This window comes from Choloepus didactylus, chromosome 10 (assembly GCF_015220235.1).
Source record: "Choloepus didactylus isolate mChoDid1 chromosome 10, mChoDid1.pri, whole genome shotgun sequence".
Classification (NCBI taxonomy): Eukaryota; Metazoa; Chordata; class Mammalia; order Pilosa; family Megalonychidae; genus Choloepus; species Choloepus didactylus.
This window is the reverse complement of record NC_051316.1, coordinates 6,186,119-6,258,207: the sequence shown is the minus strand read 5'-3', so window position 1 is coordinate 6,258,207 and position 72,089 is coordinate 6,186,119.

The following is a 72,089-nucleotide window of genomic DNA, read 5'->3' as shown; positions in this document are numbered from 1 at the left end:
GCAGGTGTAGCAATATTAATCTCAGATAAAATATACTTTAAATGCAGGGATGTTTTGAGAGACAAAGAAGGTCACTACATACTAATAAAAGGGGCAATTCAGCAAGAAGAAATAACAATCATAAATGTTTATGCACCCAATCAAGGTGCCACAAAGTACATGAGAGAAACACTGGCAAAACTAAAAGAAGCAATTGATGTTTCCACAATAATTGTGAGAGACTTCAACACATGACTCTCTCCTATAGACAGATCAACCAGACAGAAGATCAATAAGGAAATTGAAAACCTAAACAATCTGATAAATGAATTGGATTTAACAGACATTTATAGAACATTACATCCCAAATCACCAGGATACACATACTTCTCCAGTGCTCACAGGACTTTCTCCTGAATAGATCATATGCTGGGGCATAAAACAAGGCCCAATAAATTTAAAAAGATTGAAATTATTGAAAGCACATTCTTTGAACACAATGGAATATACTTAGAAGTCAACCCTAAGAGACTTAGAAAATTCACAAATACCTGGAGGTTAAACAACACACTCCTAAACAATGAGTGGGTTAAAGAAGAAACAGCTAGAGAAATTGCTAAATATGTAGACATAAATGAAAATGAGAATACAACATCCCAAAACCTATGGGTTGCAGCAAAAGCTGTACTGAGGGGGAAATTTATAGCACTAAATGCATATATTAAAAAGGAAGAAAGAGTCAAAATCAAAGAACTTGAAAAAGCTAGAAAATGAACAGCAAACCAATCCTAAACCAAGTAGAAGAAAATAAATGACAAGGATTAAAGCCGAAATAAATGACGTAGAGAATAAAAAAACAATAGAGAGGATAAATAACACCAAAAGTTTGTTCTTTGATAAGATCAACAAGATTGACAAGCCCCTAGCTAGACTGACAAAATCAAAAAGGGAGAAGACCCATATAAACAAAATAATGAATGAGAAAGCTAACATTACTGCAGATCCTGAAGAAATTAAAAAAAAATATAAGAGGGTACTATGAACAACTGTATGGCAACAAACTGGATAATGTAGAGAAAATGTGCAATTTCCTGGGAACATGTGACCAACCTAGACTGACCAGGGAAGAAACAGAAGACCTCAACCAATCAATAACAGTCAAAGAGATCCAATCAGTCTTCAAAAAGCTTCCCACAAATAAATGCCCAGTGCTAGATGTCTTCACAGGAGAATTTTACCAAACTTTCCAAAAAGAATTGACACCAATCTTACTTAAACTATTTCAAAACATTGAAGAAAATGGAACACTACCTAACTCATTTAATGAAGCTAACATCAGTCTAATACCAAAACCAGGCAAAGATGCTAAAAGAAAGGAAAACTATCAGCCAATCTCCCTAATGAATATAGATGCAAAAATCCCCACAAAATACTTGCAAATCAAATCCAAAGACACATTAAAAAAATCATACACCATGAACAAGTGGGGTTCATTCCAGACATGCAAGGATGGTTCAACATAAGAAAATCAATCAATGTATTACAACACATTAACAAATCAAAGGGAAAAATCAAATGATCATCTCAATAGATGCTGAAAGAGCATTTGACAAAATCCAACATACGTTTTTGATAAAAACACTTCAAAAGATAGGAATTGAAGGAAACTTCCTCAATATGATAAAGGGCATACATGACAAACCCACAGCCAGCATAGTACTCAATGGTGAGAGACTGAAAGCCTTCCCTCTAAAATCAGGAACAAGACAAGGATGCGCACTATCACCACTGTTATTCAACATTGTGCTAGAAGTGCTAGCCAGGACAATCCGGCAAGATAAAGAAAAAAAAAGGCATCCAAATTGGAAAGGAAGAAGTTAAACTGTCATTGTTTGTAGATGATATGATCTTATATCTGGAAAACCCCAAGAAATTTATGATACAGCTACTAGATCCAATAAACAAATTTAGCAAAGTAGCAGGATACAAGATTGATGCACATAAGTCAGTATTGTTTCTATATGCTAGAAATGAACAAACTGAAGAGACACTCAAGAAAAAGGTACCATTTTCAATAGCAACTAAAAAAATCAAGTATCTAGGAATAAACTTAACCAAACATGTAAAAGACCTATACAAAGAAAACTGCATAACTCTATTAAAAGAAATAGAAGGGGACCTTAAAAGATGGAAAAATATTCCATGTTCAAGGATAGGAAGGCTAAATGTCATTAAGATGTCAATTCTACCCAATCTCATCTACAGATTCAATGCAATCCCAATCAAAATTGCAACAACATACTTTGCAGACTTGGAAAAGCAAGTTATCAAATTTATTTCAAAAGGTAAGATACCTCAAATTGCTAAAGACACTCTAAAAAAGAAAAACAAAGTGGGAGGACTTACACTCCCTGACTTTGAAGCTTATTATAAAGCCACAGTTGCCAAAACACCATGGTACTGGCACAAAGATAGACATATAGATCAATGGAATTCAATTGAGAATTCAGAGATAGACCTCCAGATCTATGGCCGACTGATCTTTGATAAGGTCCCCAAAGTCACTGAACTGAGTCATAAAGGTCTTCTTCAACAAATGGGGCTGGGAGAGTTGGATATCCATATCCAAAAGAATGAAAGAGGACTCCTACCTCACACCCTACAAAAAATTAACTCAAAATGGATGAAAGATCTCAATATAAAAGAAAGCACCATAAAACTCCTAGAAGATAATGTAGGAAAACATCTTCAAGACCTTGTATTAGGCGGCCACTTCCTAGACTTTACACCCAAAGCACAAGCAACAAAAGAAAAAATAGATAAATGGGAACTTCTCAAGCTTATAAGTTTCTGGACCTCAAAGGAATTTCTCAAAAAGGTAAAGAGGCAGCCAACTCAATGGGAAAAAATTTTTGGAAACCATGTATCTGACAAAAGACTGATATCTTGCATATATAAAGAAATCCTGCAACTCATTGATGACCGTACAGACAGGCCAAGTATAAAATGGGCAAAAGATATGAAAAGTTCTCTGAAGAGGAAATTCAAATGGTGAAGAAGCACAAGAAAAAATGTTGAGCTTCACTAGCTATTAGAGAGATGCAAATTAAGACCACAATGAGATACCATCTCACACCAATTAGAATGGCTGCCATTAAACAAACAGGAAACTACAAATGCTGGAGGGGATGTGGAGAAATTGGATCTCTTATTCATTGTTGGTGGGACTGTATAATGCTTCAGCCACTCTGGAAGTCAGTCTGGCAGTTCCTTAGAAAACTAGATATAGAGACACCCTTCGATCCAGCAATTGCACTTCTCGGTATATACCCGGAAGTTTGGAGAACAGTGACACAAACAGATATCTGCACACCAATGTTCATAGCAGCATTATTCACAATTGCCAAGAGATGGAAACAACCAAAATGTCCTTCAACAGATGAGTAGATAAATAAAATGTGGTATATACACACAATGGAATACTACACGGCAGTAAGAAGGAATGATGTTGTGGAATATATGACAACATGGATGAGCCTTGAAGACATAATGCTGAGTGAAATAAGCCAGGCACAAAAAGAGAAATATTATATGCTACCACTAATGTGAACTTTGAAGAATGAAAAACAAATGGTTTATAATGTAGAATGTAGGGGAACTAGCAATAGAGAGCAATTAAGGAAGGGGGAACAATAATCCAAGAAGAACAGATAAGCTATCATGGGTAAATTTAATGTTCTGGGAATGCCCAGGAATGACTATGGTCTGTTAATTTCTGATGGGTATAGTAAGATCAAGTTCACATAAATGTTGCCATATTAGGTTACTTTCTCGGGGTAGAGTAAAACTCATTGGAAGTAAAGTAGTTATCTTAGGTTAGTTGTCTTTTCCTTACTCCCTTGTTATGGTCTCTTTGAAATGTTCTTTTATTGTATGTTTTTTTTTTTTTTTGATTGTTTTAATTTTTCATACAGTTGATTTAGAAAAAAAGGTTTAAAAAGAAACAAAAAAAACAAGATTAAAAATATGCAGAGCCCCCTTGAGGAGCTGGTGGAGATTGCAGGGATATTGGCCTGCCCTACCTCGATGGTTGCTAATACACCCACAGACATAAGGGACTGGTGGTTTGATGGATTAGGACCTCTACCACAGACTATGCCCTTAGGAAGACTGCTGCTGCAAAGGAGAGGCTAGGCCTCCCTATATTTGTGCCTAAGAGCCTCCTCCTGAATGCCTCTTTGTTGCTGAGATGTGGCCCTCTCTCTCTAGCTAAGCCAACTTGAAAGGTGAAATCACTGCCCTCACCCCTACGTGGGATCAGACACCCAGGGGAGTGAATCTCCCTGGCAACGTGGAATATGACTCCCAGGGAGGAATGTAGACCTGGCATCGTGGGACGGAGAACATCTTCTTGACCAAAAGGGGGTTGTGAAAGGAAATGAAATAAGCTTCAGTAGCAGAGAGATTCCAAAAGGAGCCAAGAGTTCACACTGGTGGGCACTCTTACGCACACTTTAGACAACCCTTTTTAGGTTCTAAAGAATTGGGGTAGCTGGTGATGGATACCTGAAACTATCAAACTACAACCCAGAACCCATGAATCCTGAAGACAATTTTATAGAAATGTGGCTTATGAGGGGGGAGAGTGGGATTGTGGGGGCCATAGGGATCATACTCCCGTTTGTCTAGTTTGTGGATGGATGAGTGGAAAAGTGGGGGAAGGAAAAAGACTAGGGCACCCAGTGTTCTATTTTACTTTAGTTACTCTTTTTCACTTTAATTATTATTCTGGTTCTTTTTGTGTGTGTGGTAATGAGGGTGTTGGGATTGATTTTGGTAATGAATGTACAACTATGTAATGGTACTGTGAACAATCAAATGTGTGATTTGTTTTGTATGATGGCATGGTATGTGAATATATCTCAATAAAATGAATTTAAAAAAAAGAAAGAATGCACACACTGGTTATAAAAAAAGGACAGGTTACCCTGAAGCTATATATCAATACTGAATGACAAATGTGATTTAAAAGACTTTTGAGACTAAATATAAAATAGACTTGGATTTGGATTTTGACATGGATAATGAAATAATGGAGGTTATACTTTCATGGATAAATGAATATTATCATTTCCAAAAAAAAAATACGTAACCTAAAGTTCCCTCTTTTAACCATGTTCACCTTTGTAATTTGATGCTGTTAATTACACTAACAATATTTTGCTGCAGTCACCACCATCCATTTCCATACCTTTACAATCAACCCAACAGAAATTCTGTTCCAATCAATTATCATCTCCCCACTTTCAAGACCCAATCTGTACCCTGGTAAACTATAATCTAGATTCTATCTTTAAAAATTTGGTTTTTAGTATAAGTATATTTGAGTGAAATCATGCCTTATTTTTCCTATTGTGTCTCATTTACTTCACTTAGCATAGTATCTTCAAGGTTCTTCCATATTATTGTATGCAACAGAACTTCATACCTTTGGATGGCTGAATAATATTTCATCATATGCATATACCACATTTTTTTATCCATTCATCAGTTGATAGGCATGTGGGTTCCTTTCATCTACTGGCAATTACGAATAATGCCACTATGAAAAATTTTGTGCAAACACATTTTCAAGTCCTTGCTTTCAGTTCTTCTATGTATATACCAAGTAGCAGGATTGTTGGGTCATGAGGCAATTCTATGCTTAGCTTTCTCAGGAACTTCCCAAATATCTTCCAGGTTGGTTGCAACATTATATATTCTCACCAGCAATGAATATGTGTTCCTCTTTCTTCATGTTCTCTCCAGTGGTTTTAGTTTTCAATTTTTTAATAGTAGCCAGTATGGTAAGTAGCCAGGTATGAAAGATATCTTACTTTGATTTTGGTTTGCATTTGCCTAATAGCTAATGATGTTGAGCGCATTTTCATGTGCTTTTCAGCCATTTGTATATCTACTTTAGGGAAATATCTATTCAACTCTTTTCCCATTTTTATTGGGTTGTTCCCTTTTTATTGTTAAGTTGTAGAAATTCTTTATACATTAATCCCTTATTGAATATGTGGTTTACAAATATTTTCCACCATTGAGTAGATTGCCGTTTCACTTTTGTTACAAAGTACTTTGAGGTGCAAAAGTTTTTATATTTAAGGTGATTCCATTTTTCCATTATTTCTTTCCTTACTTCTTTGGGTGTAAAATCTAAGAAACTATTGCCTAACACAAGATCCTGAAGATTCTTCCCTATATTTTTGTCTATGTGTTTTATAATTCTGGTCCTCATATTTAGGTGTTTGATCAGCTTTGCATTAATTTTTGTATATGGTGAGAGAGTGGGGCCTCTTTAATTATTGTGATTATGGATATCAAATTCTCCCAGTACAATTTGTTGAAGAGACTATTCTTTCATTATTGAGAGGACTTAGCATTCCTTTAAAAAGTCAATTGGCCAAACAATAAACTAACTGGCCATAAATTTGAAGGCATATTTCTATTCTCTCAATTCAATTCAAATGGCCAATATAGCTATCCTTGTGCCTATACCATGTTAATTTGAACACTGTAGTTTTGTAATATGTTTTAATGTCAGCAAGTGTGAATGCTCTGACTTTTTAAAGACGTTTTTGGCTATTCAGCAACATATTTTCTGGCCAAGGTCACGTTTATGCAAAGCATGGACTGGTGCTGCCATGAGAATGAAAAACACCACAGGCACAGAAGTAGACATAGCTTTATTAGAAATTACAAACAGGGGAGATTCTCCTGTGGTGGCTCACCCAGAAGGATAGCACACCACAAGGGACAGAAGCACAAGGGGAAACATGTATATGATTTTAGAATAAAGACATTCCATATAGGATGATGACATTGGACTGCTATAATAATTATTAAATGAGCTTAAGACCTGATGTTTTACTAAGATTAATGTTTAAGACTAAGGTACAATCAATGCCATTTTACAAACCTGATTACATTCTCTTACTGCCAGGGATTTGTTTACTTTATTGATTTTTGCCCTGGTAATGCATCTGCTATGAGCCCATGGAAGTATTCCAATTTAGAAGGGAGCCATGTCCAGGGCCACCAAATTGCAACCTTACATAACACATAGTGTTCATCATAGGACAGACATTGTATCTATATACCCCAACAGCTATATAAAAGACAACATAGTAGTAATACTCCAACACATAGGGCCTCCACTCTTGTGGGGACAGACATAAGCTAGGTGGGAACATAGCTTACAAAGTCTGAGTAAGAAAAATAAACCAAGTTGAAAGGTGGTTGGCAGATAATAGATCAACACTGTGTATGTGCCCCTGGGTATGATTTAAAACTTGTGAAATATTTTGTGATTAATCAGTATTTTCCTTTGCTAAAGCTGCTGGAAAGCAATATAAAATAAATGGATTGTCTTTTATAAAAGGGATTAATTAGTTTACAAATTTACATTTCTATGGCCATAAAAGTGTCCAAACTAAGGCATCAAGAAGAGGATACCTTCACTGAAGATAGGCCAATGATCTACAGAATACTTCTTTCAGCTGGGAAGGCATGTGGCTGGTGTCTGCCAGTCCTTTGTTCCCAGGTTGTGTTGCTTTCAGCTTCTGATTCTAGTTGCTTTCTCCTTAATCATATGTGGGTCCTCATTTCACTTCTGAGCAAACTCTGGACTTCATCTCTCAGCTCATCATCTCCAAACATCTTTCTCTCTGCACCTCCAAACATGTGTTTGTGTTGGATCTGAGATCTCTCTCCCTGGACTCTCTTAAGGATTCAATTAAGCCAAAACCCAAATTGAGTGGATAAGGTCACATCTCCATATAAATAATTGAATAAAAATTTCCCACCTAGCTTATGTCTGCCCCCACAAGAGTGGATTAAAAGAACATTGTCTTTTATGGAGTACATAACAGATTCAAACCAGCATGATCAGTAATATAGACACAATATTGTATGTCTATGAAATTACTGGTTCCACCTTTTGCCACAGTTAAAATATCTAAAGCCATTCTATTTTGTAAGAATACTTTCTGTACTTGGGTAGTCTTGTCATTCTACAATGATAATGCCAACTTAGATTCATTAAGTGCATGAGCTGTATGATTAGGTAAAGCTGCTATATACTTTTCAGTTACCATCATAGCTCACCCTGGTGCAATAATAGCTAAAGGATAAAACCACCATGGGGTATGCTTCACTCAATATTTAGATTTAGCCATTTCCAATTTGTAGTAGTGTGTGGTAAAGAATCATACGAATTGGCGGGGACTTAGGGCTGCCCCATATACAGATTCTGTTCAAATATTTACATGGCCAGGCATATGCTCTGTGTCTGTGAGAGGCACTTTGCCATTGGAAAAAATATCATTTTGTAGCTCAATGGTATAATTACACACTTCTGAGGGTAACCATACCACATCTTGGTTCCTGTTAACATGGTCCATGCAGGCAGGGAAAATATGGTATAAGGTTATTGCTTCCTCTCTCAGCCATCATATTTCATCATGAAATCTTACCCTAATACAAGCCAGGTCTTATTTGCCTGTTCCTTCAAAAGGGAAGAAACAAAGCTTGAGTCTCATTATAAGATGGTAATTGAATTTCAGTCTTCAAAGAGAAAGTATCAGTACAGATTTGTAGGTGTGTTGAGTTCTGCCATGTCAACAGGGCATTCCACATAGTCCAATTAGCAAGAACTATTCTTCATGGAAGGCCAGTAGCAATCCAAGTTTTCAAGACTGTGCAATCGTAACATTGGATTGAATTACCACTGAAGGTATCTACTAGGGTATTATGTGCAAAAACAAGGATATTTATGGGGAAAATAAGTATTAAATATTGTTGATATAATAATATACATGCAAGAGTTTCACTGGTAAGTAGTAAGGTATGAAGCAGAGGGACATTGTGGGGAATATTTTAGTACCATCTATTCTCTTCCTGTAAGTCTTGAGAGTCCAACACCATGATATAAATCATTAGTCTAGACATAAGAAGAGTCCACATAATTATACATAAGGTTCCTGTGGGAATAGGAGGACACAGAAAAGTGATAAAAATTATAGCAGGCATTGATTTGCATAAATTTTGTCTGTATTACATTGTTTTGGGTGGCTCTTATAAACCATGGACTTAAGATTCTTAACCAGTGTGGCTGTATAGGACAGCACCATGGCCAAAGGACATCACTTTCCCCTGTTTGTATGGTATGAGTCATAGGCAACAACAAATTATTTTCCCCCTTTAGTCTGTAAAGCAGCTGGCCCTTTAATTTGTATCCTTAGCACTTGCATCAGCCCTGCCACTAGCATTTCAATTGGTGTCAGGGTTCCTGCCCACAATGTAGAGTGTAGGTGTTAGGGCCTGATATTTCATTTTAGTCCATTGTAGTAGGGAGATCTTAACATCTTACAACTGTTCCTCTAAGAGGCCATTCACTCTTTCAATAAGGCCTGTGCCTGTGGGATTATAGGGTAGATGAAAAGTCCAAATTACATTATAGTCTATAGCCCATGCCTCAGTCATTGTTCCAGTCAAAGGGAACCCCCAATCACTGTCTATTTGCATAGGTAGCCCATAGAGGGCTGTTGCCCATCCTAAGAAATGTATGGCTCCTTGCTGATTAGCTTTTACTACAGGGAAAGGTAAGAGCAATCCCCTTACAGCATCTACCACACTGAATGCATACCTTGCCCCTTCCAAGAGTGGAAGGGAGCAATGAATTCTAATTGCCACCAGGCCATTGGAGCCTATGATCAGCTAATGTGGCCCATCTGGTAGAGTAATTGGCACTGTTGTCACAGGGAACACAATAGACACTCATGAGTAATGTCTTTAAGTTGTTGGCACATGATTGGTAGCTGGAACTGCTGGGCTTTCATCACTGGCAGATATTCCAGGTGTCCTGCCACTATTCTCTTCCACATAGTGGGTATATTAGTTAGGATTCCATAGGGAAACAGAATGAACAAAAGACATCTCTAAATATAAGATTTTATAAAAGTGTCTCATGCAAATGTGGGGATGCAGGATCTCAAATTCCATAGGGCAAGCAGCAAACTGACAACTCCAATGAAGGTGCTTGTTGAACTCCTCTGGAAATGCTTCACTGGCTAGCTGAACAAGAAGCAGTGGAGGTCCTCTCTCTCTCTCTTCCTTAAAAGTCTTCAACTAATTGGATCAAATCCAGCTGATTGAATACTCTCATTGTGGAAGACATGACCTTCATAGATGCAATCAGTCACAGGTGCAGTCAAATGACTCATGATTTATTAAACCAGCCTTCTGGTTTATGAAACAGCCACAAATGTCCTTACAGTAATGGTTAGCAAAGTGCTTGCCTTACCAGTGACCTGGACACCATCAGTTGTCCAAGTTGACATATAAACCTAACCACCACAGTACATCACTTTTCAACTTGGCAGTTATGCATATAACCTTAAGCCATAATTTATCTCTAAATAGATCACAATAATACACATATATTTTTCCTAACAATACTTAGCTGTCTTGCATACAACCAGAAACACATTAAATCTCTCCAGAATAGGGTGTAAGTCTTTGGGTGATATTGACTCAAATTTGATTTCCTTTAACTTACATACTGCAAAATGAACAATACAGCTTGTGTCATATGATAAGGGGGTAAAATAGAGAAGAAAACAAAAGTATTTGCTCCACAGAAAAATACAAAAATACTCATAAGAAAACAAGGAGGAAATATTCATGCCATTATCCTCATTCCTGTAACTGGCCATGTGTTCATATTTATCACTACCTTCTTCCACTACCATTCCATGTTCCATTTACCCTCAGCAAGCACTTTAGTTGTTCATGGGTCTTTGCCTGGTGGTGTGACCCAAACTTCATTCCTGAATTTTCTTGGCCATTGGTAATACTACCTAGATTGGGTTGTGGCAGTTTTCCATAAACATTAATCACAGGGCATGATAGTACTAAGAGACACCCTAGGGGATCTCTGGTATTGCAGGAAAACTCTTCTTTACCTCCATTGTATAGTTGCAGTGCTTCCCCCTAAGAGTCAGGATCAATCACCACAGCCAGTAATGTAAACCCTTTCCTTGCCTGTTGATTCCAAGGAATTAGAAGCCCAAAGTGGCCAAGTGGCAGTCTTAACTTCCAGTTCATAGAAATTATTGTTGTATCTCCTGGTGGAAGCACTCTGTCTTTTGGAGCTAAGACTTGTGGAACTGCAGAGCTTAAAGTTGCAGAGGAAGGAAGCAAATATGTTCCTAGTGGATCACTAGGAGTGATTGTGTGTGGTGCCACATCTATTTCCACCCCTTGATGCCTGGACCCATGCATCCTGGCTATAGGAGAAAGAGTCCCATAGAGTGGATGCTGTTCAGAGCACACACAGCCTCCCAGAGAACACTGCACAAGCCCTGCAAGGTATTACCACTTGGTTGGCACTGTAATTGAGTCTTCAACAGGCCATTTCACTATTCTATCAACCCAGCTGTGCCTGGATGATGGGGAATATAGTAAGCCAAGAGAATTCCATGAGCATGTGCCCATTCCCACACCTCATTGGCTGTGAAGAGGGTTCCTTGACCAGAAGCAATGCTGTGTGGAATACCAAGATGGTGGATAAGGCATTCCATAAGTCCATGGATGTTAGTTTTGGCAGAAGCATTGCATGCAGGGAAGGCAATCCCATATCTCTAACATGTGTACAAATTGCTGCCCCATCCATGATGGAAGTAGTCCAATATAATCCATCTGCCACCAGGGAAAAGGCTAATCACCTTGAGGAATGTTGCTCTATAGGGGACTGTGTATGGGTCTCAGCTGCAGGCACAATGGTCATACAGCAGTGGCTGTGGTCTGGTTGGCCTTGGTTAGTGGAAGTACTTATTGCTGAGGCCATGCATAACCTCCATCAATGCCACCATGACCACCTTATTTATGAGCCCATTGAGCAATGACAGGAATGGCTAGAAAAGAGAATGACTGGTATCAACTGGTTGAGTCATAACATCTACTTGATTTTTAAATTCTCCTCTCCTGAAGTTACCCTTTGGTGAGCATTCATATGGGACACAAATATCTTCATGTTTTTCCTCACTCAGAAAAGTCTAAACACATATCTCTTCCTCAGACTTCTTTGTCACCAATTTTCCAATCATGCTCCTTCCAATTCCCTGACCATTCAGCCATATCATTAGCAAAGGCCCAGGAATCAGTATAAAAACACACCTCTTTCCAGTTCTCCTTCAAAGAAAAATGAACAACCAGGTAGAGTGTTGAAGTTCCATCCACTGGGAGGATTTCCCATCACCACAGTCCTTTAGGGACATCCCAGAAAGGGGCTGCAATGCTGAAAGTGCCCACTTTCAGGTAGTACTAGCATTTCATGCAGAATGATCTGTAAAGCATGTCCAAGTTTCTTTTCCTCAGTCAGTTGATTGTAAGGAACTCCCAAAGATTCCATAGCCATGGATGGGAAAGGGAAGGGAAGGTGGAAGGAGTGGGGGCCATTGGAATTTGGGCCACTACCCCACATAACTTACTTGTACGTTCAGGACCCCCTTGAGCCCTATTCTATACATACCATTTTCTTTTTATGATGGAGTGCTTCTCTGCATGCCCACAATTGTGGCTTGGGGAATCACACAACACAGAGCTCATGATAGGTAAAACAGGTCTCATGGTAACTTGGTGGCCCATCATTTAGCATTCTATCTCTACTGGGGCCCAATAGCAGACCAAAAGCTGTCTCTCAAATGGAGACCACTTACCTGAAGAAGATGTTATGACTTTACTCTGAAATCCTAAGTGCCTGCATTGTGATTCTCCTATAGCAGCCTTCCAAAGGCTCCAAAGAGTATTTCTGTTTGCCACTGAGACTTCCATCCCCATTGGATCAGCTGGATCTTATGGTCCAAGTGGCAGAGCAGCTTGCACAGCAGCCTGGATCTGGTGCAGAACCTTATCTTCTTCCAGTCCCCTCTCAAAACTAGAAGCTTTTGTGGTCACTTGGTAAATGAGCTTGAATAGCACACCCAAATTAGGAATATGTTGACCCTAATATCCATAGAGGCAAACTATGCATGGTGCCTCCTTTTTGTTCATGGAGGAGCCAGATGTAAGAGTGTATCCCTCAATTTAGATGGGATATCTCAACATGCAACACATCACTGGATATGTAGAAATTTTACAAGGTTTTTTGAAGGGCTTGTATTTTGTTGGATTTATCTCCCATCCTCTGTCATGCAAATATCTTACCAACAAATCTAGAGTAGCTGCTACTTCTTGCACACCAGATACAATCAACTTGATATCATCATTATACTGAACTAGTGTGGTGTATTGTGGGAGGCAGAAGCAATCAAGGTCCCTTGAACAATATTATGACATACGGCTGGAGAGTTGATATACCCCTGAGGGAGCAGAGTGAATGTATACTGCTGGCCTTGCCAGCTGAATGCAAACTGCTTCTGAGAGTCCTTACTAATAGCTATTGTGGAAAAAGCATTTTCCAGATCAATAGCTGTGTACCAGGTACCAGGGGATGTGCTGATTTTCTTAAGCAATGATACCACATCTGGAACAGCAGCTGAAATTTTGAGTCACCACCTGGTTATACTTATGATAACAATAATCCACTGTCATCCTGCAAGACCCATCTGTTCTCTGCAAAGGCCAAATAGGAAAGTTGAATGTGGATGTAGTGGGAATCACTACCCCTGCATACTTCAAGTCCTTAAGAGTGACATTAATCTCTGCAAACCTGCCAGAAATCCAGTGTTCATTCAGAGTTATTATTTTGCCAGGCAGGGACAGTACTAGTGGCTTCCACTTGGCCTTTCCTACCATAATAGCCCTCACTCCATGAGTCAGGGAACCAACATGAGGATTCTGCCTGTTACTAAATAAGTCTATTTCATCTATGCATTCTGCAACTGGGGAAATAAACACAGAATCAGTACGGGGAACCATAGGACCCACTCTGAGATGGACCAGAGCTGAACTCCATCAATCACTTGACTTACCTAAGCCCCAACTCTGGTGGACCAAAGTGACATTATGGGTCTCCTGGAGTTAATGCCATTTCTGAACTAGTATCTAATATTCCCTGAAATTTCTGATCATTTCCTTTTCCCCAATGCATAGATATCCTGGTTAAATATCATAGGCCCTGTGGGAATTCTGTGAGGAAGATTAACAAAAACTTTTGGCAGTGTAACAGGCTCCTTCCCCAAGAGTACCTGGCCTTCTTCTTACCCAAGTGGCTCTCTATCTTTAACTCACACAAGTCTGGGAAATAAGAGTCCATGACTTTATGTTTTTGTAATTCAAGGTAGACTTTTGTTCACTTGACCTGGAATTCTTCTGCTTATAAATATTGTTCTACTTTGCTAATGCCACCAGAATGCAAAACACCAGAAATGGACTGGCTTTTATAAAACAGGGTTTACTTGTTTACACAGTTACAAATTAAGGCCATAAAGTGTCCAAGATAACACATCAGCAATCAGGTACCTTCATTGTAGGATGGCCAATGGTGTCCAGAAATCCTCTGATAGCTACAAAGGCATGTGGCTGGCTTCTGCTCCAAAGTTCTGGTTTCAAAATGGCTTTCTCTCAGGACATTTCTCTCTAGGCTGCATTTCCTCAAAAATGTCACTCTTAGTTGTACTTGGGGTATTTGTCCTCTCTCAGCTCCTCTGGAGCAAGGGTCTGCTTTCAACAGCCATCTTCAAATTGCAGTTCCACTCTCAGCTTCTGGATGTTCTTCAGAGTGGCCCTCTTGGTTGTAGCTCCTCTTCAAAATGTCACTCACAGCTGCACTGAGTTCCTTCCATTTGTCAGCTCATTTATATTGCTCCAGTGATTCAATTTATACCCACCCTGGATGGGTGGGGCAGCACATCTATGTAAATTATCCAATCAGAGTCATCACCCACAGTTGGGTAGGTTGCATCTCCATGGAAACACTCAATAAATTACAATCTAACACTGTTAGGTCTTTCTACACAAGATTAAATAAAAGATAATGGCATATGGGGAGACATAATACATTCAAACTGGCACGTTACACCCCCTAGACCCCAAAATGACATTATCTTTCAATATAAAAAATACGTTCATCCCACAATAATATCACAGAAACTTAAATCATTTCAGTAACAATAGCTAAGTAAAGATCCCATCAAAATTAGTTATAGGTGTGATCAATCCTAAGACATACTTTTCCTTTAGCTATGGATCTGTGAACTTAGAACAACTTATGTGCTTCCAATATACAAAGGAGGGACATTCATAGGATAAACATTCCCATTGCCATAAAGAGAAACTGAAAGGAAAACAGGGTTCACAGGACAAAAACAGTTCCTAAAACCTGCAGGAGAAACTCCATTAGATTTCAAAGTCTGAGAGTCATTTACAGAATGATGTTGCATCCTTGGGGCTTGAGAGAGCTGGAGTCTAACCCTTCCTAAGGGTATTTTTTGCAGCCCTTTCCTCTCCAAATGCTGGGGTGAGTTCTCCCACATATCCACACATTGGGGAGACCACCTTCTTGGCCACACCCTCCTCAAACATTGGGGCAGCACCAGGATTCCCTTCCATCTCCAGGGCACAAGCTCAACCCCTTCAGAACAGTGGGGTGGCAGCCACACTCTCCCCAATTCCTCTTTGGTACTTGGGGTGGTAAAACTCTTCTGGAGTATTGAGGCAGAAGACCCACCCTCGACCTCCAGGACAAACTCACCCTTTCCATGTGTGTGGGTCACTCCACTCACCCAGCCCAAGGCCTCTTGGATCCAGACCTCAAACTCCATGCTCTGTCTTTGAAGAAATTTTTCCTTCAATTTGTTCCTTGTCTGTCCCCTCCAGTCCAGACTGGCAGTGACTCCATCTATGAAGGTCCCACAAAAATTCTGTTGGCTTTGCATGAAGCACACAGTGGTCAAACCCATCAGACAATAGGACTTTCCACAAATCCTTTCTGCTTAACTCCTTCTCCAATCTTGGCTTGTTCTGAAATGGTGACTGGGTTCCATGTTTGATTACATCCTCATGTTGGGCTGTAGCTTCTGGGATTCCACGTCCTGGAAGCCTGTAATTTTCCAAGTCATCAGCTTCTGGTTTCTTTGAACCCAAGAGTTCAGTTCTAAGTTTATCTCTCTCTGCTCGCATTTTACTATAAGCTTCAAGGAGAAGCCAGATTACTTCTACATTTAGTCTGGAAGTCTCCCCAGCTAAGTATTCCAGGTTGTTGCTTTCAAATTCTTCCTTCCATCTGACACCAGGACTCAATTTTGCCAAATTCCCTGCCACTTTAAAACAAGGATCACCTTTCTTCCAGTTCACAACAACACATTCATCTTTTCTGTTCAAGTCCTCATCAGAAGTATCTTTAGAGTCCATATTTCCACAAACAGTCTCTTCAAAGCAGTTTAGGCATTTTCTATCAAGCTCCTCACAATTCTTCCAGAATCTTCTCCTTATCTATTTAAAAACCTTTTCCAACACGTTTGGTATTTGCAAACTCAGCAGCAAAATCTCCCCATTTCTCTGGTAACAAAATCTGTTCTAGTTTGCTAATGCTGCCAGAATGAAAAACACCAGAGATGGATTGTCTTTTATAAAATGAGGTTTATTTGGTTACACAGTTACAGTCTTAAGGCCATAAAGTGTCCAAGATAACACATCAGCAATCAGGTACTATCACTGGAGGGTGGCCAATGGTGTCCGGAAAACCTCTGTTAGCTATGAAAGCACATGGCTGGCTTCTGCTCCAAAGTTCTGGTTTCAAAATGGCTTCCTCTCAGGACATTCCTCTCTAGGCTGCATTTCCTCAAAAATGTCACTCTTAGTTGCCCTTGGGGTATTTGTCCTCTCTCAGCTTCTCCAGAGCAAGGATCTGCTTTCAACAGCCATCTTCAAACTGCAGAACCTCTCTCAGCTTCTGGGCATTCTTCAAAGTGTCTCTCTTGGCTGTAGCTCCTCTTCAAAATGTCACTCACAGCTGCACTGTGTTTCATCTATTTGTCAGATCATTTATATGGCTCCAGTGATTTAATTTATACCCACCCTGAATGGGTGGGGAAACATGTCTATGGAAATTATCCAATCAGAGTCATCACCTACAGTTGGGTGGGTCCCATCTCCATGGAAACACTCAATGAATTACAATCTAATTAACACTGATAGTTTGGCCCACACAAGATTACATCAAAGGTAATGATATTTGGGGGGACATAATACATTCAAACTGGCACAAATATCAAACAAGAATTTAGCAGACTGACAATCTATATTATTGCTAGGTGCTTCATGGTCTACTAGCGAATGCCATTAGTATCTGCGAGTCAGATTATTTTGACTGCTAGTTTGAGACTCTTTTCCATTATGGTAGCCATGCCCACCTTTTCTTTGATGATTAACTGCTACCACATGTCTTTGGCCAACCTAGGATCTGATAATCCCCATTATGTTTAAGGATTCCAGCTCAGTGACAGCTGTTCCCAAAGTAATATCTGACCTACAGAGAAGGACATCAACAGAGCTATTCAGTGATGATGAAGCTAGTCTCAAAAATTTATTCCTCACTGTCCTTGTAAAATGTGTGTCCTCTGGACATTCCAGGGGTGTATTATCAGGTCTGTCAAGGTAAATCCACTCTGAATTTCAAATCTCTCTAAATCTTTGAATACCCTCCACCAGGGCAGTCTGGCACTTTGACCTCAGGTGATGTCAGCCTCGTTTTGATCCATGTTTCAGCCAACCATCCAAATAAACTGTTAATGTTCTTTCTAGCCCAAGCTGAAACATTGAATGCAGAATCTCTTAGTGTTCCCATATCAACAAACTCAGCCTGATCCTCCTTTATATTCTTTCTACCATTATCCCACAACTTTAATATCCAAGCCCACACTTATTCTACTGATTTCTGTCTATATAAATTGTCAAACTCATACAGCTCTTTTGGAACTGTATACTTCCTCATAGGTAACACTTCATACCTCACCCTTCAGGGCCTGTTGGAACTTTAGTCTAATTATATGTCTTGAATCAAAGACTGGTGGTGTGAGTGGGGCATGAAAAGAATTAAGTGTATTCCTCAAGCCATTTACCTCAGGAAGTTCTGTTGTAGTTTTTTCTCATGAAATGGGATTAATCCATCCAGGCAGAGGAGAGAGATCTTCTTCCTCAGGAGAGACGGTTATATGTTTAGCAGTCACTGAAGTGTTAATCTCTTTTAGTGGAGGTTGGATGGCAGGCTACTCAGGACTGACCAAAGTTTGGGAAGCTGTTTCCTCAAAGCAGGCTGGAGGTTGTGTACCTGTCTCCTCTGGGCAGACTGGAAGTGAAGGGGGACCTGTTTCCTCAGGGCAGACCATTATATGTATATCTAGCAAATTCTCAGTGGAATCCAGGTTTCCAGTGCCCTCATTTTCAAAGAACAATTTATCAAGTAGTTACAGCACAAATTTATAAGTATGGTATGGATTACAGTTCCACAAATTCAGTTATTTCCTTCTAACACACTAGAGACATAAAGAAATATCTGTATAGTGACTCATTATTCATACTCATTTGTTAAATCATGAACCCTACTTAGTCATGGTGTATAATTCTTTTAATGTGTCTTTGGACTTGATTTGCAAATAGGTGTTGAGAATTTTTTCATCTATATTCATTAGGGAGATTGGAAATTATATTTTCTTTCTTGTGGTCTCTTTATCTGGTTTGGGTATTAGATTGATGATAGATTCATAAAATAAGTTAAGTAGAGTTCATTTTACTTCAAATTTTTTGGAAGAGTATGAGCAGAAACAGTGTTAGTTCTTTTGAAATATTTTGTAAAATTCCCCTGTGAAGCCATCTGGGCTTTTCTTTGTAGGAAGACTTTTGATGATTGAGTGAGTCTCTTTACTTGTGATAGTTTTGTGATAGGTTTCTTCTATTTCTTCTCAAGTCAGTATAGGTTATGTGTTTCCAGGAAATTGTCCATTTACTGTAAGTTGCCTAGTTTTTTGGTGTGCAGTTTTTCATAGTATCCTCTTATGAATTATTTTTTATTTCTTCAGGCTCCATGGTGATGACCCCCTCTCATTTCTGTTATTTATTTGCATCTTCTCACTTTCTGACTTTGTCAGTCTAGCTAATGGCTTTTGAATCTTGTCAATATTCTCAAAAAACCAACTGTTAATTTTATTGATCCTTTCTGTTGTGTTATTGTTCTCCAGTTAATTTATTTCTGATTTAATCCTTGTTATTCCTTTTATTATACTTGGTTTTGGGTTAGTTTGTGGTTCTTTCTCTATCTTCTTCAGTTGCTCAGTTATGTCTTTGGTTTTATCTCTCTTATCATATTTAATGTATGCATTTAGAGCTATAAATTTCCCTATCAGCACTGCCTTCACTGCATCCCATTGTATTCCAGTTTGCTAATGCTGCCCATTATGCAAATATCAGAAATGGATTGGCTTTTATAAAGGGAGTTTATTTGGTTACAAAATTATAGTCTTAAGGCCATAAAGGTGTTCAAGCTATGGCATCAATATCTTTACCAAGGACCAGCCAATGGTGTCCAGAAAACCTGTGTTAACTTGGAAGGTATGTGGCTGATTGCTGATCCCAAGTTGTGTTCCAGCTTCTCTTTCAGCTCCTGTGAATTCTTCAAATTGTCCCTCTTGGATTCAGCACCTCCTCTGTCTGTGAACACTATTATATGGCTCCAGTGATTTAATTCAGACCCACCATGAATGGGTGGGTTAACACCACCATGGAAATCATCCAATCAAAACTCTTGCCCACAGTTGATTCACATCTCCATGAAAGCACTCAATCAATAGGTTCCAACCTAATCAACATGAATAAGTCTGCCCAAACAAGATTGCATCAAAGAACATGGTGTTTTGGAGAATATAATACATTCAAACTGGCACACATAGGTATTGATATGTTGTATTCTTGTTTTTGTTCATCTCCAGATATTTACTGGTTTCTCTTGCAATTTCTTCTATTACCCACTGCTTGTTTAAGAGTGTGTTGTGTAATCTCCAAATACTTGTGAAAGATCTGAATCTTTGATGATTGTTAATATCCAGCCTCATTCAATTATGGTCAGAGAATTTGCTTTGAATAACTTCAATCTTTTTAATTTATTGAGACTTTTTTTTTCCCCAGAATATGATCTATCTTGGTGAATATTCTGTGAGCACTAGAGAAGAATGTATATCCTTGTGTGTTTTGATGAAAATATCTATATATGTCTGTTAGGTCTAATTCATTTAACACATGGTTCAGTTTCTCTATTTCCTTATTGATCCTCTGATGATTCTATCTATAGAAGAGAGTGGTGTATTGAAGTCTTCCATTATTATTGTAGAAATAGCTATTGCTTCCTCAAGTTTTGCCAATGTTTGCCCCATACACCTTGAAGCTCCTTGATTGGGTGCATAAACATATATGATTATTATTTCTTCTTGCTTAATTGTCCTTTTAATTACTATATAATATTCTTTGTTGTATCATGTAATTTCTGCATTTAAATTCCATTTTTATGATATTAGTATAGCTACCCCTGCTTTTTTATATTACAGCTTGCATGGAAACATTTTCCTTCCTTTCAATTTCAATATATTTGATACTTTGGATCTTAAATGAGTCTCTTCTAAACAGCATATCAATTGAACATATATTTTAATCCATTATTCCACTCTGTAGCTTTTATTTGGGTGTTTACTCAATTCACATTCAAATTTTTTACAGTAAAGGCAGTAATTGAATGAAACATCTTATCCTTTGGTTTTCATTTGTCCAATCTATTTCCCCTCTCTCTCTCTTTTATCCTTTAAATTACCTTTATTAATACTCCTAATTTCCATGCCCTTCTCCAGACTCCTCTCTTCAGTCATTTTTTTCAGCTTACAGAACTACTTTTAGTATTTCTTGCAGGGCAGTTCTCTTGTTAACAAATTCTCCCAGGATTTGTTTGTGAATATTTTAAAGAATTCTTTGCTGTCAATTTTTCTCTTTCAGAATCTTAAATACTTCCTATCACTACCTTCTCAAAACCATGGTTCCTGTTGAATAGTCTATACTTAATGACATGTGGTCTTCATTGTGTATGTGAATTGTTTTTTCTCTTGCTGCTTTCAGAATTTTCTCATTCTCATCAGTAATTGACAATCTGATTAGTATGTTTTGGAGTGGGCCTATTTGGATTTATTCCATGTGGAGTTCATAATATCCATTTTTGTATATCCATAGCTTCTATAAGGATGTAAATTAATCCCAAATTATCTCCTGAAACACTCTTCCTAGTCCTTTTATATTCTTCTTCTTGGACTCCAATGATCCTTATATTTGTGTGCTTCATGGTATCCATCATTTCCCTGAGATCAAATTCAAATTTTTCCAGTTTTTCCACCATTTGTTCTTTTGTGCATTCACATTCAATATCCAAGTCCTCTAGTTCACTAATCCTTTCTTCTGCTTCTTCAACTTTGCTGTTGCGTGTCCCTAGTATATTTTTAATTTGATATACAGTATCCTTTCATTTCTATGAGGTCTGAATTTTTTTCTGTTTACCCTCTCAGATCCTTTCTTTGCTCTTCCATTTTGTTCTTGATATCCTTCATGTCTTAGCCAACCATTGAAGTTATTTTGGAGATATTTGTGTACTTCTTTAATTAGTTGTTCCATGTTCTGTGTTTCCTCTTTGTTTTTACTTTGTTCATTTTTCTTGGCCATATCTTCTTGGACTTTCATGTGCTTTGTGATTTTCTGCTGATTTCTAGGCATTTGATTATCTTGATATGGTCATTTTGGGCAATAAATTCTATTTGGACATCTGTAAGTTGTTTGGCAGATTGCAAATTTCTACAGTGCACTTTTCCTTACTTTCCAGCAGATAGCACTGCTGGGTCACCTTTTCCCATCAACCCTGCTTTACCCTGACTATGTCAGCCTACTGCAGGGCACAAACCAGGCAAAAATCCAGTTACCTCAGTTTGTTCTTCCTTTGCACTGGAAACTGCTAGCCCTGGGGATTGGAGGTGGGCACTGTGTGCCTTGGTGGAGAGTCTGCTTGGGGTTTCCTGAGTCCTAGGCTTCCATGGATTATGCTTGGACTGGGGGGCTGAGATTTTTATTCTCTTCAGCCCTTAGCCAGCTCAGAGAGCTCCACTCTTAATCAGCCCATAAGATCATCCCAGCCCACCATGCACCCAATTTCCTCTGGGGTGATGGGACTCTTGGTGGTTCCATGTGGCACTCTCCCTTCTCTCTGTCTCTCTGCCTGTGCATGCTGTTACCATCAGAGGCTTCAGTGGAGGAAGAGTAAAGGACATGAATAAAGAATGTCTCTGTTGTCTGTTAATTGTTGGGTTAACTTTGCCTTGCTTGCATCCCCTCTCTTCCCAAGAAGAAGTCTCCCCAGTCCTTCTCCAAATCAGGTGCCTGCAGTGGCCTGCATCATTGGTAGGGAGTAGGCACTCTTCATCACAGCAAGGTTTCTGTATGTGGCTAAACTTGCCATCTTCCCACAGGGGATTTTCCAGTTGTAGGACTGAGGATGGTGTTGTCCCCCACTTTTTGTGGAGATGAGAGTGTAGGTGTTCACAGTTCATCCCTCACACACTCTGGCCAGCAGGCCCAGGGGCAGTCAGAATTGAATTAATTTACCCCATCCTTTCAGTCATAATTTCTTCATATTTTCATCCAGGTCCTCCTTATGTAATGTAGAAGACCCTCTCTGAGTGCTCATACCCTGGAACCACTGTCCCAGGAATTTTCTGTCTGTTCCTTAGTTATTATACCATGAAGAAATTTGCCCTGCCCCTCATTTCTGCTATCTTCCCAGAAATGTTGATTAATTTTAAAGAATAAAAGTTGATATAATGATGATGACCAATATATCTAATTGTATTTATTTTATTGCTCATACTTTTGGTGTCATATATAAGAATCCATTTCCAAATCAAAGTTCATAAATGTTTTTCTCTGTGTTTTCCTTTGAAAATTTTGTGACTTTAGATTTTATATTTAGTTCATTGAACTATTTGGAGTTATTTTTTTATATGGTGATATGGATCTCAACTAATTTTAATGCTATTTAATTGATGTATCTTCATGTATCTTGCAATCATCCAAAGTGTACAAACAACTTTTCACAGTAACATTATATATTTCTGTATTCATCTCCAAATTCAATTTTTGAACATTTCCTAACTCAAGAAAATTAAAATAAGTTCAAAAATCAAAATAAAAGTAGAAAAGAACAACCAAATTATTCCATAACCCCAACCCTTCTTATTGTTAATTTACTTTTTGTCCCCAATTTTATACTCATTTGCTGATACACTGGATAATGGGAATGTGGGCCACAAGATTTTCACAATGACACAGTCACATCATAGAAGTTATGTAGTAATACACTCATCTTCAAGAATCAAGGCTACTGGATTATAGTGCAGCAGTTTTGGTTATTTCCTTCTAGCTATTCTAATACATACATACATACATACATACATACATACATATATATATGAATAACCTCCAGAATGAGATCTTGCTTTGAAATATCTCACCACCAAAACTTTATTTTGCTTCAATTCTCTTCCCCCTTTTGGTCAAGAAGGCTTTCTCAATCCCAGTATGACAGGTCCAGGCTCATACCCAGGAGTCATGCCCCACATTGCCTGGGAGACCTACACCCTGGGAGACATGTCCCACCTGAGGTAGATGGCAGTGAGTCCATTCGCCAATTTACTCAGAGAGTGAAGCCACATCTGAGAAACAAAGAGGTTCACTGTTGGAGACTCTTTGGTACACTTTTAGGTAGGCTTAGCCTCTCCATTCACAGTAACAAGCTTCATAATTGTCCCAAGATCAAGGGCTCAAACTTCTAAATTGTTAGTCTCCAATGCTTGCAAATATATTAGGGAATCCATAGGAGGGTAAATTTAATATTTCATATTTTTGGCCAGTCTCTGAAGGGGACTTTGTAAATACTTTATATTCTTTGCCCAAATTACTGTGGGATATATTGGGACTTCACACTAACCTGTGCAAACCAATCAGATCTCACTGTCTATTTAGGGTTCCATGTAATTATGGTGTTAGAATAGACTAACCATACAATGTAAATTATATACTGTGCTACAGAAAATATAGATTTTGCATCAAATAAACATTCCTTCTTTGGTCTCACAGAGATGTTGAGTTTTAAATACCACCCAATATAGTCTTTTACCCTTTAGTCTGATTTACATTATCCATAACATATCAGCCTCATTCTTATCTCTAATTGAAGTTTTATCTCTTTACACCTTCTTTAACAGTTGCTGTATTACATAATGAAGCTGCTGAATATTCCATTATATGCATACACCAAAGTTCACCTTTGCATTGATCAATGTACTCTTAGGCCACCTCTATTGCAAATCATGAATACTTCCACTATTAACAGCAGTGCAAAAATGACCATTTGTATCCATGCTTTTAGTTCTTCCAACCATATATCCAATTATTCAGTTGCAGGACCATATGACAACCCAATACTTAGCTTCCTGTGGAACCAAAACACTGCCCTCCACATGAGCTGCACTGTTCTATTTCCCCACAAACAGTGAATAAGTACATCACTCTCTCCATATTTTCTCCAGAGCTTGTATTCCTTTGTTGATTTTTTAAAGTTTTATTCCAACACCATACAATCCATTGTACTTAAACAACTATGGTACCTTGTATAATCACGTAAATTTGAATTCATCACCACAATCTATATGAGGATCTTTCCATTAATTCCACAAAGAAAGAGGAAAAGAAGAAAAAAATGAATAAAAAATTATAAAAAGAAAGAAACAAAATACATAGAAAAGTCAGATGATAACCATAACACCAAGAATCCTGATACCCCCCCTTACTGAAATGTATATTTGGTATATTTCCTTTGTTATTATTATTATTATTAATGTTAGCATATTACAATTTTACAGCTTACTATAGACCCTAGTCTGCATTGACTGTATTTTACCCAATAACATCCCATTTTCCACCCATTAAATTGTTGACATTAGTTTGTTTTTCCTCATGTAAAAAACATTCTATTTGTACATTTAACCACCTTCATTGACCATTCCAGGTTCTGCTAAGTTATGCAGTCCCAGTCTATATATTTTATCTCTCCTTCTGACATCTTATATGCCCCTAGCCTTCCTCTTTCAACTGTACTCACACTCATCTTTGTTGAGTATACTTACAATATTGTGCTACTATTACACAGCAATGTGCTATACATTTCTGGATTTATACAATCAGTCCTGTTGAACATTCTGTACTCCTTCAGCATCAAATAACTAATCTTTACCCTCTTTCTATCTCCTGATATCCTGTCTTCTCAACTTTAACTCTCATAATTCACTTATTAATGTTAGCTGATATTAGTGAGACCATACAGTATTTGCCCTTTTCTTTCTTGCTTATTTCACTCAACATAATTTCCTCAATGTTCATACACATTGTTGCATGCTTCATGACTTTATTTTCTCTTACCACTGCATAATATTCCATCCTATATACATACCACAGTTTGTTTATCTCTTGTCATTTTGTTGACATTTGGGCTGTTTCCTTCTCTTAGCAACCATGAATAATGCAACTATAAACACTGGTGTGAAAATGTTCATTCTTGTCCCTGTCTTCTCTTCCTCTGACTATATACCTACTAATGGGATTGGTGGATCATAAGGCAATTCTACACTTAGTTTCCTGAGAAACTGCCAAACTGTGTTCCAGAGTGGTTGCACCACTCTATATTACCACCAACAGAGAATAATTATGACTCTTTCTCCAAATCCCCTCCAGCACGTGTAGTTTTCTGTTTTTTGATAATGACCATGTTGCCCCACCACCCTAAGTTCCCAATTAATTCTTGACATATCCTATCCAGTTTTCCTGCACCAATTGTTGAAAGCACTGAATTTCCCCATTGAATATTTTATGGCATCCTTGATGAAATTCAATTGACCATAGAAGTATGATTTTGTTTCTGGACTTTAAATGAAAATGGGAATAAAAACTAAATGAAAAATAGGGTGGGATATGAGGGATGATTTGGGTGTTCTTTTTTACTTTTATTTTTTATTCTTATTCTGATTCTGATGTATGGAAAATGTTTAAAAATAGATTGGGGTTATGAATGCATAACTATATGATGATACTGTGAACAGTTGATTGTACACCATGGATGATTGTATGGTATGTGAATATACTTCAATAAAACTGAATTTAATTAAGAAGTTCTATTGTGTATCACCCATTTCAGTATCCAACTGTTTTGATTACAGAAGCTTTGTAATAAGTTTCAAACCAGGAGTGTAGTTCTTGCAACTTTGCTATTTTTCAACACTTTTAGCTATTGAAGCTTCCTGAATTTTTTTATAATTTGAGGTTAAGCTTCTCCATTTCTTTGAAAATGGCTGTTAGAATTCTGTTAAGGATGGCAAAGAATCTGTAAACCACTTTGCATATGATGGGAATCTTAATGACATCAAGTCTTCCAGTAATGAACACAGGGTATATTACCATTTACTTAGGTGTTCTTTAATTTCTTTCAGTAATGTATTTAGTATTATTTGTGGAAGTTATGAACCTCCTTCCATAATTTACTACTGGATAATTATAGGAATATAGTTAACATTTTTGGCTTAAGCAAAAGAAATTTATTGTCTCATGGTTCTGGAAGCTAAACATCCAAAATCAAGGTGTTAACAGGGCCACGCTTCTTCTAAAAGCGGACAATCTGTTCTGAGTTTCTTCCCTGGTTTCAGTGGCTGTTTGGCAATCTGTGGAGTTCTCTGGGCAGCCTAAAGTCTCTGCCTCTGTCATAGGGTTTTGTCTTTCTCTGTATCTACATATCTGCTCCTCCTATGGACACCAGATTTATTGGATTAGGGCACACTCTAATCTAGTTTGGCTTTATTTTAATGAAGACTTCTTCAAAGACTCTATTTTAAATTAGTTCAATATATCAGGATTAGGGGTTAGTTTGGGAGTGCTATGGATAAAAGGTCTATAATGTGTGCAGCTTCTCATACCTGGCTTCTCTCACAAATGAGAGAAGTATCACATCACTTGATTCACATCACAAATGATGGGAACATCTTATGTCTTTCCTTGATTCCTATCAAAAATGATGGAAATGTCCTGCAATGTTTGTACTTCATTCCTATCACAAATGATAGGAATGTCCTGCCTTGTTACATTCTAGCACCAGTACGTTTCACTCTCAAGGCCAGCCTTATCCATTATCAGCATGCCTGCTAATTTTTGTTTCTTAAAGTTCAGCACATCTTGCCTCCCTTCCTGCATCCCTTCCTGCCTTCCCAATCATCCTTGAGTTCCAGCATATCTCCCTACCCCAAAATATCAAGAAAAGCCAAGATGAGCGTTGCTCAGCAGAACACTCTCCTTGAGCTGTTCTTGCTCTTGTAATTTGTGATTCAATCTGAAGTTATTTCCACTGCATCAGCATGAGTCCAGCTGGTCTGGCTCCCACAAGTGGTACCCCACTTGAGGGACTACTTGAGGTTAAATGGGGAGACTCAGAGTGTGGCACACTGGTTACAGCCTCACTACTAGGGAAGCAGTGGGCAGTGGCAGCTCACCTGGGCTTACTCCCTAACCTTGGCTGTGCCATATCAGGCCTTCTGGGTCTCACCATCCAAAGCCTCTACTCATTTATCAGGTGTCACTGCCAGCATGTCCATTGGAAGTGATATTCATCCAGATACATAATCATCTCAAGGTAAGGGAGCAGCAGTGTTTGCTTGAGATACCCACTGATGAGCTTAGTCTAAGCAAGAGCTTTTCTTCTCTTCAGGATGGGCTCAGGACTCACTAAAAACAACCTGCCTATATTAAAACTCTTCAACATCTTCTAGAAATTGCTGACTGCTCAGTCAAAGAGAATCAGTTACTGAATCTGTTATAAACTACTCAAGCTTATTTTCCTTGGTTTCCCAACCAAGACACTTTAGATTTAGAATTTTGGGAAAAAGTTGTCTACATCTTTAAGAAAAAACATAAATTAGAGAGCAAAATATTGGTCTCAACCTTAATAACCTGGGGGCTAGTTTTACCACCCTATGCCTTCTTCAATCTTCTGTCCAGCCCATGGCTCCCACTGAGGAGTCTAAGAAAACGATGTAATTAAGGAGGAGGAAAATTGGTCACCTCCACTTCCTCCACCTTTGCAGAATGAGCAACACAAAAAACAAATTCCTACTCCTAACAATTCTCCATGTCCTGTAATGGAACAATGTCTTAAAGAGGCTATTCTTAAAGGGGAATGCAATGCTTTCCCAATCATCATTCAGCATTGACTGCCTGGGGGAGGATGAGTGGCCTCCACCACCTCCTTCAGAGGAACAGCCTAACAAAATAACCCTGACTTATGCACATGTCCCACACTCAGAAATGGAGTGTTTAAAGGAAGCTGTCCTCCAAGGAGACTATTATGCCTTCCCAGTTGTAGTCTAGCAAGGGCAACCAAGGCATGATGCTCTCCATCTCAAATACTCTAATTTAATAATTGTTATACAAGATTGTAAAGCTTATTTGTGGCCTCATCCTTGTTCAGTAATATAGTAATAAACATATACATAAAGCCAATATGCCTTTAAAGAATTTAATAAAACTAAGAAAACAACATATTTTCATGAATTTCAAAATTTATGTAAAGTTAAATCATCGTGTGTGCTTTTTAGGAGGAAAAATGTAACACATATACATTCCATTAATCCCTGCCAAAAGATTATTACTGTTTCAGGATGCATTAACTAAAGTGTTTTAAATATTTAGCATTACTCTAACAAATTTAATTTTAATGGTAATAGCATGTTGTATAAAATGTATAAAGAATGTTTTTCTAATTAAAAAGAAAAAGAAAATAGCTTTGTCCAAAATAACTGATTGTTTAAAAATGTGAGATAGAGCCTAGATGGATATAGAAAGTCGCAGGGAGTTTGTGAAGGGGGAAATTTATTATTAAGTTGTTATTTTTTAGTAAAAGTTATAAAAAATGTTTTCCTGAATAATTAATGTAAAAGGCAGAAAATCTGTTCTACCAAAGTAAATTCTTGCACTTTATGTTAATTTTATTATGTCCTTGATTAAAAATATTGTCTTCTCATTTTAAAAAGTACTAAGTCTTTTCCTTAACTTTAGTTAAATAAAGAAAAAACTGTTTCCAACCTGACAGCTTTTAATATTTTCCTTCTCAAGGTCAAACCCTAAAAATATCTTTTTATTCCCAACAGTTACAAATACTGCTAGTTATGGTTTCAATTATTTTTAAAATGTTATCTGTCACAAAAACAGCCAAATTTCCTTGTAAGTTACTTTGTTTTACTCTAATGCTTCTCTAAAAATTTTGCAGTTAGCTACAAGTCAGTTTCATCTTCAAGAACAACTAAAAAGACTTAAAAAGAAGCAAAGTAAATATATAAATTGTTTTACCCATTATCTAATATATCCCTAATAAAAATGTTAAACCTCTGTTTTAATTACAATTTTTGCATATTTAACCCAGGCTCTTAATACCGTGCCTGCATACTCTTCTCAAAAAAGCAAGAAAGGGGGAAAATGGATTCCTCCACTAGAAATAATATTGTTACAGCATTATTTACTTGAAATTTTAAAAATTGTGATGCTATTCTTTATACAGTCCTAAAGATTTAAGAAAGAGTGTCACAGATAATAGCCTCCAAAGCTCTTTTACAAAAGGTATTTTAGATGCAATAGCCAATAGCTGTCAAATGTGTCCATGGGATTAGAAAGTTTTTTCCTCCAGTTCTTTGTTAATACATCTTCAATAAACTCACATTCTCACCAAAGCAAAGAAACTTGGTTCTCTGTTTAATGCAGAGCCCTAATCCATGTCTCATTGGCAGTGGGGCTCCCCTGAACCCCTCAGCTCTGTGCCTAGAAGGTGCCCAGGAAGTTTTCCTGGAGGACCAGAGCTGGAGGGCCCAGTGGAAGCACCTGCTGAAGACAGACACTTGGCACATCTGGGTTAAGGTGACATAAAAATTGAGACTTTCCCTGTGCTAAGTATGTGATCTTTTGTTTGTTGTGTTCACTTTGCTTTATTTTGTTTCAATTGGTCTATTGTATAATAAAGCTAATTAAGTTAATCCAGGAGTCATGCTTGCAGACTTGGTGGGTTTAAGTCTCAGTATCTGTGACCCCAAATTTATGGTTCTCCTTTTAAATTTTGCACAGTTGGCACCATTTGCATTTGTGTGGGGAACCAGTTGTATTTAAGGAGCTCCTACTCTCATGTTCTGTCTTTGTGATTTCTGTTAATGTTGCTCAGCCATGGGAAACTCTCAAAGTGTGCCAGCTACATCTCCCTTGGGAACTATTCTTAATAATTGGTCTTAATTTGGAGAGTGTTATTGAAATTGTTAGTACATTATTGCAGTTCAGTGTGGCCACAATATAAATTAAGTATAGGGGAAGAATGACCAAAAAATGAGGTTCTGACATTCAGATAATTATCCAATTAAAAAATGTATTACAAGAACTGTAGCAGTAAATAATATTTCTTCCTTAATTGAAAATAACTACAATCATTTAATATAAATATTACATATAAATTTATAAAACAATTCTTTTTTCTTTTCTTTTTGTCTTCTCTCATTTCCCTAATTAACTTACTTAAAATGCATTACTAATGATTAAACTTATATCTCAGTATTTAAGTAAGAAGTTATCAATGGGTAATTATAATTAAACTAAAAGAAAAATAAGTAACACTCAAAGATAGAAGAGGTCACATGTTTGGTATTGTTTTTAAAAAAAGTTTGTTTATTTTTAGTTGTATAAAGAATAGTTGTATCATATTATATGAAGGTTTAATTTTACTATTGTATTTATTTAGAAGTTAAATACAATTAAATTATATAAGCATATATGCCAAATTGACAAAGAGTACTGAATTTTTCTTATTTTCACCTTGGTTAAACTTAGAGCCACATTTCCCAGAGTCCTCTTCTGTAAATGATTCTGAATTAAAATTAACTAAAAGAGGAATTATACAAGGTTTAATTCATATAAGTCTCTTATACTTACATTATGACTGCATTCTGACACAACTATCATTACCTAAAGTAATTCCAAAATGACAGAATTCTAGTTATTAAAGTTAGTTCTCAGATCCCAATAAATTAAAAGATATTAACAATCCTGTTACCAATGGCAAATTAATCAAAGGTAGTCCATAACTTACAATTAAAAAAACAAGTATTTAAAGTATCACCATTAGTAACCTTAAATCAGGAAAACATAAAAGGAAAAACTGTATGTTCAAATGATTGCTGCCATAAAACTGTTTAGTAAAAATAAAAATAAAATTACTATAGCTTAGTTTAGTTGTTTCTAAATAAGTTAAGAAACTAAGAGAAAAAAGTAATATTAATGCTTAAATCCCCAGCTCAAAGTCTCATTAAGGAGCCAAAAATCTTCCATGTAACCACAAAATTAAAATTTCTGAAAACCAAACACAAAATCTCATCTTATAAACCAAACGGAGGTGGGGCAAGATGGTGGACTGGTGAACTGTATGTTTTAGTTACTCCTCCAGGAAAGTAGGTAGAAAGCCAGGAACTGCGTGGACTGGACACCACAGAGCAATCTGACTTTGGGCATACTTCATACAACACTCATGAAAATGTGGAACTGCTGAGATAAGCAGAATTTGTAAGTTTTTGCAGCCAGGGAACCCGTGCCCCTCCCTGCCAGGCTCAGTCCCGTGGGAGGAGGGGCTGTCAGCTCCGGGAAGGAGAAGGGAGAACTGCAGTGGCAGCCCTTATCGGAAACTCATTCTGCTGATGCAAACTCCAACCATAGATAAACGAAGACCAGACACCAGAGAATCTGAGAGCAGCCAGCCCAGCAGAGAGGAGGCAGGCATAGAAAAAAAACAACATGAAAAACTCCAAAATAAAAGCGGAGGATTTTTGGAGTTCTGGTGAACATAGAAAGGGGAAGGGCAGAGCTCAGGCCCTAAGGCGCATATGCAAATCCTGAAGAAAAGCTGAGCTCTCTGCCCTGTGGACCTTTCCTTAATGGCCCTGGTTGCTTTGTCTCTTAGCAATTCAATAACCCATTAGATCTCTGAGGAGGGCCCTTTTTTTTTTTTTTAATCCTTTTTTCTTTTTCTAAAACAATTACTCTAAGAAGCCCAATACAGAAAGCCTCAAAGACTTGCAATTTGGGCAGGTCAAGTCAAAAGCAGAACTAAGAGAGCTCTGAGACAAAAGGCAATAATCCAGTGGCTGAGAAAATTCACTAAACACCACAACTTCCCAAGAAAAGGGGGGTGTCCGCTCACAGCCATCATCCTGGTGGACAGGAAACACTCCTGCCCATCGCCAGCTCCATAGCCCAGAGTTGCCCCAGAAAACCCAGTGTGACGGAAGTGCTTCAAATAACAGGCACACACCACAAAACTGGGCGTGGACATTAGCCTTTCCTGCAACCTCAGCTGATTGTCCCAGAGTTGAGAAGGTGGAGCAGTGTGAATTAACAAAGCCCCATTCAGCCATCATTTCAGCAGACTGGGAGCCTCCCTACACGGCCCAACAGCCCAGAACTGCCCTGGGGGGACGGCACTCACCTGTGATATAGCACAGTCATCCCTCAACAGAGGACCCGGGGTGCACGGCCTGGAAGAGGGGCCCACTTGAAAGTCTCAGGAGCCATACGCCAATACCAAGGACTTGTGGGTCAGTGGCAGAGACAAAGTGTGGCAGGACTGAACTGAAGGATTAGACTATTGCAGCAGCTTTAAAACTCTAGGATCACCAGAGAGATTTGATTGTTAGGGCCACTCCCCCTCACTGACTGCCCAAAAACACGCCCCATATACAGGGCTGGCAACACCAACTACACACGCAAGCTTGGTACACCAATTGGACCCCACAAGACTCACTCCCCCACTCACCAAAAAGGCTAAGCAGGGGAGAAATGGCTTGTGGAGAACAGGTGGCTCGTGGATGTCACCTGCTGGTTAGTTACAGAAAGTGTACTCCATGAAGCTGTAGATCTGATAAAGTAGAGATAAGGACTTCAATTGGTCTACAAATCCTAAAAGAACCCTATCAAGTTCAGCAAATGCCAAGAGGCCAAAAACAACAGAAAATTATAAAGCATATGAAAAAACCAGACAATATGGATAACCCAAGCCCAAGCACCCAAATCAAAAGTTCAGAAGAGACACAGCACCTAGAGCAGCTACTCAAAGAACTAAAGATCAACAATGAGACCATAGTACGGGATACAAAGGAAATCAAGAAGACCCTAGAAGAACATAAAGAAGACATTGCAAGACTAAATAAAAAAATGGATGATCTTGTGGAAATTAAAGAAACTGTTGACCAAATTAAAAAGATTCTGGACACTCATAGTACAAGACTAGAGGAAGTTGAACAACGAATCAGTGACCTGGAAGATGACAGAATGGAAAATGAAAGCATAAAACAAAGAATGGGGAAAAAAATTGAAAAAATCAAAATGGACCTCAGGGATATGATAGATAATATAAAACGTCCTAATATAAGACTTATTGGTGTCTCAGAAGGGGAAGAAAAGGGTAAAGGTCTAGGAAGAGTATTCAAAGAAATTGTTGGGGAAAACTTCCCAAATCTTCTAAACAACATAAATACACAAATCATAAATGCTCAGCGAACTCCAAATAGAATAAATCCAAATAAACCCTCTCCGAGATATATACTGATCACACTGTCAAACACAGAAGAGAAGGAGCAAGTTCTGAAAGCAGCAAGAGAAAAGCAATTCACCACATACAAAGGAAACAGCATCAGACTAAGTAGTGACTACTCAGCAGCCACCATGGAGGCGAGAAGGCAGTGGCACGATATATTTAAAATTCTGAGTGAGAAAAATTCCCAGCCAAGAATACTTTATCCAGCAAAGCTCTCCTTCAAATTTGAGGGAGAGCTTAAATTTTTCACAGACAAACAAATGCTGAGACAATTTGCTAACAAGAGACCTGCCCTACTGGAGATACTAAAGGGAGCCCTACAGACAGAGACACAAAGAAAGGACAGAGAGACCTGGAGAAAGGTTCAGTACTAAAGAGATTCGGTATGGGTACAATAAAGGATATTAATAGACAGAGGGGAAAAATATGACAAACATAAACTAAAGGATAAGATGGCTGATTCAAGAAATGCCTTCACGGTTATAACGTTGAATGTAAATGGATTAAACTCCACAATTAAAAGATATAGATTCACAGAATGGATCAAAAAAAATGAACCATCAATATGTTGCATACAAGAGACTCATCTTAGACACTGAAAGTGAAAGGATGGAAAAAAATATTTCATGCAAGCTACAGCCAAAAGAAAGCAGGTGTAGCAATATTAATCTCAGATAAAATAGACTTCAAATGCAGGGATGTTTTGAGACACAAAGAAGGCCACTACATACAAATAAAAGGGGCAATTCAATAAGAAGAAATAACAATCATAAATGTCTTTGCACCCAATCAAGGTGCCACAAAATACATGAGAGAAACACTGGCAAAACTAAAGGAAGTAATTGATGTTTCCACAATAATTGTGGGAGACTTCAACACATCACTCTCTCCTATACATAGATCAACCAGACAGAAGACCAATAAGGAAATTGAAAACCTAAACAATCTAATAAATGAATTAGATTTAACAGACATATACAGGACATTTCATCCCAAATCACCAGGATACACATACTTTTCTAGTGCTCACGGAACTTTCTCCAGAATAGATCATATGCTGGGACATAAAACAAGCCTCAATAAATTTAAAAAGATTGAAAGTATTCAAAGCACATTCTCTGACCACAATGGAATACAATTAGAAGTCAATAACCATCAGAGACTTAGAAAATTCACAAATACCTGGAGGTTAAACAACACACTCCTAAACAATCAGTGGGTTAAAGAAGAAATAGCATGAGAAATAGCTAAATATATAGAGACGAATGAAAATGAGAACACAACATACCAAAACCTATGGGATGCAGCAAAAGCAGTGCTGAGGGGGAAATTTATAGCACTAAATGCATATATTAAAAAGGAAGAAAGAGCCAAAATCAAAGAACTAATGGATCAACTGAAGAAGCTAGAAAATGAACAGCAAACCAATCATAAACCAAGTAGAAGAAAAGAAATAACAAGGATTAAAGCAGAAATAAATGACATAGAGAACAAAAAAACAATAGAGAGGATAAATATCACCAAAAGTTGGTTCTTTGAGAAGATCAACAAGATTGACAAGCCCCTAGTTAGACTGACAAAATCGAGAAGAGAGAAGACCCATATAAACAAAATAATGAATGAAAAAGTTGACATAACTACAGATCCTGAAGAAATTAAAAAAATTATAAGAGGATATTATGAACAACTGTATGGCAAGAAACTGGATAATGTAGAAGAAATGGACAATTTCCTGGAAACATATGAACAACCTAGACTGACCAGAGAAGAAATAGAAGACCTCAACCAACCCATCACAAGCAAAGAGATCCAATCAGACATCAAAAATCTTCCCACAAATAAATGCCCAGGGCCAGATGGCTTCACAGGGGAATTCTACCAAACTTTCCAGAAAGAACTGACACCAATCTTACTCAAACTCTCTCAAAACATTGAAGAAAATGGAACACTACCTAACTCATTTTATGAAGCTAACATCAATCTAATACCAAAACCAGGCAAAGATGCTACAAAAAAGGAAAACTACCAGCCAATCTCCCTAATGAATATAGATGCAAAAATCCTCCACAAAATACTTGCAAATTGAATCCAAAGACACATTAAAAAAATCATACACCATGACCAAGTGGGGTTCATTCCAGGCATGCAAGGATGGTTCAACATAAGAAAATCAATCAATGTATTACAACACATTAACAAGTCAAAAGGGAAAAATCAATTGATCATCTCAATAGATGCTGAAAAAGCATTTGACAAAATCCAACATTGTTTTTATCAAACAATCCAAGTGTTTGATAAAAACACTTCAAAAGGTAGGAATTGAAGGAAACTTCCTCAATATGATAAAGAGCATATATGAAAAACCCACAACCAGCATAGTACTCAATGGTGAGAGACTGAAAGCCTTCCCTCTAAGATCAGGAACAAGACAAGGATGCCCGCTGTCACCACTGTTATTCAACATTGTGCTGGAAGTGCTAGCCAGGGCAATCCGGCAAGACAAAGAAATAAAAGGCATCCAAATTGGGAAAGAAGAAGTAAAACTGTCATTGTTTGCAGATGATATGATCTTATATCTAGAAAACCCTGAGAAATTGACTGATACAGCTACTAGAGCTAATAAACAAATTTAGCAAAGTAGCAGGGATACAAGGTTAATGCACATAAGTTCAGTAATGTTTCTATATGCTAGAAATGAACAAACTGAAGAGACACTCAAGAAAAAGATACCATTTTCAATAGCAACTAAAAAAATCAAGTACCTAGGAATAAACTTAACCAAAGATGTAAAAGACCTATACAAAGAAACTACAGAACTCTACTAAAAGAAATAGAAGGGGACCTTAAAAGATGGAAAAATATTCCATGTTCATGGATAGGAAGACTAAATGTCATTAAGATGTCAATTCTACCCAAACTCATCTACAGATTCAATGCAATCCCAATCAAAATTCCAACAACCTACTTTGCAGACTTGGAAAAGCTAGTTATCAATTTATTTGGAAAGGGAAGATGCCTCGAATTGCTAAAGACACTCTAAAAAAGAAAAACGAAGTGGGAGGACTTACACTCCCTGACTTTGAAGCTTATTATAAAGCCACAGTTGCCAAAACAGCATGGTACTGGCACAAAGATAGATCAATGGAATCAAATTGAGAATTCAGAGATAGACCCTTAGATCTATGGCCAACTGATCTTTGATAAGGCCCCCAAAGTCACTGAACTGAGTCATAATGGTCTTTTCAACAAATGGGGCTGGGAGAGTTGGATATCCATATCCTAAAGAATGAAAGAGGACCCCTACCTCACCCCCTACACAAAAATTAACTCAAAATGGACCAAAGATCTCAATATAAAAGAAAGTACCATAAAACTCCTAGAAGATAATGTAGGAAAACATCTTCAAGACCTTGTATTAGGCGGCCACTTCCTAGACTTTACACCCAAAGCACAAGCAACAAAAGAGAAAATAGATAAATGGGAACTCCTCAAGCTTAGAAGTTTCTGCACCTCAAAGGAATTTCTCAAAAAGGTAAAGAGGCAGCCAACTCAATGGGAAAAAATTTTTGGAAACCATGTATCTGACAAAAGACTGATATCCTGCATATATAAAGAAATCCTACAACTCAATGACAATAGTACAGACAGCCCAATTATAAAATGGGCAAAGATATGAAAAGACAGTTCTCTGAAGAAGAAATACAAATGGCCAAGAAACACATGAAAAAATGTTCAGCTTCACTAGCTATTAGAGAGATGCAAATTAAGACCACAATGAGATACCATCTAACACCAGTTAGAATGGCTGCCATTAAACAAACAGGAAACTACAAATGCTGGAGAGGATGTGGAGAAATTGGAACTCTTATTCATTGTTGGTGGGACTGTATAATGGTTCAGCCACTCTGGAAGTCAGTCTGGCAGTTCCTTAGAAAACTAGATATAGAGTTACCATTCGATCCAGCGATTGCACTTCTCAGTATATACCCGGAAGATCGGAAAGCAGTGACACCAACAGATATCTGTACACCAATGTTCATAGCAGCATTATTCACAATTGCCAAAAGATGGAAGTAATCCAAATGTCCTTCAACAGATGAGTGGATAAATAAAATGTGGTATATACACACAATGGAATACTACGCGGCAGTAAGAAGGAACGATGTCGTGAAACATATGACAACATGGATGAACCTTGAAGACATAATGCTGAGTGAAATAAGCCAGGCACAAAAAGAGAAATATTATATGCTACCACTAATGTGAACTTTGAAAAATGTAAAGCAAATGGTTTATAATGTAGAATGTAGGGGAACTAGCAGTAGAGAGCAATTAAGGAAGGGGGAACAATAATCCAAGAAGAACAGATAAGCTATTTAACGTTCTGGGGATCCCCAGGAATGACTATGGTCTGTTAATTTCTGATGGATATAGTAGGAGCAAGTTCACAGAAATGTTGCTGTATTAGGTAACTTTCTTGGGGTAAAGTAGGAACATGTTGGAAGTTAAGCAGTTATCTTAGGTTAGTTGTCTTTTTCTTACTCCCTTGTTATGGTCTCTTTGAAATGTTCTTTTATTGTATGTTTGTTTTCTTTTTAACTTTTTTTTTCATACAGTTGATTTAAAAAGAAGGGAAAGTTAAAAAAAAAAAAAAAAAAAAACAAGGAAAAAAAAATGTAGTGCCCCCTTGAGGAGCCTGTGGAGAATGCAGGGGTATTCGCCTACCCCACCTTGATGGTTGCTAACATGACCACAGACATAGGGGACTGATGGTTTGATGGGTTGAGCCCTCTACCATAAGTTTTACCCTTGGGAAGACGGTTGCTGCGAAGGAGAGGCTAGGCCTCCCTATGGTTGTGCCTAAGTGCCTCCTCCCGAATGCCTCTTTGTTGCTCAGATGTGGCCCTCTCTCTCTGGCTAAGCCAACTTGAAAGGTGAAATCACTGACCTCCCCCCTATGTGGGATCAGACACCCAGGGGAGTGAATCTCCCTGGCAACGTGGAATATGACTCCCGGGGAGGAATGTAGACCCGGCATCGTGGGACGGAGAACATCTTCTTGACCAAAAGGGGGATGTGAAAGGAAATGAAATAAGCTTCAGTGGCAGAGAGATTCCAAAAGGAGCCGAGAGGTCACTCTGGTGGGCACTCTTATGCACACTTTAGACAACCCTTTTTAGGTTCCAAAGAATTGGGGTAGCTGGTGGTGGATACCTGAAACTATCAAACTACAACCCAGAACCCATGAATCTTGAAGACAGTTGTATAAAAATGTAGCTTATGAGGGGTGACAATGGGATTGGGAAAGCCATAAGGACCACACTCCACTTTGTCTAGTTTATGGATGGATGAGTAGAAAAATAGGGGAAGGAAACAAACAGACAAAGGTACCTAATGTTCTTTTTTACTTCAATTGCTCTTTTTCACTCTAATTATTATTCTTGTTATTTTTGTGTGTGTGCTAATGAAGGTGTCAGGGATTGATTTAGGTGATGAATGTACAACTATGTAATGGTACTGTAAACAATCGAAAGTATGATTTGTTTTGTATGACTGCGTGGTATGTGAATATATCTCAATAAAATGAAGATAAAAAAATCTCATCTTATAGATAGGTGAATTACAATGTAAACTGAATTTACAACTTCTCAAAATCTCTTAAAAAATAAAATAAATATATATATATATATATATATATATATATATATATATATATATATATGCCAACTTCCACCTCTGTTTTAGTATCAGGCCTTCCAAAACAATTAAATAAGAGCAATAATAATGTAGATATGCTGGCCTGTCAGTTTTTTAAATTAAGAAGTTAAAAAAAGACCTAGCCATAAGAGTCCTTACAAAAATCTAAAGTTGCTAGGAAAGCATCAAAAGTAACCAATACAATTTAAAAATCAGTTAACAGTGCAAATTGTTAAACCAGTGTTGCAGAAAAATATCTCTACTGAATATCTAATAATGAAAACTTTTAACTCCCTCTCTATATAAAAATCAAACTGAGAAGTCTTGTTGCTCTCATACACTAATAATTTTTCTTCTGATGGTAAAAAACCAGTTATTCCTTCTAATATACAAGCATATTTAACAAAATTTCACGCCAAAACACTCAAATACAATTTCCAAATAATAAAAAGTAAAGTCTTAATATAATAACTGGAGCAAATAATTCATATCCTTCAAGTCCTATGATTAAAGTTTATACTTCAAGAGAAGCTAAACAATTAAAAGCTGTAAATATTTTCAAATAAGCTGAAAGCCCGTTTCAAATTTATTAAATGAAAATAACGTGTAACCATCATGTCTTCTGTGTACAAAAAAGAAAACAAAATAAAGTAAGGCTATAGCTGTTATTTCAATCATAAATAAATCATAAATAATGTAACAAGGCTAAATACAGTCAATCAAATGTATACTTATCAACATAATGTAATGGTTAAACTAACTATAAAATAAAGTTTAAAAACTGCTGTTAAATATAAGTAAAAATAGTCTCTCTTCTAAATTTTAATTTTTATAAGTAAAAATTACAATATCTTACTCTTACAAAAGTCAAAGCTTAATTAGTAAAAATATTTTCCATAAAATTTTGCAGACATTCAAATTTAAATTTAAATCTCTAATAATACTGTGAATACCTTTGTTTATTTTTAACTCACTGGTGGTTCTCCACCTATAATTCATCCCTCATGGTTTACCCATATAAAATATAACAAATTAAACCCCCATCATACACTTAAAACCATTCTCAAAAAACAAATATGGGGGAATATGGACCCCTCCCCAAGAAATACTATACTTTAGCATTGTATACTTTAAATTTTTTAAATTGTGATGCTAATAGTCTTACCACAGCAGAACATCATTTCCAACCCTCAGAGGGCCACTCTCACCCAAAGGCCAAGGTTTCATATAAAGATCCCTTTGGTGACAACTCTTGGATAAAACCTCAAGAACTTTTAACATGGCGAAAGGGATATGCTTGTGTGCTTACTCCTACAGGTCCTCAGTGTCTGCCAGCAAAGAATGCCAAGCCATACCATGAGTTGAAAGAACCAGCCCTCCAATCCAATTCTGCAGATGAGGAAGATGACCACGGAGGATCTTAGTAAACTCTACCACTAATATTTCTTATTTTAATGTTACTTTTAATGTAACTGTTAATAATGGAGCATATTTTTCCTCCTGCTTGTTTCACTCCAATATCACCACACTTAATTTATTAACAATATTTATCCTAAAAAGAAAAGCTCAAGTATAGGTGCCTTTTAATCTCACCCACCCCTAGGAAAGCCCATCTGGTCTTTCTGAAATTAATCATGCTCTTGCTCATCTCTGAGTTAAAAACTTCCTCAGAATGTCAGTAACTTTTATTATCTCAGCTGTTAACATCACTGCTACCACCATCACTGCAGTAACAGGCCTAGCAGAATCTGTACAAACTGCTCATGTAGTTAATCAAGTCATGACAAATTTCATTGAAAATATGCTATCCCAAGTGCACATTGACAATAAAATTCTCACCCACTTAAATGCCCTTGAAACTGCTGTCTTAAGAATTGGAGAACATCAACAAGCTATAACCACTTCACTTGGCTTACAATGTGATTGGAATTACACAAAAATTTGTGTTTCTCCTTTAGCATAGAATGAATCCTTAAATAATAAGAGACAAATTAAATCTCATCTGTTAGGCACTTTCATGCCTAAAGTAAATTAAAAAATTTCCACCCTTCAATGTAATCTTAAACAACTCACTCAAATACAATTGCTTACCCTACAACAAATATTCAAAACATTAAATGACAATTTAACATGGTTAAATCCTAATTAGTTTCATGGCCTCAACTTATGTATTTGGATTTTAACTTGTTTAAGTTTAATCTTCTGTCTTATTCTTATTTACTTTTACAGACACACCATAAAGCTCTTCCTGAGAATGCACCATGCAGAAGCCTAGCTCATTGCCTTCACCAACACCGCCACCTTCCCTGACCACCATTTGCACGTCACTTCCATACATAATAAAGAAGGGGGAAATGTGGGAGTGCTATGGATAAAAGTTCTATAATGTGTGCAGCTTCTCTTACCTGGCTTCTTTTGCAAATGAGTGAAGAGTCACATCACCTGATTCCCATCACAAATGATGGGAACATCTTATGTTTGTCCTTGATTCCTACCACATATGATGGGAACATCCTGCAATGTTTGTACTTGATTCCTGTTGCAAATGATGGGAATGTCCTGCCTCATTACATTCTAGTACTCAGTACATTTCACTCCCAATGCCAGGCTTATCCATTATCAGCATGCCTGCTGATTTTTCTTTATTAAAGTTCAGCACATCCTGTCTCCCTTCCTGCCTTCCCAATCAGCCTTGAGTTCCAGCATGTCTCCCTACCCCAAAAATCTCAACAAAGCATTGCTCATAAGAACACTCTCCCTTGAGCTTCTCTCACTCTTGCAACTTGTGATTCAGTCTCAAGTTATTTTCACTACATCACCATGAGTCTGGCTGGTCCAGCTCCCACAGGTTAGGAGTTGTTCATATCTTTTTTTAATAAATGCAATTTTGTTGAGATATATTCACACACCATAAATCCATCCAAAATATATAATCAGAGGCTCACAGTGTCATCATATAGTTGTGCATTCATCACCATAATCAATTTTAGAACATTTTCATTACCCAAAAAAACATTAAAAAATAAAGAAATAAAAATAAAATTTAAAAAGAATATCAAAACAATCCTATATCTCCTATCACCTGTCATGGGCTTATCTATTTACACCTCAAACCTATGATCTCTTTTAGAAAAATCTGAGCACTTTTAGGTTGTGATTCAGTTGATTCAGGATTCAAGTAACCTCCCACTCAAATGAAAGTGTATATCAGACAATAGTTTAAAAGTAAAGAGCATTTAAGCAAGAATTCAAGTTCAAAACATATTTACTAAAGGAGCACATAAGGCTAAGGGAACATGTTTACAATGTAAAAATAAACTGATACATTACCAAGCCTGGGAATTTCTGACTCTTCCAGATACAGATGGATATGGGATCATAAGTCAACATCACAGCCACAGTAATAAAATATTTATGGAGCCTTTGATTTAGGATACATTCAGGTAAATCATATTCCATATTTATGTTTGAACCACGAGTGATGAACTACAGGTTGCAAATTATGGATGCTTAACTTTAGGTGTTGAATTACATATGATGAATTATGACTGGTGAATAACAAAGGATGGTATTTACAGTACTATCAAAGATTGCAAAACTACTGAAAATATTTCTAATAATTAAGATATGATTTCTGTAACTGATATACCATACCTTTAACTTAAAAATTAGGAAAGGTTACTATTATGTATATCTAACTTATGAGTATAGTTTTCATATTTTATTATATAATTAGTCTAGTCATTGCATCATGTTTTGTCCCTCACTACATCCTTTCTTACTTGGGCCTGTATAGTCTACTTCTATACAACTTTCTAAAGTAGGATTCAAGGGATATGAATAATGTGTTACAGTTCCACTTTCTGTTATTTGGAAACTGTACTTGAGAATTTCTGGGTAAGAGCTCTATTAAATATGCTTCATTATAGCTCCTCACTATCAAATAGAAGGCACTATTTGGTATATGGGAGTAGAAAGACTCCACAGTTTTCTGATCCTTACTTAGAGGGAAGGAGTCAGTGTCTTCATTGTCAGATTCCTCAGGGGAGGTACTGTCCTGCAATTCCTGCAACACACCCTTATTATTTATTTTTTCTCTTTGTTTTATTACTCATCTGCCCATACACTGGATCCAGAGGTGTCATAAAGTTTCACAATCATGTAGACACATTATAAAACTATTTAGTTATATAATCATCTTCAAGAATCAAGGCTACTGGATTACCATTTGACAGTTTCAGGTATGTCCTTGAAGCTATTCTAATACACAAAAAAACCTAAAAAGGGATATCTATACAATGCATAAGAATAACCTCCAGAAGAACCTCTAGACTCTATTTGAAATTTCTCAGCCACTGAAACTTTATTTTGTTTCATTAATCTTTCCACTTTTGGTCCAGATAGGCTTTCTCAGTCCCACAATGTCAGGGCCAGGATCATCTCAGGAGTCATGTCCCACATTGTCAAGGAGATTTACAACCCTAGGAGTCATATACCATGTATGGGGGAAGGTTTGGAGTTAATTTGCAGAGTTGGCTTAAAGATAAAGGTCACATCTAAGCAACAAAAGATGTTCTCTGTTGGGGGGATTCTGAGGCATAGTTATAAGTAGGCTTACCTTCACCAATGGATAGATAAGTTTCGTGAAGGCAAGCCCTCAAGATTGTGAGCTTGGAATATTAAATTGGGTGCCCCTATTGCTTAAGAGAATAGCAGAATTTCATAGGTGGAAAATTTAATATTTCTACATTTTTCCCCAGTGCCTCAATGGAACTTCACAAATACACTTTTATTTTCTGCCCAGAATATTCTGGGATGTTTGGGAGTATTACATTAACCAGTATAGAATAAAAAAATCTCATTTATTATCCTAGGATCCATGTAACTACATTTTCAAATAAACTGACCAGACAGGTCAAATTAGATAGTGTGCTACAGAAAGTAAAATATTTCCACCAAATGTGTATCTCTTCCTTAGTCTCACACAGAAGTTGAAGTTTTAAAGTACAGTCAATATAATCCTTTACCTTGTATTCTGATTTACCTTAGTTCTAACCAAGTCCATTGCATTCATAAATCTAATTGTAATCTTACCTCTTCTTTAGCTTCTTTAATAGTATCTGTATGGAGTAATGCTGTCTTACAGAACTGTGGTACTCTAATTCTGAGTCTCAGGTGTCAAACAGATACCCAAATTTCCAGGGAACTTTCTGGTGTACATAGCAAGCTCAGTATCTCCAAATTTAGAAATAACAGTTAAAACTCAGGAATACATGTGACTACTGTAAGACCTTACAATCTAGGAACTTTTATAATAAGGCTTATTAAACTTTATATACTTCTCCATTTTCAAATGCAAAATATCTGCCCACATTCTATATCCTGATAACCTATGTTCCCAAATTCAATTCTGTGCATACATTTGTCATATTTTGTTTATATTAGTGAGGACTTGCAATATTTGTCATTTTGTTTCTGGCTTATTTTACTCAACATAATGTCCTCAAAGTTCATTCACACAGTTACATGCCTTACAACTTTTTTTCTTCTTGCAGCCACTCAATATTCTGTTATATGTATGTACCACAGTTTTCAACTCTGATCAACCATCGATGTACCCTTAGCCCACTTTCATCCGTTGCAAATCATGACTACTGCCAATATAAACAACAGTTTGCAAACACCTATTCATGACCCTGCTTGCATTTCTTCCAAGTGTATACCAAATAATGGGGATGCAGGATCATATGGCAAACTTATACTTAGCCTCCTTTGGAACGACCACCCTGTCCTCCAGAGGTGCTTCACTGTTCTACATCCCTACCAACAGTGAATAGGTATATATATCCACATCTCCTCCAGCACTTGAATCTTTCTCCTTATGTTTAAACAGTTTTAATCACACACCATACAATCCACTCTAAGTGTACAATCAGTATCTCCTGGTATAATCATATACTTATGCTTTCACGACCACAATCTATATGCAAAAATATCCATTTCTTCCACAAAGAAAGAAGAGGAAAAAATAAAAGAATGGGAAATAAAGAAAATTAAAGGGAAACAACAAGAATCTCATACACCTCCCTTATATCCCCCTCTACTGACATTTAGTTTTGCTATATTGCCTTTATTATGATTAGTGGAAGAATATTACAAGGTTGCTGTTAACAAGAGACCTTAGTTTGTATTGATCACATTTTTCCCATATCCCTTCCATTCTCAACACCATGAAATGTTGACATTCACTTTTTCTCCCACATGTAAACACTTTCTTATATTTCTACATTTAATCACCATTAGTGTCTTCTGTAGGTTTTGCTAAGTTATACAGTCTCTATCTTTTCTTTTGGTGTCATGAATGCCTCTAGACTTCCACTTTCAGCCATACTCACACTGAACTTTGTTCATTATCCTTACAATATTGTGCTACATTAGATACATTTGTGCTATTTTTGGATTACAATCAACCCAATTCAACATTCTCTACTCCTTAAGCATCAAATATCCAATCTCTACACTCTTTCTAGCTCTTGATAACCTGCATTCTTAACTTTAAGTGTAAGTGTTTGCTCATTATAATTAGTTCATAGTTGTGAGATCATCTTGTATTTGTCCTTTTGTTTCTGTCTAATTTTGTAACTTAATATCTTCAAGGTTTATCCACACTCTTATATGATTCATGACTTTATTCTTTCACCTGCATAACATTCCATCATATATATATACCACAGTTTGTTTATTCACTATTCTATTGCTAGGTATTTGGGCTAATTCTATCTCATGGCAGTCATGATTAGTACCAGCATAAAAAACAGTGTACAAATGTCCATTAGTGTCCTAGACTTCAATTCCTCTGAGTATATTTTAGTATACAGTAATTGGATTGCTGGATCTTACAATTCTATGTTAACTTCATGTGGAACTGCCAAACTACCTCCAGAGTGCTGTACCATTCTATATTCTCAACAAGAGTGAATAATTGAACCTCTTTGTCCACATCCTCTCCAATTCTTGGTATATATATATCCCATTCTAGTAGGTGAGAGTTGATATCTTTGGTTTTGACTTGCATTTCTCAAATAGCTAGTGAAATTTTGCATGTTTTCATATGTTTTTGAGCCATTTGAATTTCCACTTTGGAAATCTGTGTCTTTGGCCTATTGTTTAATTAGGTTGCATGTATTTTCTTGTTGAGTTGTAGGAGATATTTATAAATAGTGAATATTAAACTCATATTAAATGTGGTTTCCAAACATTGCCTCCCATTGCATAGGTTACATTTTCAATAACCTGACAAAGTCCTTTGATGCACAAAAGTTTTCAATTTTGTGGCGATCCCATTTATTTCCTCTTTAATTGCTTACACCGTTGTTGTAAGTTCTTGAAAGCCACCTTCTATCACAAGATCTTTATGTTATTTCCCTACATTTTCTTCTAAACATTTTATGTTCTTAGATCTAATCATTAGGTCTTTGATGCATTTTGAGCTAATTTTTGTCTAAGGTGTGAGATCAAGTTCATTTTTCATTCTTCTGGATGCAGATATCCTGTTTTCTAAGCACAACTTGTTGAAGAGGTTGCTCTGTCCCACTTGAGTCAACTTGACTGCCTTATCAAAGAACAATTGTCCATAGATAGTCTATCTCTGAACACTCATTTGGATTCCATTGACCAGTATACCTACGTTAATGTCAGAGCCATGCTCTTTTGACCACTGTAGCTTAACAATATGCTTTAAAGTCAGGTAAAGGGATACTTTCCATTTTACTTTGCCAAATATTTTTAGTTCCTTGGGGCTCCTTGACCTTCCAAATTAATATGATTATTGGTTTTCCCTATTTCTGCAAAGTAAGTGGATGGGATTTTAATTGATATTGCATTGAATCCATAAACCATTTTGGGTAAAATTGACATCTTATCTATCTTAAATCTTCCAATACATGTACCCAGTATGGTCTGCCATTTATTTAGGGTTTCCTTGATTTCTTTTAGCAAATTTTTGTAGTTTTCTTTGTATAGGTCCTTTATGTACTTGGTTAAATTTATTCCTAAATATTTCATTCTTTTGCTTGCTATTGTAAATGGAATTTTTTTCTTGATTTCCTCCTCAGATTGTGCTTATTAGTGTATAGAAACACTACTGAATTTTGTGCATTGGTCTTGTATCCTGCTACTTTGCTCTACTTTTTTAATAGCTCTAGTAACTTTACCATAGAATTTTTGGGATTTTCTACAAATGGGATCATGTAATCTGAACACAGTGAAAGTTTTACTTCTTTTCCAATTTGGATTCCTTTTATCTTTCTTGCTTAATTGCTCTAGCTAGAACTTCTAGCACAATGTTGAAGAACAATGGTGACAGTGGTCATACTTGTCTGGTCCCTGATCTTAGAAGGAAAAATTTCCATTTTTCCCCATTTAGTATGATGTTAGCTGTGGGTTTTTCATGTATTCTCTTTATCATGTTCAATTCTATTCCTATTATTTGAAGTGTTTTCATCAAGAAAGGATGTTCAATTTTGTCAAATGCTACATCTTCATCAATAAATATGATTGTGTAGTTTTTGTCTTTTATTGATGTGGTGTATAATTTTAATTGATTTTCTTGTGTTTAACCACCTTGCATATCTGGGATAAAACCAACTTGGTCATGGTGTATAATTCTTTTAATGTGCTGCTGGATTTGATTTGAAAATACTTTTGAGCACTTTTGTGTCCATATTCATTAAGGAGATGGGTCTCTAATTGCCTTTTATTGTAGTATCTTCATCTTGATTTGGTATTAGGGTGATGTTGGCTTCATGGAATGTTTTAGATAGCTTCCCTCATCTTCAATTTTTTGAGAATTTTGAGCAGATTGATACTAATTCTTTACTGAATTCTTAGTAAATTTCACATAAGAAAGGGTCTGGTCCTTGACTACTTTTCTTGGAATGTTGTGATGGCTGATTAAATTTTTTTACTTGTGAATGTTTTTTTGTGGTCTTTTATTTTTCTTGAGTTCATGTGGGTTCATATTTTCCAGAAAATTGTCCTTTTCATTAAATTGTCTATTGTGTTAGCATAAAGTGTGTTCATAGTGTCTTCTCATCTCCTTTATTTCTACAGTCAGTAATTATGCTCCCCTCCCATTTCTGATTTTATTTGCATCCTCTCTCTATTTTCTTGTCAGCCTTGCTAAATGTTCATTGATTTTACTGATTATCTCAAGGAATCAATTTATGTATTTGTTGATTATCTCTATTGTTTTCATGCTCTCAATTTCATTTTTTCTGCTCTAATTTTTGTAATTCCTTTCATTCTGTTTTCCTTGTTCACCATTGATTTTATACTTTGGATGGATAATAAAGTGAATGAGTATATCACAATAAAATTGCATTTAAAATTTACTATGGAAGTAAAAGTACATACAGAGAATGTATAACTATAGCTCATGGAATTACCCTCATTTTATTTTTCTTCTATTTTTGAATTAACACTTTAAAATTAAATTGGACTGGATGTGGGGCATTATGTCAGACTGGTTAGGTATGGGTTTTAGTTACTCCTCTGAGGCTGCTGGTAGATATCAGGAACAGTGTGGCACACACACCTCCAGGAAGCATGAGTTTGGATGTATATTGTACAACAGTCTTGAGCATATGAGCAGCTGCAATCAGAGAAATCTGTAAGTTCTTATGGCCAGGGGTCCCACATTACTCCTTGCCAGGCACAACAGGCCATTTTGAAGCTGGTTTTCTGAGGGAGCAGATGCCATCATTCCTGGGAACCAGGAAGGAGAAATGCAGTTGCAGAACTGATTCACAGACTCAGACAGCTGAACAAAATCTCCAACCATATGTAAACTGAGACCAGGAACTTCAGAACCTGGGAGCAGTCAGCCCATTAGGGAGGAGATAGGGCCAGCAAAAATAGCCAAAAACAAAAACAGAGACTTTGGAGTTGGAAGTGAACATAATATGGAGAAAGACTGCGCTCAAACAGAATCAGGCACCTATGAAAATGAAGGGCGTCAGGACCCTTCACTGAAAAGCCAGTTTTTCTGGTCTCTTGTTTGCTCCTCAATTGCTCTCCAACTGCTTGCATTTTTGCATTTCAATAGCCCATCAGAACTGCAAGGACAGTAGTAAAACACTTTTGTTTAAAGAATCTATACAGGGCCTTTCTTTTCATTTCTGTCTTTTTTTAACCTGTTCCTCTTTTTTTTTAATATAACAATTCTAACTAGCCCACTACAGAAAGCCTCAAAGATTTGCAATTTGAGCCAAGGCAAGAGCAGAGCTAAGAGTGTACTGAGAGACACAGCAATAAGACTAGTGGGAGAAACAATTCCCTAAAGGCCATAATTTCCCTGCAGAAGAGTGGCATGGTTCAGCTCCAGTGACAGCCCTACTTCAGGGAACTCAGACCTAAGGGGATGGAGTTCATAAAAATCTCAGTCAGCCATGCCCCTGACGGGTTCAGAGTCTAAAGAGAACTAAAGACTCCACACAACCTTACACTGGTGGGGGAGTAACAGGCTGACAAGCACCACTTGCTGGACAGGATAGGAAAAGCAAAGAATCTAAAGTCCTCACAGGAAGGTATTATTCTCAAGGAAACTCCACACTCCTCCTGAGACCTGGGCCTCTCTGGATTGGGAAAATTTTACTGGGATTGACCATAACTGAGGAGACACTTACACAAAATGGCTACATAGAGCCAGGTCAAGAGACAGAAAAACAAGAGGGAAAAATTTTGATCAACTAAACAGAACATAATTTAGAGGCCTAGAATTATCTGAATGGAAGAGCAAGGGTTAGAGAACAAAGCCAATCAACAAGAAAACCCTAGGTAAAAGAGTGAAAACAAGTTCCAGAATAAACTAATCAAGAAAGTCAGATGCCTAGGTAGCTTAAGATAATTAGCCATACTAGAAAAGAAGGAAACATGTACCAGACAAAGAAACTAACAGTTCAACCAAGATACAGGAGATAAGGAAACTGATGCTAAATCATTCAATGAACTGAAGAAGTAACTAAAGATGTTCAAACAAATTTCATAAACCAGATCAAAACTCAAGTTAATGAACTGAGGGAAGATATAGCAAGACAGATGAATGATACAAGGAAGACACTGGGTGACCATAAAGAAGAATACGTAAACTAGAATAAACAAATGGCAGAACTTATAGAAATGACAGGCATAATGGAGCAGATGAAAAAGACAATGCAGGGGTACAACAGTAGATTTGAACTGAAAGAAGAAAGATCAGTGAATTGGAAGGCCAGACATTTGAATTCAAACACTCAAAAGAACAGATGGTGAAAAGAATGGAAAAATACTAGCTGGGCCTTAAGGAGCAAAGTGACAATATGAAGCACACAAATATATGTGCTATGGGTGTCCCAGAGGGAGAAAAGAGGGGAAAGGGGGCAGAAAGAATAATAGAGGAAATGTTCAAGGAACTTTCCCAACTCTTATGAAAGACAGAAAATTACAGATTCAAGAAATACAGCATACCCCAAAGAGAATAGACCCCAATAGACCTACTCCAAGACACTTACTGATCAGATTGTCCAATACCAATGACAAAAAAGAATTCTGAAAGAAGCAAGATAAAATCAATTCATCACATACAAGGGTAGCTCAGTAAGTCTATGAACAGATTTCTGCACAGAAATCATGGAGGTGAGAAGACAGTATTATGATATATTTAAGATACTGGAAGACAAGAGCTCTCAACCAAAAAAAATCTATATCTGGAAAAACTGTCCTTCAAAACTCAGAGATAGATGAAAATATTTTCAGTTAAACAGGAACTGAGAGAGTTTGTGAATAAGAGTCCAGTGCTACAGGAAATACTAAAAGGATGCTACAGGCTGATAGGAAAAGACAGCAGAGAGAGTTTGGGAGAAGAGTATAGAAATGAAGATTATCATGAAGAGTAAAAGGAGAGAGAGGGAAAAATAAGACATGCCATATAAAATCTGAAAGACAGAAGATGGTGGATTGGTGAGGTGTATGTTTTAGTTACTCCTCCAGAAAAGTAGGTAGAAAGCCAGGAACTGTGTGGACGGGACACTGCAGAGCAATTTGACTTTAGGCATACTTCTTACAACACTCATGAATATGCTGAACTGCTGAGATCAGCAAAATCAGTAAGTTTTTGTGGCCAGGGGACCTGTGCCCCTCCCTGCCAGCCACTGTCCCATGGGAGGAGGGGCCATCAGTGCTGGGAATGAGAAGGGAGAACTGCAGTGGTGGCTCTTATCAGAAACTCATTCTACTGATCCAAACTCCAATCATAAATAGACTGAGACCAGACACCAGAGAATCTGAGACCTTCCAGCCAAGCAGAGAGGAGATGGGGAGACCAAGAAACAGTAAGAAAAGCCCCAAAAGAAAAGCGGAGGCTTTTTGGAGTTCTGGTAAACATAGAAAGGGGAAGGGCAGAGCTCAGGCCCTGAGGCTCATACGCAAATCCCAAAGAAAAACTGATCTCTCTGCCCCCTGGACTTCCCCTTAATGGCCCAAACTGCTTTGTCTCTTAGCATTTCAATAACCCATTAGCTCTGCAAGGAGGGCCCTTTTTTTCTTTTTTTTTTTTCTTTTACTAAAACAATTACTCTAAGAAGCCCAATGCAGAAAGCCTCAAAGACTTGCGACTTGCAATTTGGGCAGGTCAAGACAAGAGCAGAACTAAGAGAGCTCTGAGACAAAAGGCAATAATCCAGTGGCTGAGAAAATTCACTAAACACCACAACTTCCTAAGAAAAGGGGGCATCCACTCAGCAGACTGGGAGCCTCCCTACACAGCTCTGCAGCCCAGAACTGTCCTGGGGGGATGGCACTGACCTGTGGCATAGCACAGTGATCCCTAAACAGATGAACAGGGGGTGCCTGGCCTTGAAGAGGGATCCAATCACAAGTCTCAGGGACCATACCAAGGACTTGTAGGTCAGTGGTAGAGACAAACTGTGGGAGGACTGAACTGAAAGATTAGACTATAGCAGAAGCTTTAAAACTCCAGGAACACCAGGGAGACTTGATTGTTACTGTTGCCCCCTCACTGACCACCCAGACACATGCCCCATATAAAGGGCAGGCAATGCCAACTACACACATAAGCTTGGTACACCAATTGGACCCCACAAGGCTCACACCCCCACTCACCAAAAAGGCAAAGCAGGGGAGAACTGGCTTGAGGGGAACAGGTGGCTTGTGGATGCCACCTGCTGGTTAGTTTGAGAAAGTGTACCCCACAAAGCTGTAGATCAGACAAATTAGAGATGAGGATTTCAATTGGTCTACAAATCCTAAAAGAACCTTATCAAGCTAAGCAAATGCCAAGAGGCCATAAACAACAGAAAATTTTAAAGCACATGAAAAAACCAGATGATATGTACAACCCAAGCCCAAGCACCCAAACCAAAAGTTCAGAGGAGACACAGTACCTACAGCAACTAATCAAAGAACTAAAGATGAATGATGAGACCATGGCAAGGGATATAAAGGTCATGAAGAAAAGCATGGCACAGGATATAAAGGACATCAAGAAAACCCTAGAAGAGAATAAAGAAGACACTGAAAGACTAAATAAAAAAAAAGATGGTCATATGGAAATTAAAGAAACTGTTGACCAAATTAAAAAGATTCTGGATACTCATAGTACAGGACTAAAGGAAGTTGAACAATGAATCAGTGACCTGGAAGATGACAGAATGGCAAATGAAAGCACAAAAGAAAAAATGGGGAAAAAAAACAAAAAAATCAAAATGGACTTTAGGGATATGATAGATAATATAAAAAGGCCAAATATAAGGCTTATTGGTGTTCCAGAAGGGGAAGAAAAGAGTAAAGGTCTAGGAAGAGTATTCAAAGAAATTGTTGGGGAAAACTTCCCAAATCTTCTAAACACCATAAATGCACAAATCATAAATGCCCAGCAAACTCCAAATAGAATAAATCCAAATAAACCCACCCTGAGACATATTCTGATCACACTGTCAAATACAGAAGAGAAGGAGCAAGTTCTGAAAGCAGCAAGAGAAAAGCAATTCACCAAGAGAAAAGAGGAAAGCAATTGCTGAATATGTAGAGACAAATGAAGTTGAGAAGGCAGTGGCATGACATATTTAAAATTCTGAGTAAGAAAAGTTTCCAACCAAGAATACTTTATCTAGCAAAGGTCTCCTTCAAATTTGAGGGAATAGCTTAAATTTTTCACATACAAACCAATGCTGAGAGAATTTGCTAACAAGAGACCTGCCCTACTGGAGATACTAAAGGGAGCCCTACAGACAGAGAAACAAAGAAAGGAGAGAGAGAGTTGGAGAAAGGTTAAGTACTAAAGAGATTTAGTATGCACACATTAAAGGATATTAATATAGAGAGGGAAAATATATATGACAAATATAAATAAAAGGATAAGATGGCTGATTCAAGAAATGCCTTCATGGTTATAACATTGAATGTAAATAGATTAAACTCTCCAATTAAAAGGTATAGATTTGCAGAATGGATCAAAAAAATAAACCATCAATATGTTGCATACAACAGACTCATCTTAGACACAGGGAAACAAAGAAATTGAATGCGAAAGGATGAAAAAAATTTATGCCAGCTAGAGCCAAAAGAAAGCAGGGTTCCAATATTAATCTCAGATAAAATAGACATTAAGTGCAAGGATGTTTTGAGAAACAAAGAAGGCCACTACATAGTAATAAAAGGGGCAATTCAACAAGAAGAAATAACAGTCATAAATGTTTATGCTACCAATCAAGGTGCCACAAAACGCATGAGAGAAACACTGGCAAAACTAAAGGAAGAAATGGTTGTTTCCACAATAATTATGTGAGACTTTAACACATCACTTTCTCCTATAGATAGATCAACCAGACAGAAGACCAATAAGGAAATTGAAAACCTAAACAATCTGATAAATGAATTGGATTTAACAGACACATATAGAACCTTACATCCCAAATCACCAGGATACACATACTTCTCTAGTGCTCATGGAACTTTTTCCAGAATAGATTATATGCTGGGACATAAAACAAGCCTCAATAAATTTAAAAAGATTGAAATTATTCAAAGCACATTCTCTGACCAGAATGGAATACAATTAGAAGTCAATAACCATCAGAGACTTAGAAAATTCACAAATACCTGGAGGTTAAACAACACCTCCTAAACAATCAGTGGGTTAAAGAAGAAATAGCAAGAGAAATTGCTAAATATATAGAGATGAATGAAAATGAGAACCCAACATACCAAAACCTATGGGATGCAGCAAAAGCTGTACTGAGGGGGAAATTTATAGCACTAAATGCATATATTAAAAAGGAAGAGAGAGCCAAAATCAAAGAACTAATTGATCAACTGAAGAAGCTAGAAAATGAACAGCAAACTAATCATAAACCAAGTAGAAGAAAAGAAATAACAAGCTTTAAAGCAGAAATAAATGACCTAGAGAACAAAAAAAAAAAATAGAGAAGATAAACAGCAACAAAAGTTGGTTCTTTGAGAAGATCAACAGTATTGACAAGCCCCTAGATAGATTGAAAAAATCAAAAAGAGAGAAGACCCATATAAACAAAATAATGAATGAGAAAGGTGACATTACTGCAGATCCTGAAGAAATTAAAAAAAAATATATAAGAGGATACTATGAACAAACGTATTCCAACAAACTGGATAATGTAGAGGAAATGGACAATTTCCTGGAAACATATGAACAACCTAGACTGACCAGAGAAGAAACAGAAGACCTCAACCAAACAATCACAAGCAAAGAGATCCAATCAGTCATCAAAAAGCTTCCCACAAATAAATGCCCAGGGCCAGATGGCTTCACAGGGGAATTCTACCAAACTTTCCAAAAAGAACTGACACCAATCTTACTTAAACTCTTTCAAAATATTGAAGAAAATGGAACACTACCTAACTCATTTTATGAAGCTAACATCAATCTAATACCAAAACCAGGCAAAGAGGCTACAAAAAATGAAAACTACCGGCCAATCTCCTTAATGAATATAGATGCAAAAATCCTAAACAAAATACTTGCAAATTGAATCCAAAGACACATTAAAAAATCATACACCATGACCAAGTGGGGATCATTCCAGGCATGCAAGGATGGTTCAACATAAGAAAATCAATCAATGTATTACAACACATTAACAAATCAAAAGGAAAAATCAAATGATCATCTCAATGGATGATGAAAAAACATTTGACAAAATCCAACGTTGCTTTTTGATAAAAACACTTCAAATGATAGGAAATAAAGGAAAATTCCTCAATATGATAAAGAGCATATATGAAAAACCCATACCTAGCATAGTATTCAATGGTGAGAAACCGAAAGCATTCCGTCTAAGATCAGGAACAAAACAAGGATGCCCATTATCACCAGTGTTATTCAACATTGTGCTGGAAGTGCTATCCAGGGCAATCAGGCAAGACAAAGAAATAAAATGCATCCAAATTGGAAAGGAAGAAGTAAAACTGTTACTGTTTGCAGATGATATGATCCTATATCTGGAAAACCCTGAGAAATCAATGATACAGCTACTAGAGCTAATAAACAAATTTAACAAAGTAACAGGACACAAGATTAATGCACATAAGTCAGTAATGTTTCTATATGCTAGAAATGAACAAACTGAAGAGACACTCATGAAAAAGATACCATTTTCAGTAGCAACTAAAAAAATTAAGTACCTAGGAATAAACTGAACTAAAAATATAAAAGACCTATACAAAGGAAACTACATAACTCTACTAAAAGAAACAGAAGGGGATCTTAAAAGGTGGAAAAATATTCCATGTTCTTGGATAGGAAGGCTAAATGTCAGTAAGATGTCAATTCTACCCAAACTCATTTACAGATTCAATGCAATCCCTATCAAAATTCCAACAACCTACTTTGCAGACTTGGAAAAGCTAGTTATAAAATTTATTGCAAAAGGGAAGATGCCTCGAATTGCTAAAGACATTCTAAAAAGGAAAAATGAAGTGGGAGGACTTACACTCCCTGACTTTGAAGCTTATTATAAAGCCACAGTTGTCAAAACAGCATGGTACTGGCACAAAGATAGACATATAGATCAATGGAATTGAATTGAGAATTCGGAGATAGACCCCCAGATCTATGGCTGACTGATCTTTGATAAGGCCGCCAAAGTCACTGAACTGGGTCATAATGGCCTTTTCAACAAATGGGGTTGTGAGAGTTGGATATCCATATCCAAAAGAATGAAAGAGGACCCCTACCTCACACCCTACACAAAAATTAACTCAAAAAGGACCAAAGATCTCAATATAAAAGAAAGTACCATAAAACTCCTAGAAGATAATGTAGGAAAACATCTTCAAGACCTTGCATTATGTGGCCACTTCCTAGACTTTACACCCAAAGCACAAGTAACAAAAGAAAAAATAGGTAAATGGGAACTCCTCAAGCTTAGAAGTTTCTGTACCTCAAAGGAGTTTCTCAAAAAGGTAAAGAGGCAGCCAAGTCAATGGGAAAAAATTTTTGGAAACCATGTATCTGACAAAAGACTGATATCTTGCATATATAAAGAAACCCTACAACTCAATGATGATAGTTCAGAAAGCCCAATTATAAAATGGGCAAAAGATATGAAAAGACAGTTCTCTGAAGAGGAAATACAAATGGCCAAGAATCACATGATAAAATGTTGAGCTTCACTAGCTATTAGAGAGATGTAAATTGAGACAACAATGAGATACCATCTCACACCAATTAGAATGCTGTCATTAAACAAACAGGAAACTACAAATGCTGGAGGGGATGTGGAGAAATTGGAATTCTTATTCATTGTTGGTGAGACTGTATAATGGTTCAGCCACTCTGAAAGTCAGTCTGGCAGTTCCTTAGAAAACTAGATATAGATTTACCATTTGATCCAGTGATTGCACTTCTTGGTATATACCCAGAAGATCGGAAAGCAGTGACACAAACAGATATCTGCACTCCAATGTTCATAGCAGTATTATTCACAATTGCGAAGAGATGGAAACAACCCAAATGTCCTTCAACAGATGACTGGATAAATAAAATGTGGTATATACACCTGATGGAATACTACACGACAGTACAAAGGAATGATCTCATGAAACATATGACAACATGGATGAACCTTGAATATGTAATGCTGAGGAAAATAAGCCAGGCACCAAAAGAGAAATATTATATGCTACCACTAATGTGAACTTTGAAAAATATAAAACAAATGGTTTATAAAGTAGAATGTAGGGGAACTAGCAATAGAGATTTATTAAGGCAGGGTAACAATAATCCAATAAGAACAGATAAGCTATTGTGGGTAAATTTAACATTCTGGGGATGCCCAGGAATGACTATGGTCTGTTAAATTCTGATGGGTACAGTAGGAACAAGTTCACAGAAATGTTGCTATATTAGGTTACTTTCTTTGGGAAGAGTAGGAATGTGTTGGAAGTAAAGTATTTAGCTTAGGATAATTGTCTTTTTTTTACTCCCTTGTTATGGTCTCTTTGAAATGTTCTTTTATTGTACGTTTTTTTGAAATTTTTTGATTTTTTATATTTTTCATACAGTTGATTTTAAAAAAATTTAAAAATAACAAGGAAACAATATGTAGTGCCCCCTTGAGGAGCCTGTGGAGAATGCATGGGTATTGGCCTCCCCCTCTGCGATGGTTGCTAACATGTCCACAGACATAGGGGTCTGGTGGTTTGATGGGTTGAGCCGTCTACCACAGGATTTGCCCATGGGAAGTCTGTTGCTGCAAAGGAGAGTCTAGGCCTCCCTATAATTGTGCCTAAGCGCCTCCTACCAACTGCCTCTTTGTTGCTCAGATGTGGCCCTCTCTCTCTGGCTAAGCCAACTTGGCAGGGGAAATCACTGCCCTCCCTCCTATGTGGGATCAGACACCCAGGGGGGTGAATCTCCCTGGCAACATGGAATATGACTCCCAAGGAGGAATGACCTGGCATCACAGGATGGAGAACATCTTCTTGACCAAAAGGGGGATGTGAATGGAAATGAAATAAACTTCAGTGGCAGAGAGATTCCAAAGGAGCTGAGAGGTCACTCTGGTGGGTGCTCTTATGCACAATACAGACAACTCTTTTAAGGTTCTAATGAATTGGGGTAGCTGGTGGTCGATTCCTGAAACTATCAAACTACAACCCAGAACCCATGAATCTTGAAGACAATTGTATAAAAATGTAGCTTATGGGGGTTGACAATGGAATTGGGAAAGCCATAAGGACCACACTCACCTTTGTCTAGTTTATGTATGGATGAATAGAAAAATAGGGGAAGGAAACAGACAGACAAAGGCACCCAGCATTCTTTTTTACTTTAGTTGCTGTTTTTCACTTTAATTATTATTCTTGTTATTTATGTGTGTGTGGTAATGAAGGTGTCAGGGATTGGTTTTGGTGATGAATGTACAACTATGTAATGGTACTGTGAACAATTGAATGTATGATTTGTTTTGTATGACTGCGTGGTATGTGAATATATCTCAATAAAATGAATATTAAAAAAGAAGAAAAAGAAATCTGAAAGACAAAATGATAGAAAAAGTACTGCCCTAAGAGTATTAACAATAAATGTTAATGGATTAAAATTCCCAATAAAAAGAGACAGACTGGCACAATGGATTAAAAAATAGGACCCATCAATATGGTATCTACAAGAAACTCACTTTAGACACAAGGACAAAAATAGGCTGAAAGTCAAAGGTCAGAACACAATATTATATTCAAACTGCAACCATAAAAATTGGGAGTAGCTACATTAATATAAGAAAATTAGACTTCAAAACTAATACAAATAAAAGAGACAAAGGAGAAAACTATATATTAATAAAAGGGTCAATTCATCAAGAAAACATAACAATCATAAATATTTATGCACCAAGCCAGAGTGCCCCAAAATTCATCAGAAATCAGTGAGAACACTGAAGGAGAAGTAGATTCCTCTACAATAATAGTTGGAGACTTCAATACACAGCTCTCATCAGTGGATAGAACATCAAGACAGGGGATCATTAAGGACACACAGATGTTGAATTTTATGATAAATCAACTAGACTTGAGAGACATTTGTAGAACACTACACCCCACAATGTCAGGATACACATTTTTCTCAAGTGCTCAGGGAACATTCTCTAGGATAGACAAATTTTGGGTCACAAAGCAAGTCTCAATAAATTTAAAAATATTGACATTATAAAACAATTTCTCAGATAATAAAGGAATAAAGTTGGAAATGAATAACAAGCAGAAGATTGTAAAATTCACAATATATCATGGCCAAACAACACAGTTAGAAAACCAGTGGGACAAGGAAGAAATTACAAGAGAAATTAGTAAATACCTCAAGGCAAATGACAATGGAAACACAACATATGAAAACATAGGATACAGCAAAAGTGGGGCTGAGAGGGAAATTTGTTGTTCTACACACATATATTAAAAGAGGAGAAAGAGCCAAAATTGTGGTATTAGCTGTCTACATCAGGAACTAGAGAAAGAACAGAAAACTAACCCCAAAACAAATAAAAGGAAAGAAATAACAAAGATTAGAGAAGAAATAAGTGAAATTGAGAAGTGGAAAACAATAGAGAGAATTAAAAAGAAACATAATTTGGTTCTTTGAATAAATCAAGAAAATGGTACCCCTAGTTAGGCTATCAGAGAGAGAGAGAGAGAGAGAGAGAGAGAGAGAGGGAGAGAGAGAGAGAGAGAGAGAGATTGCAGATGCAAATAAATGTAATCAGAAATGGGAAAGGAAAAATAACCACTGACCCTTCAGAAATAAAGGAGATAATGAGAAGATACTAAAAGCAAGTATATGCTAATGAACTAGACAACTTAGATGAAATGGACAACTTCCTAGAAAAGCATAAACAACCAACATTTACTCAAGAAGAAATAGAAGACCTCAAAAAATCAATCACAAGTAAAGAGATTGAATGAGTTACCATAAAGCTCACAAAAAGCAAAAGCCCAGGACCAGATGGCTTCACATGTGAATTCTACAAAACATTCAAGAAAGAATTAGTACCAATCCTACTCAAACTATTCAAAAAATTGAAGAGGAGGTAAAGCTACCTTACTCATTCTATGAAGCCAATATAACCCTAATACCAAAATCAGACACAAAAAATAAAATTATGGAACAATCTCTTTAATCAATATATATGCAAAAATCCTCAAAAAATGCTCACAAATCAAATCCAGCAGCATATTAAAAGAATTATTCACCACTATCAGCTGGGGTCTATTCCAGGTATGCAAGACTGCTTCAACACAAGAAAATCAGTTAATAGTATAAACAATACCAGTAAATCAACACAGAAGAACCACATGATCATCTTGATAAATGCAGAAAGGCATTTAACAAAATTCAACATCCTTTCTTGATGAAAACAATTCAAAAGATAGAACTAGAAAGCAATTTTCTCAGTATGATATAGATAATATATGAAAATCCTACAGCTATCATTGAAATCAATGGGGAGAGACTGAAAGCTTTCCCTCTAAGATCAGGAACAAGGCAGATATGCCCACTGTCACTATTGTTATTCAACAATGTGCTGGAAGATCTAGCTAGAGAATTTAGGCCAGATAAATTAATAAGAATTAGTAAAATTTTCACTCTTTGCAGATTACATAATCTATATGTAGAAAATCCAGAAAAAAACTACAGCAAACCTACTAGAACTAATCAATGAATACATCAAAGTCACAGGCTAAAAGATCAACATGCAATAATCTGTAGTGTTCTTATACACAAGAAATGTGCAAGAAGAGGAGGAAATCAAGAAAAAATTCCATTTAAAATGGCAACCAAAAGAATCAAGTATTTACAAATAAACTTAAAGAAGGCCACAATAGAATTATATAAAGAAAACTACAAGACACTGTTAAAAGAAATTGAGCATCACCTAAGAACTTGGAAGAAAATAACAGGTTCATGGATTGGAAGGCTAAATATAATTAAGATGTTAATTCTACCTACACTGATTTAGAGATACAATGCATTAGCAATTAAAATCCCAAAAACCTATTTGCTGAAATAGAGAAAAATATAACATAATTCATTTGGAAGGACAAGGTGCCCCAAATAACCAGAAAAATATTGAAAAAGAGGAATGAAGTGAGAGGTCTCACACAACCTGAATTTGCAATATATTACAAAGCTACCTTGCTGAAAGCAGCCTGGTACTGGCATAAGGATAGACATACAAAACAATGGAATTGAATTGAGTGTTCAGAAATAGATTCTTGCATCTATGGACAATTGATCTTTGATAAGGCAGTGAAGCCAAAGCAACTGGGACAGAGCAGCCTCTTCAATAAGTGGTGTTTGGAAAACTGGATATTCATTTCCAAAAGAATGAGAGAGGATCCCTCTCTCACACCTTATACAAATATTATCTTGAAATGGATCAAAGATTTAAATATTAGCACTAAGACCATAAGACTCATAAGAAAATATAGGGCTGTATCTTAAATTCTTGTGATAGGAGGTGGTTGCCCTGAATTTACACCCAAAGTGTGAGCAACAAAAGCACAAATAGACCAATGGGACCTCCTCAAAATTAAACACTTTTTTGCATCAAAGGATTTTGTCAGAAAGGTAAAAAGTCAGCCTACACAATGGGAGACAATATTTGGAACCCACATATCAGATAATGGTTTAATATTGAGAATATATAAAGTGATCCTACAGCTCAACAACAGAAAGACAAACAGCCCAATTAAAAATTGGCAAAAGGCATGGACAGACACTTTTCTGAAGAGAAAACACAAGTGGCTCAATAACATGAAAAGGTGCTCAACTTCCCTGGCTATTAAGGAAATACAAAATGAAACCACAGTAAGCTATCTTTGCACACGTATGAGAATGGACATTATCCCCAAAACAGAAAATTACAAGTGTTGGAGAGGAAGTTGAGAAAGAGGCACACTTATTAACAGTTGGTGGGAATGTAGAATGATGCATCCACTCTAGAAGATGGTGTAACGGTTTCTCAGGAAGGTAAGTATAGATCTGCCATATTTCCCAGCTATTCCATTACTAGGTATGTACACAGTGGACCTGAAAGTTAAGACATGAATGGACATTTTTAATCTGATGTATATTGCAGGATTATTCATGATTGCCAAGAGAAGAAAACAGTCCTAATTGTCCATAGATGGATTAGTGGATAGACAAACTGTGCTATATACACATGATGGAATATTATGCAGCTGTAAGACAGAACAAAGACATGGAACATAATAATGTGGGTATCATAGGAAAAAATTCACAGAAAGGTAATTATCTTAGGTTATCAGTTTTTCTTATTCCTTTGCTGGGTTATAGTCGGTATATTTTCTTGGGGTAGCATAGGAACATTTTGGAAGTAGTGTAGTTATTTCAGGTTATGTGCTTTTTCTTATTCCTTTGTTTTGGTTTTGTATGAAATGTTTTTTATTGTCTGTTTTTTTTTTAATTTTTTGTTAAAATTAATTTTAAAACTGAAAAAAATATGCTGAGTACCCCTGAGGCACTTGGGAAAAATACAGCGGTGTTGGTTTTCTTCACCTGGATGGTTGCTGATGTCCTCATAAACATTGAGGACTGGTGGTTTGATGTGCCAACCCCCTATCATGGGACTTTCCCTTAGGAAGCTTGTTACTGCAAAGGAGAGGCTAAACCTGCTTATAATTGTGCCCAAGCGCCTCCCACTGTGTACCTCTTTGTTGCTCAAGTGTGGCCCTTTCTCTCTATGTAAACAAACACAGTGGGTTAACACACTGCCCTCCACCCTACATGGGATCTGACACCCAGGGGTGTAATTCTCCCAAGTAATGCAGTGTATGACTCCCAGGGGTGAATCTGAAGCCAACATTCTGGGATTGAGAAGATCTCCTTGATCAAAAGGTGGATGAAAAATGAAACATAATAAAGTTTCAGTGGCTGAGAGATTTATAATGGAGTCAACTGGCCTCTCTAGTGGGCATACTTTTGCACTATATAGTTAATGCTTTTTAGGTTTTAATACATTGGAATAAGTAGAAGTCAACACTTGAAGCTACCAAACTGCAACTTAGTAGCCTTGATCCTTGAAGACAATTGTTCAGCAATGTAGCTTACTAGGGGTTGCAGTGTGATTGTGAAAGCCTTCTGGATTACACTCCTTTAACCAGTATATGGATGGATGAGTAGAAAAATGGGGACAAAAATCTAAGTGAAAAATAGAGTGGAGAGATGATTTGGGTGTTCTTTTATACTTTTATTTTTTATTCTTATTTTCACTTTTTCTGGTACAAGGAAAATGTTCAAAATGTAGATTGGAGTGATGAATGCACAACTATATGACGGTACCGGGAACAATTGATTGCACATTTTGGATGATTTTATGGTATGTGAATTCAACTCAATAAAATTAAATTTAGAAATAATTAAATTGTAGTAAAAGCACCCTTTTTTGTTGTCTTGTATGAATTATGTCACATGTGTACATTCATGTAATCACCACAATGATTTTGATGGAGAACAGACTCCAAATATTCCCCATAAGTACATCTTCCTAATCACACAAACATCCCATCCTAATGCCTTGAAACTAGGTTTGTTCTCTGTCATAATGTTTGTCATTTCAAGAAAGCTATATAAAAAGAATCATACCATAAATGAACTTTTATCTGTGGATTTTTGCACTCAAAATACTGCCTTTGGGGGTTTTTAAGATGGATTAGGAGAGACAGGGAAAAACATCTCCATGAAAAACACTAGATACAAGACAGAAAGTGCTCCAGAATACCAGTTCCAGTGATGCACTGGCTGGACAATATCTGCTAAATCCACAGGGTCTGTGCACTTGGTGAAACCAAGAGTCTGCTTTCTGAAATGTGTGAGTGAGCCTGCTGGAAAACCAGCAGCCACACCACAGTTGGGAGAAACTTGAGGATGGTGATTGCAGAAGTATTAGTTTAAAAACCCAAAAGTGGCCGTAGATACTGCAGTGAGAACAATCCACTCCAGCATAGTGGGAAGGGCTTCCCACAACCTGATAACACATCTCAGAATCTGGCATGGGTGATTGCCTTTCTCACACCTGCAGCTAATTATCCTGGAGCTAGGGAGGCAGAAGTCTGGGAAAAGGGGGAAATTACTATGCCCCATTCAGCCACCTTCTCAGCAGGCAGGGAATGACCCTGCAGGGCACTGTGACCCAGAGCTATGCCACACAGCCCAGAGCAGCAGTAACTGTTTCCCAAAGCCTACACACGCATCTCATTATCTGGAATGGGCAATATATTTTGCACACCCACAGCTAAATGTCCAGGAGCTAGGAAGGCAGAGGTCCAATGAAAGGGGAAACTATCATGCCCCATACAGCCATATTTTCAGTGGGCTGGGAATAGCCCCTGAATGTTGGAGCTTCACAAAGCTTCCCTTGGAGACTGCACTCACCTGTGATGTAGCACAGTCTTCCCTCAGTAGAGACACTAGGAGGGCAAGGATTGGAAAAGGGAGCTGCACAGTAGTCCCAGCGACAATAAACAAATAGCAGGGAATTGTGGGTCCATGGCAGAGACAGACTGTGGGGATACTGAACAAAAAGTTGGGACTCCTACAAAAGTTTTAAGTTTCCAAGAACACCTGTGAGATTTGATTATTAAACCCACCCTCCCTAACTGCTCAGACACAGCCCCCCATACAGGATGGACAGCACCAAATACACAAGGAAATGTGGTGCACCAATTCAATCCCCTCAATAATCAGACCCCCACTCACCACAAAGACAAATTGGAGGAGAACTGGTTTGAGGGAAATAGGAGACTCACAAATGCCACCTGATGGTTAGTCAGAGAAAGTGCACTCCACCAAGCTGTAAATCTCACAAATTAGAGACAATTGTTCAAAAAAGCCTTCATATCCTAAAAACCCTAACAAGATAAGGAAATGCAGAGAGGCAAAAAAAAAAAAAAAACAGAAAATTTTAAAGCATAAGAAGAAACCAGAAGATATGGACAATCCAAACCCAAAGACCCAAACTAAAAGGTAAGAGAAGAGAGAGTACTTGGAGCCATGGATCAAAGAACTATTGAAAAACAATGAGATCATGGCACAGGGTATAAAGGACTGAAGGAGACCCTTGAGGACCATAAAGAAGAATTTGCACAAGTAAAAAAATATAGGCGAACTTATGGAAATAAAAGAAACTGTCAATCAAATTAAAAAGATTCTGAAAACTTACAGATTAGATTAGAGGATGCTAAGCAGCAAATCAGTGACCTCAAAGAGGACAGAATGGAAAGTGTAGGAAGAAAGAAAGACTGGGGAAAAATGAAATGGATCTCAGGGATATTATGGACAACATAAAATGCACAAATATAAGAATCATTGGTGTTCCAGAAGGGGAAGATAAAGGTAAAGGTCTAGGAGAAGTCTTCAATGAAATTTTTTGGGAAAACTTCCCAAACCTTCTAAACAACATAAATACACAAATCATAGATGCCCAATGAACTCCAAAGAGAAAAAATCTAAATAAACCCACTCCAGGACATATTCTGATCAGATTGTCAAATGATGAAGACAGGGAGGAAGTTCTGAAAGCAGCAAGATAGAAGCAATTCACCACTTACAAGGTAAACAGCATAAGACTAAGCACAGACTACTCAGTGGCCACCATGTAGGTGAGAAGAGAGTGGCATGACATATTTAAAATCATGAAAGAGAAAAATTGCCAACCAAGAAATCTTTATCCTGCAAAGTTCTCCAAATTTGAGGGAGAATTTAAATTTTTCACAGACAAATGCTTAGAGTATTTGGTAACAAGAGACCTGCCCTACTTGAGATCATAAAGGGATCCCTACTGTCAGAGAAACAAAGAAAGGGGAGAGAGGTATGGAGAAAGGATCAGAACTAAAGACATTTAGTAAGGGTATGTTAAAGGACACTAAGAGACAGAAGAGAAAAATATATCTGATGAACATAAAACAAATGATAGGAAGGCTGATTCGAGAAAAGCCTTCACAGTAATAACATTGAGCATAAATGGATTAAACTCCACAATTAAAAGATATATATTTGCAGAGTGGATTAAAAAATATGAATCATCAATATGTTGCATCAAAGAGACTCATCTGAGACATGGGGGAAAAGAAATTGGAAGTGAAGGGATGGAAAAATATTTCATGCAAGCTACAGCCAAAAGAAAGCAAGAGTAGCAATATCAATCTCAGATAAAATACACTTTAAATGCAAGGATGCATTGAGAGACAAAGAAGGCCACTACATACTAATGAAAGGGACAACTCATCAAGAAAAAATAACAATCATAAATGTTTATGCACCCAAAGTGCCCCAAAATAAGTGAGAAAAACATTGGCAAAAGAAAATGAAGCAACATGTTTCAACAATAGTTTTGGGAAACTACAATACAACACTTTCTCCTATAGATAGATCAACCAGAGAGAATATCAATAAGGAGACTGAAAACATAAACAATCTGATAAATGAATTTGAATTTACAGACATATATAGAACATTACATCCCAAATCACCAGGATACAAATTCTTCTCTAGTGCACATGAAACTTTCTCCCAAATAAATCATATGCTGGGTTATAAAACAAGCCTCTATAAACATAAAAAGAATGAAATTATCCAAAGCACATTCTCTGATCCCAATGGAATACAACTAGAATTCAATAACCATCAGAGACTAAGAAAATTCACAAATACCTGGAGGTTAAACAACACACTCCTAAACAATAGTGGGTTAAAAAAGAAATAGCAAGAGAAATTGCTAAATATATATACAGATGAATGAAAATGAGAACACAACACATCATAACCTATGGGATGCAGCAAAAGAGGTACTGAGGGGGAAATTTATAGCCCTGAGTGCATATATAAAGAAGGAAGAAAGAGCTAAAATTGGAGAACAAATGGAGCAACTGAAGAAGCTTGAAAATAAACTATAAACTAATCCTAAACCAAGCAGAAGAAAAGAAATAAAAAAATTAAAGCAGAAATAAATGATAATAGAGGACTAAAGAACAATAGACAGAATAAATAACACCAAAAGTTAGTTCTTTGAGAAGATCAACAAGATTTTCAAACTTCTAGCTAGACTGCCAAAATTAAAAATAGAGAAGACCAAAATAAACAAAATAATGAAAGAGGCAACATTACTGTGGATCCCAAAGAAATTTAAAAAAAAAAATTCTAAGAGGATACCATGAACAACTATATGCCCCCAAACTAGATAATGTAGAGGAAATGGACAATTTCCTGGAAACCTATGAACAACTGATACTGAGCAGAGAATAAATAGAAGACCTCAACCATCCAATCACAAGCAAAGAGATCCAATCAGTCATGAAAAAGCTCTCCACAAATAATTGCCCAGGCCCCAAATGGCTTCACAGGGGAATTCTACCAAACTTTCCAAAAAGAACTGGCACCAATCTTACTTAAACTCTTTCAAAGAATCAATGGAAATGGAATGCTACCTAACATATTTTAGAAGCTAACATCACTCTAGTACCCAAACCAGGTAAAGATGCTACAGAAAGGAAAACTAGAGGCCAATCTCCCTAAAGAATATAGATGCAAAAATTCTCCACAAAATGCTCACAAATTGAATCAAAAGACACATTAAAAAATCATACAACATGACCAGGTGGGGTTCATCCCAGGCAAGCAAGGGTGGTTCAACATCAGAAAATCCATCAATGTATTACAACATGCGAACAAATGAAAAGGGAAAAAATCAATAATCATCTCAGAGGCTGAAAAATCATTTGAGAAAATCCAACATCCTTTCTTGATAAAAACAATTCAAAAGGTAGGGATTGAAGAAAACTTCCTCAATATGATAAAGAGCATATATGAAAAACCCACAGTCAGCATAGTACTTAAAGGCAAGAGACTGAAAGCCTTCCCTCTAAGATCAGGAACAAGACAAAGATGCCTGCTGTCACCACAGTTATTTGGCATTGTCCTAGAAGAGTTAGCCAGGGCAATCAGGCAAGACAAAGAAATGAAAGGCATCCAAATTGGAAAGGAAGAAGTAAAACTGTCATTATATGCAGATGATATGATCTTATTTCTGAAAAACCCTGACACATCTATGACCCAGCTACTAGAGCTAATAAATAAATTTAGCAAAATGTCAGGATACAAGATTAATGCACATAAGTCAGTAATGTTCCTATACAATAGAAATCACCTAAATCAAGAGACGCTCAAGAAAAAGATTCCATTTTCAATAAGAACTAAAAAATTCAAGTAACTAGAAATAAACTTAACCAAAGATGTAAAAGACCTATGAATGAAAAAATCATAACTTTACTACAAGTAATAGAAAGGGACTGAAAAGATGGAAAAATATTCCTTGTTCATGGATAGGAAGGTTAAATGTCATTATGATGGCAATTTTACTCAAACTCATCTACAGATTCAATGCAATCCCTATCAAAATTCCAACAACCTACTTTGCAGACCAGGAAAGCCTAGTTATCAAATTTATTTGGAAAGGGAAGATGCCTTGGATTGCTAAACTCAGAAAAAATGAAAAAGGAAGCAGGAGGACTAACAGTCCCTGACTTTGAAGCCTATTATAAAGCCACAGTTATCAAAACAGCATGGTACTGGAACAAAGATAGATTGATCAGTGGAATTGAAATGATATTTCTGAGATAGCCCCCCAGATCAAAGGTTGACTGATCTTTGATAAGGCCCCCAAAGCCACTGAAGTGTGACATAACCACCTTTTCAAAACATCAGGCTGGGAGAGTTGGATATCCCTATCCAAAAGAATGAAAGAAAACCTCTACCTCACACCCTACACAAAAATTAACTCAAAATGAGTTAAAGATCTCAATATAAATATTTTTAGCTACTTGGGGCCTCCATCTTCCAAAAAATGATTTTTGTTTTCCTATTACTGCAAATAATTTGTCAGGATTTTTATTGGTGTAGCATTGAGTCTATAAATCAATTTTGAACCAATTTTTATCTTAACTATATTTAGTCTTCCAATTAATGTACATGGTATGTCCTTCCATTTATTTAGGTCTTCTTTGATTCCTTTTAGCAATTTTTTTTTTTTGTAATTTTCTGTGTACAGGTTTTTGTGGCCTTTCAAAAAATTTTCCTAAATATTTGTTTCTTTTGGTTGCTATTGTAAATGGAATTTTTTCTTGATTTCCTCCTCAGAATGCTCATTATATTGTGTAGAAGCACTACTTGTTTTTGCATGTTGGTTTTGTATCCTGCCACTTTGCTGTACACTTTTAATTGCTCTACTTTGCTGTAGATTTTTCAGGATTTTGTGCATATATGAAGATGGCATCTTCAAACATTAAAATTTTATTCTTCCTTTACAATTTGGATGTATTTTATTTCATTTTTGCCTAATTTCTCTAATTAGTACTTCCAGCACAATGAAGAATAATAATGGTGCTTTGGGGTATCCTTGTCTTTTTCCTGATATTAGGGGGAAAGCTTCTGGTCTTTCCCCATTGAGTATGATATTAGCTGTAGGTTTTTCCTATATTCCCTTTACAAGTTGAGGCAGGTCAGTTCTATTCATATCATTTGAAATGTTTTCATAAAGGATAGAAGTTGAAAATTGCCAAATGTTTTTCCTGTGTCAATCAAGATGATAATGTCATATATTCCCCTTGATTTATTGATGTGGTTATTATGTTAATTCATTCTCTTTTATTGAACCAGTCTTACAGACTTGGAATTAATTCTACTTAAGTCATTTTTCTGGTTTGCTAAGCTGCAGAAATAGAAAATATAAGAAATTGATTGACTTTTACACTGAGGGTATATAAGATCACAAATCTACAGTACTAAGGCCATAAAATGATATGAAAGTATAAAATCTAAGGAATCAGAAGAAGATACCATCACTATAGAACATCCAATGGTGTCTGGAACACCTATGCCAACCTGTTTACTCTGAAGGCATGTGGCTAGTGTTCGCTGCTCCTTTGCTCTCAGGATGCGTTGGTTTCAGTTTCTGATTCCAAGGGCCTTCTCTTTAAGCATCTGTGGGCTCTCACTAAATTCTATGGGGCAAACTCTGGGCTTCATATCTTAGCATAAACTCTCTGAATGTCTTTCTGTCTGCATCTCCAAATCTCCAAACACCATGGTCCTTGTAAGCTCCTTCCTCTCTTAAGGACTCCAGTGAATTACTCAAGACTGACCTTGAAAGAGCAGGGTCTCATGCCCATGGAAATAATCTAATCAAATGTCCCACCCACAATAAGTCTTCTCTCACAAGATTGGATTAAAATAATATGGCATTGTATGTGGTACATAATAGACCCAAGCCAACACTGTCATGGTGTATAATTATTGTAATGTGCTGCTGGATTTGATTGTAAGTATTCTTGGAGGATTTTGGGACCTATACCCATTAAATAGATTGGTCTGTAATTTTATTTTCTTGTAGTATCTTTGCCTTACTTTGGTATTAGTGTGATGTTGGCTTCAGAGAATTAATTAGATAGATTTCCTGTCTCTTCAATTTTTTTGTTACTAATTATTCCTTGAATATTTAGTAAAATTCACATGTGAAACCATATTTTCTTGGACTTTTCTTTTTGGGGAGCTTTTTGATGACTGATTCTATCTCGTAACTTGTGATTGGTTTGTTGAGGTAATCTATTTCTTCTTGAGTCTGTTGATTTTTTCCTAATTTTTAGGAATTTGTCCATTACATTTATGTTACCTAGTTTATTGTCATAAAGTTGCACATAGCATCCTGTCATTATCTCCTTTATTTCTGTGGGGTCAGTAGTTATGAACTCTCTGCCATTTCTGATTTTATTTAATTGCATTATCTCTCTGTTATTGTCAGCCTGGCTAAGGGTCCATCAATTTTGTTGACAGAACTTAAGTTTTTGTTTATTCTCTCTATTGTTTTCATGTTTTCAATTTCATTTTTTTCTGCACTTATCTTTGTCAATTCTTGCCTTCTATTTTCTTTGGGTTTACTTTGCTGTTCTTTCTCTAGTTCTTCAAGGTGAACAGTTAGTTTCTCAGTTTTTGCTCTTTCTTATTTTTTAATATAAACATTTATGGCAATAAATTTTCCTCTCTTTCCACCTTTCCTGCATCCCATAATTTTTAATATGTTGCATTGTAACTCTCATTTCCCTTGAGATATTTACTGATTTGTCATATAATTTCTTCTTTGACCCACTGGTTGTTTAAGAGTATGTTGTTTAACTTAAATATATTTGTGAATATTATTGAGTTTTGCATGTTGATTTCTAAATTCATTCCATTATGATCTGATAAAGTGTTCTATATAATTTCAATGTTTAAAATTTATTGAGACTTGCTTTTTGACCCAACATATGGTCTGTCTTGGAGATTGATCCATAAGCACTTGAGAAAAATGTGTATCATGTTATTGTGGGGTGTAATGTTCTGTAAATGTCTGTTGTCTAGTTTATTACACTATTCTAAATGTGTTTCCTTGATCCTTGATCTAGATGTTCTATCCATTGAGGAGTGTGGGTTATTGAAGTCTCCAATTATTATTGTAGAGGTGTCTATATTTGCTTCACATTTGTCAGTGTGTGTCTAATG